This window comes from Mya arenaria, chromosome 17 (assembly GCF_026914265.1).
Source record: "Mya arenaria isolate MELC-2E11 chromosome 17, ASM2691426v1".
In the NCBI taxonomy this organism is placed as follows: Eukaryota; Metazoa; Mollusca; class Bivalvia; order Myida; family Myidae; genus Mya; species Mya arenaria.
The window spans coordinates 42,143,831-42,215,919 of NC_069138.1; the positions used below are offsets into that span (position 1 = coordinate 42,143,831).

Sequence of the window (72,089 nt, forward strand, 5' to 3'; positions counted from 1 at the left end):
TTGTTAATTTTAATGTATTCATTCAATGCTGTGAACTATTTACTTTAATACGAAAATAATGAATGCGAGTTAATATGTATCCAATAGTTTAATATATTTTTTTCAATAATTATATTTAGTAGTTTAGCATTAACACGTGCAACTCAACTGAATTTATGAAACATAATCAAACAATGACAACTTAAGGGCCAAGCCCATTAGCCTAATCTTACCATGATCAAATTGTAAAGAACAATAATGTAAATTTATAAGAAAAACAGATACAGATACAAGTCCAGAAGAAATGAAGGCAAAACAAACATTGAACAGAGACACAACACTATAAAAGAACACACATTTCAGTTAGTTATCAAATAAGCGTTTCTGGTAATTGTTTGGGAAAACCGCCTTGGAAACCACAGTGGGGCACAAGACAACATTGATAACACAAAACACAAAATGTCATTGGTAATTGATCGGGTAACCGCCATGAAACGATCAATGAAACCACACTGGGGAACAAGGCACCACACATTTCACAGTTTTCACAGTTAAATTCTCGTCATTTGCTATTGTTCAGGTATCTGCCCTTGCACGCCCACTTAAACCACGCTGAGGTTCAAATCTATTTAGGTAACGTTAAAGTCTTCTATACACTACGCGAAGAAAATACCGTTACATATATGCAACAGAACACCCGTATTCATCTGTGTTGAATTACTCACCGACTTGTGCAGGAATACACATAAATTAACATTGCAATATTTGTAACACTAGCGTTCTATGAAGGGTGCACTCTGATCATTCTATCTTTTTATTTCATCCAGCAGCCAGAACGTTCTCATTACCCCTTTGCCCTGGAATACACGAATACGTATATATGTTAAAATGACGCCATTTGACAAATTAGCACGGCATGAAAATGACATTCATTTGGTAATGAATGTCTTTCAAGTGTAATCAGTTATGTACCTTAATGAAGGGTCATTAGTACTACGTTTTGATCCAGAATATCGTATTCAATCAAGGATTTTGAAGATTTTGATTTCAATCCGAACCAAAATGCAATTATGAGCATTCTATTCTTTTAACCTTAATATCTTAATATCTGCTAGAAAATGATTATCGTCACAAACAAACTAAGAATACCTTGATAGCAATATCCCCACGCAGTTCCATTACAAATGTTTTGTAGGTGGTCAACAAGGTTGCGGTTGCATCACTGATGTGCACTTTCATAGCTAAAATAGCACAACAAAGACACGTAAGTTGAACAATAATACAATAAAAACTTCATGGACAACCAGAGTTGTCGTAAAAATCACAAATTAATCCTGTTAAAGGGCAAAAGGCAAGGCCCAAATGACAATGAACAAGAGGCGTGTTTAAACACAAATTACCACCACGATCAACAGACCAAACACCCATCAACATTGCTTTACTTATAAACGATTGGATTACCGCCTAGGAACTTTCAGTGAAACAAGTCAAGTTGGGATGTACAAGCTATATTTGTACAAGCTGCCTGTGCCTTGTTTAACAAATTGATGGCAACACATGTCGTTACATTTTTATCGAATATATACTTGTGTTTATGGTTATGTTAAAACGCACAGAGCCTCCGAGAAGCTTCCAACTGGGTTTATGACTGCAAACGGGGTTTCCATTAAGCCTTTGAAGATATCTAATATCTGATATTTGTGTGGAGAACCACCAGACTGTTATACATTGACTTTTATCAGAAACAATCGATCAGTTTTTATAATAATAACATTTACTTCGGTTAATATTATTTGAAAACAAAAGCTGTCATACGTTCACCGTTTGACTCCATTCTACTGGCAGTGTTAACGGTATCCCCAAACAGGCAGTATCTCGGCATCTTACGTCCAACCACACCCGCGCACACAGGACCTGATAAAACGAATAACAAGTCAGACGTTCTACTTAAACGACTTACTCAAAACCTACATCCAAACACATACTAACAAAACCAACACTCGTACATAACAGTTTAACGCCCATTTATCGCCTGAACTCAAACATGGATATTTTGCTCTCACCCTTTCCCATATTGACATTTATTTGATGTTGATTAAAAGGGACTTTCACAACGTATTGGCTATTTGGCACACAAAAAAAACATATTCATTTTGTTTTAAGACATTTTCGAAAAAGATGAAATGCTTTTTTGTTGTTGTTTATTTGATAAAATATTCTTGATCAACACATATACATGTTGCAATGGATGTATGTATTATGCTCGCTAAAAATGAACCTGAAAACTAAAACTAATAATAAATGAAATGTTGAAAAAAAAACTGTTTCGGTCCTTAAAACTATTACTGCATAGAAGATGGTCCTGAACAAATAGATATCTCCACTGAAACCATTCATGGTTTATACTATGACGCATAAACTGACCAAATACCTATTTAAAAGCTTAAGCGCTAGTTTGCATGAATTATGACATCATTACTCACCCGAGTGTATTCCTATGCGTACACGTAGGGGTGTGTCCGGCCTGTGGCGGATGACAAAATTACGAACACTCTTAAGTATGCTGAGAGCCAGTCGAGCAATCTGTCGAACATGTTCTGTCCCGTTCTGTTCTGGTAAACCGGATACAACCATGTACGCGTCGCCTATAGTTTCCACCTAGGCAAAAAAGTTGCTATGACAACCAGGTAAACCCAAAACGTGTTTTACACACATGGGAATCAGACAAATGGAAAATATATGGACATATAATACCCGTGAAGCACAAATGTTTCGAAATCTCTGACGCGTTCGAAGTAAATCGCAAAAACCATGAGATATACAGTATCACACAGATAGCTCCTTTCCACGTGAGAAAATTTCGAATATGTTTTTCATTTAAACTTTCGGTTTATCAGTATTTCATATAACACAAACAAAAAACTTTTAAACAATAATATAAAGATATGAGGTTTATGCAAAATATGGTCTTGATCATAACCTGTCATTAACTAAATTAAAATAACACTGACAATATTGTGTTATATTGATAAATAAATCAAGCTAACTTACAATGAATTTCTAGTGTTTTTTCCTAAAACGCGTAGTAATACACCATTGTTGTATATTATGAACAAATAGTAGTTTGCAGTTTTCATCAACTTTTATTCTTATTATTAAAAATGACATTAATAAGGCAGTACTAATAGTGTGTTTACCGGAAAGGAAGTTTTTTCACCAAAAATATTTTCGTTAAGTGTTTACTAAAGCTATATGGTCATTACATGCTTAATGTTGTTATTGTTTTTAGAAGGTTTAAAGCATAATGCATCTATATGATGAATATTGCTTAAGTCAGTTTGCCTCTTTTACCGAAAACTCTGGTTCTTTTATTGTTCAGAATGTATACTATTTTGTGTATAAAAAGGTCACGTAGTACATCATTTCGTTACCTTATAAACATCATAGTTGTCTATAATGGAGTCAAAGCACGTGTACAGGTCATTAAGAAAATCAACGACCTGAAAAAAGACAAAATCTATCACTTATAATTAACTAATGAACACTAGCAGTTTCCCAGGTTATTCGTTAAACGCCAGACGTAACAAACATAATATATCAGCCAGTTTGTCCATTCGATTTCTGTAAAAGATTGCATATTTGCTATGTGTATCTATTGGGATCGAACCCAAGACATCTCGCTCTCCCGGCGGACACTGTACGTATGCGCTTTAAAAATAGCTATATAGTAATACAGTTCAAGTGTAGATATATAAATAACTAATACCCAGTTACACCGTTTCGATCAATTTTGTAATTTATTATCGAATTTGGATGACTAAGGTTTATTTGCAATGACCTTGACGCTATTCTCGTCAGTTCACCATTACATACAGCAATGAACATCAGTTTAAATGAATCATCGGATTTATTTTTCACCGACAGCTGTCCTACAGGTGCAAATTGCATATCACTTGTGTCTGATAACATGAATATAAATCATGGAAAGGATACAAAATATTGCTCAAATAAATAGTCAACTTTCCTGGAATGGCGTGCTAATCGCAGATAAAGATGTGAATCCAACAACGTCAGAAAAGTAGATAGTCACACTCTCAAAAGACTCAGGACAAATAGAGTTGCCACATCGGAGTTGGTCTACTATGCTCCTGTTAAAGTTTTAAACCTATTTTATGTTACTTTGAACCAATATTTAACTAAGTAATATACAGTCAATTATTTAAAAAAGAATCGATGATATAAGTTCATCTTAAAATTGAAAAAAAAGTGTATTTGCATGAATATATAAAATAACGTTTTAATATTTGTATTGTTATGTTGATAATGGGATGGAAGAATGTCAAACGAATGTATCCAATGTGAAAACAACAACCATCGGTAATTGTAACACATTTATCAGGTACCTTGGTAAAACCTGATAAAGCAGCTCCTCCGACCTCTTCTTCTCCAATAAGAAAGCCTGCGTTCTCTCCTCGACAAGTCCTTCTAAATTGTTTGCATACACCTCCATGCGATTTAATAGTACATCGAGGACATTTTGTGCAGGCTTTGTCCCTCTAAAATCGAAGAACATTTAATTTATGAAGTAATTGAATTATATTTTGTCATAATAATGCAGAAAGAATAAATCTGTTGTAGTATATTCATAAGAGATAATATAATTTCTAGGATGTTTGTATAACTCCAGTCAGAAACAAAAAATACCTCTTCAGTCGTATGCCTTTAATGACTTTCCTAATGTTTTCGAATGTTGGCCTCTCTCCAGGACGTTCATTCCAACAATTCGTAGTCAAATTGATGATGTCGGAAGATAAGCTATCCACAGTAAGCGTAGGACGAATAACAGACATTCCTCCGCGCCTTATTTTTTCAAGTGTATCTAGAAAAAGAAAGTTTTACAATGTTACCATTTTCGTGTAAGTATTATCGTACTAGCATGTGGAAATCTTACCAAATATAATAAACAGTCAATATCATGTGGTATCATATCAGAGGTTGAATGTTTATTTTTCGACGTCCATGGTGTATCCATGAACGTCGACCAACTTGGAAAGTAATAGTCATGTAAGCTTGGTGGCACAGTGAACATAAACATGTTTATTGAGACCCTGGTTAAAGCTTTCATGACGCTGTAACACGAAAGCCCAGTTTAACGTCCATACCAGTGGACGATTTGTATTTTAGTGGTGAAGATGGGATCCAATCTGTGACCCCTAGGTTGAAAGTCAAGTGTGTTATAACAATTGTTAAGCCACAATCATAGCACACACCTTCCAAAGATTTATACCAAGACTCGGACACGTAAGGTTCAGCTCTGGTGCACATCTCGTAGAGGATAATGGCAAAGCTGTAGACATCGCCTGCCGGAGAGCTTTGACGTGGAGGGTAACTTCTGAGGTGTTCCGGAGCCATCCATATCAATTCTGGTAGGAGTTGTTCATAGGTAATTAAGTTATTTAAAAAATGTTAATATATGTGTTGAAACCATATGTTAGCTTTAAACAGGGTTATAGTAAGTTTTAAGCTACTGAGCCTGTGTTAACAGCATCAAATACATTTGGAAACATCCTTCTAAAATAAAAAGCATATGTTTAAAGCACACACTCTAAACACCGAACAAATACTTAAAATGTTTAAAATTTACAATTGAAAGAAATGAAAGAATGATCAACAATGTAACTTACGGAAGGACTGCTGCAACTTGTTTTCATCTGTTAACTCGTTTAGACTGGTGAGACCATATCCGGTAATCTTAAGAACGAATCGACTGTCAATCACACACTTAGCACTCGTAAGGCGGCCATGTACACTGATATGACTTGAGTGCAAATAACGCATCCCCTACAACAGATACGTGATGTCACTGATTGATCCGTGATATTTTGAAAAGCAACTCAAAAATGTGTATTTTATTTGTATTAAATTTTCTACAAAAAATTCATATGGAATCGATACTTTACCTCAACAATGTCGTTTATTAGGGACAGCTTAAAATCCCAGTCTAACTGAAGTGTGTCGTTATGCAAGATATCCTGTAATATATGACAAACCGTTTAGTATTTACGAGTTTTTTCTTTCATACTTCTCGACGAAGTCAGTGAAATAGCAACATTGAATATATTCACTTCCAACTAAGGAGTGAGACTATCAATTTAAGTACTACTTTTGAAATTCATTGCAGTTACTTCCCCTTGATTGAAACTAAACACTTTACACATTTACCTGTCTCTGACAGTGATGGATGACGTAATACATTTTTACCATGATACAAACTCTAAAACTTAGAAAAACATTTCTGTCCAATGATTTTCCACAAATAATTTGCTAACATGTTCGCCCTTTCCAATTCTCATTCAATAAATGGTGTCGTAGTAATTTGGTCATGTGCCTATTTTTATCTAAAGGTGATTTCGTGCCTTAACTGTTATTATTTTGATCATATATATGCATAAATAAAAGTTCATTTATTAACGCTCATAAAAGTTTTGCACTAAAAATGATGGGAATAATAAGCTATAGAAAAACACATCGAATAACTGTTTCTACACGAACTAGAAAAGGAAAAGTGACAGCTACTTCGTCAGCTTTATGTGTGCGTGAGGGGCGTCCCACGGGTAACAGCGTATTTTAAAAATAGGGCAACTAGAAAAATAAATTTAATCTAATAAAACTTCCAAAAATTACCATAAAACAAACGTAAAATTAGTAAATGTCATTGTAAGATCATAGAAAAACTATATTTTCACTCGTGGCTTCGCCACTCATGAAATTATGTTTTTTCTGTCACACACGTGGAATGAAATACGATCGTACACGGAAATGACCAAATGTCCTCTATATAGTATATAGCTTAATGATATATTAGCTTATGATAGTCATTTATTTCTCACTCGGTTCATCTTACAAATGCAAAGTTAGTTGAAAGTGAAGAACCTAACTAGTATTGAGCGCGAGTATTAAATCCTTAAAGCCAAGGACAAATTGTTTTCCAAAAAAAATATTCTTATTTATTGAAAAACCTGAAGGCTTCCTCTGGAGCAAAATTCTGTGAGAAAACACACGTTGTTAGCGTCGGGACACACACCGACAAGTCTGGTCAAATTCGCGCATGTAACTTCCCTCATCTGAAAGTGTATACTTTTACGTGAAACAGACTATTAAAGAAATAGGACGCACGTAGTTGATTTGATAAGAAAGCAATGAGAACAGTATATGAGGTTATAAATTAGTTTGCACACAAACTGGTGTAAACCCCCAGTAAATTTACATATTACTAACTTTTTCAATGCGGTACCTAACAATCCTTGATAAACACAGCTAATTGTTTATTAAATTTATAAGTACCATGGTGTTTGTGGAGTGTTGTGATTGATTGTTTTTGTTTTTGGCGTTTTCCCTGAGTCATTAAACGGGGCTTATGTTTAAACGTTCGGCTACTAAGCTTGTTTCTGTAGTTTGTCATATAAATGTTAATCGTTTCGAACATTACAGAATACATTAATTAGTAAATAAGATCAGGAAGCATCAAACCAATTTACCTTTTTCAGCTCATAAAGTAATGGCTTGTCTACGACTAATGTTTTAGTAGCCAATTTTGTAATATGGACTTGTGAACCCTGCAAGAAACATCAAAGATAAAACGATTAACTTATTAACATTGTCCTTGAAAAACATGTATCAACAATTATGTAGTATAATGTAACATTTTTGTTGAAATGCTTACAAAATGGATGTGTATATGTTCATTATAAAGCTGGTTTGTAATATTAAATACTTTATTTGAATCGTTAAAGTACCTTGTAAATACCAACGGTTTGGGAACCGGCGGTTTGTGTGGCCGTTGAGGTTTCATCGTCAACCTTAAATAATCCAAACACATTTATTATTTCATGGAAGAGCCCTGCGGTCCAAACAATCAAGCTACACAACAATAATTTTAAAATTCATTTTATATCAATAACGGTAGTTATTTAAAGTTTAGCAAATATCAAATAAATAAAGGCCAAGACCTTGCCCCGACTTGAAAAGAAAGATGAAGCCCTGGTCAAGGATATTTCCGTAGCCTTTACCAACCACCAATTGTTTTCTATCCCTGCCTTTACCCTCATGTATCTGTAAGAATAAGTTTTCAAATTAGTTCATGTAAATTATATTAAATATGCAAAATGAAATAAAAAACACGTTTGGTATTGCAATGGAAACTTGAATGCTTAGCTCAAAAGCCTACAGTTGTTGTCTGCAGTGGCACAACAATCAAATTAAGAAAGCAAAACTGACAAACAATACCCATCGCAAACGATACATCATTCATAGTTTATTATTCTTATTTAATTATGAAGTTACGTTATTTTTTGGGGGGTAAAATTACCTATAGTAGAATAGAGCAACACCCATTACGGCAAGAAACAGGACACCCGTGATGATCCCGACGACGGCCGATTGTAAAAATCCCTCACCTGCATAGAAAAGCAAAAATCAAATCATAAAATAGTAGACGGAAGTTTAGTAATGTAATGAAATATACAGGAACATGCTCCGTAGTCAAGCAATTATTTTAAACCCGTTGAAGAGTCACAAGATGATTATGGACATAACGAACTGCACGAGAAACACATGCGTACTTCCCCATAACAATGCATAATAATCATCTAAGCTTCGTCAATAAATGACACGATTACTTCCTAGGAACACATAATGCTATTCTCAAACATAATCCCCATTCAACTGTTTCACCGGCCTGTCCAAGGCGGTAACCTTATATTTGATAATGAACATATTTCGATGCATGTGTGGTTTCTGTTACAAATAATTTACGCAATCGTGCTCGTTAATATGCTTATAAAATATATAAAAACGCTTTTGAAACAAATATACATAGATTTGTACCGTCCTTAAAGCGGTTTCGAACAGTAAGTGTTCGGCACTTTCAAGATCATAAATTAAGTCTTCGATTTTATTGGCCGGTTGATGGTACATGAATGGAAAGTGTATGTATGAATCCCTTGCGGATGTATGATCCCGCCCCTAAGTAATAAGTTAGTTCCAAATTGACGTAACAGAATTCGCTCATTCGCCAAATGTGTTCGTCTGCTTTTTTTGGTATGCGAAGTAGATTGACAATCTGTACATAAACATGCGGATATTGTAAGACCCTCTATTATCTGTTTTCGGGGATGATAGTGATTGACAGACTTCAGATGTTGTGCTTGATTGAAAACTCACAAAAGCCGATCATTTAATTCAACAAAACATTCTGTTTCCCTTTTTTAGTGTCTGTCGGGCTTTGACATTCTGTCTCTAAACATAATCATTGCAAAGTATTTGGCTATTTGATTTGCTAGTATGTGGCTTACATGGCATTTCATCGGACACTATGTTTCATCAACTTACTTATGACGGGACAATCGTCTCCACTAAATCCACATCGTGGCCTATTTGGCGGGGCTGTATCCCGGCCTGGCCAGTGTATAGGCACATCTTTTAGTATTTCAAACGTCTGAGTCCAACCAAGGTATTGAGCTACGGTCTACGGGTATTTTTCAATATGAAAAGTATGAAAGTATATAACATAACGCTAAAAAATCCCAAGTTTTAGTTTCAAAGAAAATGTAGATGATATATTTTTGAAAAAAAACAACAACAACAAACTATTATGGAATCTTCAACTGGACTTAAAGACACGATATGTTTTGAATATTTAAGTGAATTTCGTTTGTATATTAGAACATTGTTAATTTTGTTTATGGCTTTCAATGATGTTACTAATACCGCGGTTTTATTTTTATTTTTCAACTACCCGAAAATGTCCTGTCTTCGGATCAAGGTCCAAGAGCGTAAAATCGGTCTCACGATCACCATTGGCGTTCACAAACACTGGACCACCGATGCCTGTGTATATGACGTATTTGTTAGAATATAATTATAAGCATTCAAGCAATCGAAACATGTCATGACTCAATGTCCTTGTTTGTTTCAAAAGTGTGTATTATATAAAGAATATTCATTTTTAAATTGGAATTTCTTTGCCAAGCATTTAAGAACACTTATCATGAAAACATCATTTAAATGTCGATTAATTAAAACATAAACGGCAATAAAGAGCGAATCCATTAGCAAAACTTCTATATCAATGATCGTTATGCACAAGGGAAGGCAACCCACATCATTCATGCAGAATAACACGTTACTGCCAAGCATTTATACTTTCCTATGTCTGTCAATAACAATTAATGCATACGAGCGATACGGTATCATAATTAAGAATGAAATTCAACTGTTTCATATCTGAGTGGTTATAATACAGAATGAATTTAAAAATCAATGTTTTTATTGCTTGCATTACTTTTTTCAGAGTGTCTGATATGTTTCAGTAAACATCAGAATAGTTAGAGACTCAAAGTATATAAAAACCGACGCAGCAAGAACAACATATCGTTAGTTTGATCTGTACCACCTAGTGTTGTGCCGATGATCGATTATAATCGACAATTGATCGGAAAGGCCAACGTCGGCGACAATCGTTGGTGAAATTTAAACAATCGATTATAGAAACAAGGAACGTAACCGCTACTTATTTGTTCTTTTTCTGGTCAATGCTAGTTAATGTTGAAGTGTTTCTAGGTTAAGTCATCTAGTAATATTCTTATCAAGTCAGTAAGTCTTTACTGTACCTTATGACACTTTTTTTGTTATTTACCTGTTAAAGGATTGGTTTTCTACTTCTCATGTTTGTGGTTTAAAAGTGATTTTTAAAACGTGTTACCGTTTACTTCTTATCATGTAAGAATTTAGTTTTCTCAGTTTTCTGAAAGAAAATGTTCTTGAGGGACATATAAAATATCCAGCTGCTTGTTGTACTTGTACTGACTGATTATTTAAAAGAAATTTCTTTCTTTGTGTTCATTTTACACATATACACAATACTAAATGTAAGACAAAATTTAGAGCCTGTGGTCTTATGTTCTGTAATAGTAACTTGTAAACACTAAAAGAAAGTCGCGTTCTGAATAAATAATGCAATTTATACAGAGAAATGTACAACAAATATTGTAAGGGAATATTGGTGCTTAAAACTGGTGCATGTACTGTAGCTGTATGCCTTAATATGACGACCAAAGATAATTAAATAATGATTAAATCGATTAATAATCGATCATTGATCGGTTTCATAGACCGATTATCGATAGTAATTTTTCTGTCCGATTCCCAGCACTAGTACCACCTATTTGCCATTTTGTTAATAAGACAACTACATGTCCCATATCAAGCACTGTGATCTTTTAAGGTGTTCAAAGAATTGTGTCCAATTGACAAACAAACACGACGAACATGCTGAAACATACATAGATATACATATTTAAACAAACCGGTAAATGTTCTATTCCACATTTGTTTTACTATTTTCTTTCCATCTCGCGGATCCTCACCGGAAGCCAAACTTTCATTTAGAGCATGCGCATACAGGATAAACGAGTCATAGTATCCTATGTTGAATATGCTAACCTGCGAAAGAGTAATCTTTGAGTGTAAAATTATTGCAGTTAAATAAAATAACATTTTTAATAATACAATGAAAATATCAAGCCCAAACCGAAAAGTTAAACATTCAAGTAATACACTTGCACAAGGCTGGAGTCCCAAAGACATTGAATGAGAGACATTCTCAATTGATATGAACTTTTACGTAAAAAAGCATATCCAAGTTTATATACAATTTCTATAGAGAATTTCGAAACAGCAACCAACTGCATAACACTTTGATAAGTTGTCCATATGTTCTCATTTTGCTAGTTAAAAAAAATAAAACGATTTTGTAGGTAAGTAGTTCATTTTAGATAATATATACCAAGCAATACACATTTAAGATAACTTCGACAACAAAATCTAGTTTTATAAACATTGCTGCAGTTCTTATTGGGTCTTTTTTTGGTCTGTATATATTGCTAAATTAGTACTATATCTGTCAAAATGCTCATGTTTATAAAATCGAAACCATCATTTTAAAACATCCTTTAATTTTAAAATGTCCATGTTATGCTACTGTATCACCCCTCAAAAAAAAGTACATTACCTCGTCTTTATCTTTCCAAGTATAGTTGTATTCTATGAATGCTCTCTCTTTCACCTCCTCCTCAAAATGGAAGAACTCATCTGACACTGGACGTCTGGGCCGTATCACCATCACAGATTCATACGCTAAACGGGCAACCTATGAGTGCATAGGGTCAAAACTATTTGTCGATTGATCTAATCGTTATCAAATTAAATTGTAATAGGTAAGCCCCATGTTGTACTTCTACACAAATTTTACTTGAAAGGCATTCAATTTGAAAATGTACGTACCGGATCTAGGGAGTCCCCTCTGTACCATTCGAATGTTCCTATTATAGGGTTGCCAAAGAATTGAAAAAAAAATATGAACACGTACTCCCCGAATGGTAGAAATGTCATTGACTTCGCCATGATCACCATTTTACGTAAAACATCACCATGACAAGATACGACAAAAACTGGAAAGCAAAATCAATACATTTCAAAAAACGTTGAGAAATTGGCATAATTATCCACACTGTTTAGGTACTTTGTGATCAAAATGATGCAAATTTCATAGCAATGAAATTGCTACAAGGGCCCACTACCGCGAACACACTTAAGTTTTAAATATATTTCATAATGTAAAAGGAATTGAAATAAAGATTGGTTGTTTTAACTCTGATTGGAATATGTATTTAGCGATACTATAATGCTTAATAAAATGTATAGTGTGTACATAAGGCCGTTGACAAGGCATAACACACATAGATTGCACATAAGTATATTTGTTTGTTCTCCAATATTTATGCGAAAAGCTCAAAGTTATTTTCAGAAAATTGAAGAATGATGTTCATTAAAATAGTTCAAAGGAGAATATGCATTTAAAACTAATGAAATATTCTATTATAATAGCTTTAAATTATGCCAAGTTTTATAGTATATTCAGTTCGATATTGTTATGCAAAACTACAGAGACAAGCTCAGTAGTCGAAAGTTTAAACATAAACCCCATTCAATGGCACTAAGACTGAAAAATACCAAGTATGTTGGTGTAAATGGGGCAAGGCCTTTTTCATTAACTAAACAAAACACACTACTAAAATTCAGTTAAATATGGAATATCCGTTAACGTGTGATACCACGCGGCGTAGCTTTTTTAAAAGGGTTACAATTCACGAAGGCTTCATTTTTGGTCCCTGCTTTAATGAAATACAAACCTTAAGATAATACACGAGTGAATATTATTATTCTCTCTTTTACCAGACAGTTAATAGATACTTGATACAAAAATCGGTACAAAACGAAAAAAAAAGGCATTTTTGCCATTTTACATGGATGAAAATTTGATTATCGATTTGTTGTGCTTGAAAGGCTCAAAAATGTGCCTCCAACAAGAGAACCTTTGTGCCTGTAAATATAGATAGTTCATGCAACTGTATATATTACATTTTTTCCTTTATCGCATGTACATGCAAACCTACTTGTATTATTTCTGTTTTCGAAAAGTCTTTTGTTAATACCAATTATTTTCCGCTTAAAGCCTTTTTACAATTTTTAAGTATTCGTCTGACCTCTTGAAACTGATGCCGCCTTTGCCATAGTTTGATAAAGCTCGTTGTTGAGATCCTCTGCTTTAGCATTAAAGTGGATAGGCGTAGATTTAATGTGTTCCACCTTATCATCCAAAATGCTCTAAAATAATGAACAACGTGTAATTATATAAAATTTCACATCAATTGCCTATGAATTATAAAACATATGAATTGAGTTTACGATTTTTTAAAGAAAGGAAAACGAATGTAAGATTATTTTTCTCACATGACATACTCGTTATCAAAAATGAGAATTTTATTCTTTATTTTTATATAACATTAGTTGGGGACAATGCCGCCAAGGTCAAGATAATATGTAACATCAGTGTATTCAGAACTGAAATGTATATTAGGCAAACTCACTTGTAAACTGGTGCCAACCAATTCAGGAAGGTAATTATCTTTATCATATATGTTTGCAATGTCTTTCCAATCAAATGCGTTGAAAACCTCGATATAGAACTTGGAAAACTCGTTCATGGTGTAGGACAATCTTGACAACATTGAGAACTCTTTTTTATCGCCGAGTGACTCGTCTGTTCCAACGTATGTTATATGTGGCACGTTCCATGTAACAGCCATTCGGGAAACTGGTTTGACGGAATGGGTGCAACCTGGCGTGAAAAACATCAGTTTATGGTTGACATTGCGATGAAAGAAAACTGAAAGCGGTGTTTGTTTGCAACGGTCTTCACAGGTCCATTGAGGATGTTTTGATGGTCTTCATCGAGTCATGGAGAATGTTCTGACTTTACTCAATGACCTCAGTTTTTCTATAATTATTTTTTGATTTTGTACTATTTTCATTTTCAGTCAGCGCTCAATATGTTAAAGATACGTTTCGACCGAAAACGTGTTTAAAAATGGCCTACTTATCATATACATTAAGGACAAGTTAAAATAATACATTGGAAGCACATTATTTCATCTTGAGCTGAAAACAACTATCTCGGTTTGATTTATATGGCAACGTTCATTAGCACAGGCTAATCTGCTATCCCGTTTATTTTTTTAGCATTAAATATTGCATTTAATGATTCATAAGATAGCTTTGGAAATAGTTAATCAATACCCTTCTTTCATAATTAGAGATTAATGATTGGATTCTGCTCATCATTATGAGATTGACGCTTAATGCCGACCAACAACTTATCATTAACTACTTAAATACGAATATGTTCTCTTTCAATTCATTTTCTTTTCTGTCGAGTTATTTTATGAAAAATATGCTGTATGTTTCCATTTCGTACATCGTTTAGCAAATCTGGACGTTCATACTTGACTAAAAGCGTGAAATCAAGCTTAAAATCGACAAATGAAACGTTTCACATCAACAGGAATTCAGTTGCATTACGTTTATTGTACGGAAAATTCAATTCGATAAAACATACTCGTTAAAACTGTAGTGTGTGTCCTGTAGTTAACTTGTCCGAATTGCGGTTAACTTCTAGAATAAGTATGAATAACTTCAGAATTACATTTGAAAGTGAAATAGTTGATGATATGCTTATATAGAAAAGCGTCTAGCTGCAACAGTTGTCTTAGATTAAAAAAACTAATCTTTCACTAATTAAAACAAAACGAAGATACACACAGCGAGATACTTAGAGGGTTACAGTATAAAAACGCATTTTGGATTTACATTAGAATATAAATCAACACTAACGTTAACTCCTTTTAACAGTTAGGGTAAGCGAAACATGAGTTAACTGTGTATTTAAATAAGAAGTCGAATACTCAATCTTATCTTGTCACTTGCATATAAATCGGTCCAATAACAAGGTTCCGTGTAAATTTTAGTGTATTAGGATAGTTTAAGACGTGATATTTATTTACAGTCAGTTGGTAATGTTACTTATTTGCTATTCTTAAATGTCAGAAAAAAAGCTCATAGAATGCTTCAGAATCGTATCAATAGTCCGCCAACAGCCGACCTCGACAATTACTATCCCATCGTCGGCAACCACGATTCTTTCTTCCGTACGAAGCATGGCGTAGTGTGAATCGGGAGTATCGTATGATGTCTCTTTCTCAGAAAGATCAATCATTATGCAAGATAATAACATTGGCAACGACACTCGGAAAGAAAATCTACGAGTGCACTTACCCCTCCCGCAAATGCTAAAATTGGTTATTTCCATTTCTGTGGTAAATTACAAAACCTCACTTACAACACAAAATTAATTTACTCTTTTCCGGTGTAATTCTGAACATCCAGCACTTTATTTTTTAATATCAACATTAATTAAATCCATTGCGATTGTTTGTCAACACTCATGATCTTAAACCATTGACCTGTGTAATCTGTGACCTGCGGAATAGTTGTAAATAATGTTTGGGGACCGATCCGCCTTTATTTACTTTTTTATGTTTTGAACTTATACGGACTTATTACAATGCAATTACCATGACTATAAACTAATTGAACTCTTTGGGAACTATTTTAGGGCACATTTAAATATGGGTACCTAGCGTGCCAATGCCAACAGGGGAAAACAGTTATCCCCTTTTTTTTAAAAGTACATGATAATTTTAAGGTAATTTATCGTGTTTTAATAAACAAAGTAACATAATAAATAGAAAACTAGGTTAGAACCGAATTAATCGCACAATTGAATATGTACATATAAACGGAAATACCTGCTTGGGTAAAAACACAGAAAGTAAGTAAAATCGCACGTCGTCTGTCTGCATATTTCGAAAATGAATTACGATCTGAAAGAATTATCTGAGTCTTCGGTCAAAACATAGATTTATTTGGGGCTTTATGTTATACGCATCGTTGGAAAACCTAATTATTTCATTAAATTCCCCAATGAGCAGATTGAACCGGAATAGGTCGCATGTGAAAATCCGAGGTTGTTTTACTTGATACTTTTCAAACAATGGTACACGTCAGGAACCATTACCTGGCCCAATGATTACATGTGGCTGGTGCTTGTAAAACATCTCCGCTGCAAATGCTCCCCATTTCAAGGCAATGCAAGTCGGCACATCACACGGCATTGTTATAAACTCCTGAAATGTATGGAGTGATCTATTGGAGCTACGTTATAATCGCTCATGATATTTTGAGTTCTTCTTTGTCTTTCAGCGTAACATTTTATGTTTGTGTTCTTCAATTGACAATTGGTTTAAAGGCGAAACATCATCATAGTGGTACACCTATATTCATATATTCTACACAGATGGTGGGCATTAGTAGTCAAACGATTTCCCTAAACAAACAACTTCATGTGGACTTTGATTCTTTCTTTTCATTTTTTATACAGTAAAGCGTATTATTGAGGGTGTTTTTATCCAAATTAAGCATACTATCAATTGTGTATACCCATGCGTTTATTAATAAGGCACAAACAGACAAAAAAAACCATCAGAATAGCTTTTCAATATACGCAGTTGGCTTAATGTTTCTTTATAAAAATAATGGTTGACTCGTTCTATGCAATAGGCTTTGATGTTTACATTTTACTGACCGTTCCAAGGCGGTACCTAACATTCCCTGATAAACAAACGCAGTTTTTATATAATCTATATGTATATAATGTTGTTTGTAGAGTTTTGTGCTGTTACATGTTTCTTGTTTGTGATTTTTTTGTTTTGTGTTCCATGTTTGTCATGGCGTTTATCCTGTGCCATTAGCAGGGTTTATTTTTAAACGTTTGGCTACTGAGCGTGTTTCTGTTTTATGCAATTGGCTTTGATAAACGATATTGTTATTTACATTGTTAAGATCATACTCACGAGATTTGCAACGTTCCTCAACATCTCTCTGGTTCTATTAATCGCAATACTGATCAAACCTTTCGTTCTGTTGATCGAGTACGGGAAGTCATATGTAGCTGACCTCTCTATCAAAAGACCAACTGTTATGTTCACATTGTTACTGTCCAGTACGTCCAGTTTGTCAATATCTATTACCTCTCCGAGAAAAGCACTATTACATACGCTAACAATTGTTACTAAAATAAATATCGTCTTCATATTTTTCTGGCTACTTGGCATAATGAAAAATGTATATAAAATGAAAATGTATATCACGACAAAAGATAAGAATATGCTTAATTATGAGCGCCAATGATTACAACTTCCTTTTTTACATTCCTCTGATACATCTGTCTTTCTCCACTGACATGTCACTGATGTATGATTTCACTAAGTAACTGCTAGAAATGATTGTAAATTATAGTTCTCTTTTATGCTGTTTATCAGAGAACGTGATGGTATTTATAAGAAGGTAATTGGATATCGAACTTCAGTATGTGCGTTGGTCGCACGTTTTTCTCACACTGAAATCCACAAATTAAAGTGTTATGGCCGATTGCAATGCTCGCAGACTAATGTAATGAAAGTGTTCAGAGTGTCGAGTAGAAAGATACAGCAAAATAATGAACATTATTATGTTTTTGTTGCAAAATATGCATTTAAAGAAGAGTTAAAGTACAATGATGATGTTTATTATTAAACTCTATGATCATACAGTAAATTTTATTTACTAAGGCAAACTAGACAGACTGTGTGTGATGTTAATAGTTTCAAACATCGTATCTTTGAAAAGTTTTTGCGTTAGGTACTCTGAATTGTATTCCACCGTCTGTAGATATAGTTGGGATCCCTAACCATTGAAGTACTTGGGGTTTGCCTATATCTTTATTATTATTTGTTTTATTATTTATTATTATCTGTTTTATTATTAAGTTTCCTTAAGTTAATGCATACTTTGATAAGATTTACCTTTAAGGTTTTTACTTAATTCTGTTTTGGACTGTTTTGATAAGAGTAAGGTTGTGCACGAAAACAGGTTTAAAACCACAGTAGATTTACATTTTACTGACCGTTCCTAGAGGGTACCTCAAAATCCTTGATAAACATACCCAGTATCTTTAAAGTATATTTTCACTGTGTATTTGGTGGAGTTTTGTGCTGTTGTTCCATGTTGCTTGTTTGTGATTTTATTTTTGTTGTGTTCTATGTCCTTGGCGTTTACCCTGTGCCATTAACGGGGTTTATGTTTAATTTTTTGTCATTTGCAATCAGCGATTTAATACTATTGTACTTTGATATAATATTAGAATGACTATTAACAAATTTTGAGAAAGTTAATTTATAATATCTGAATCCCTGTTTTAGAAGTTTTTTCCGTCATAAAATAATTGCGAGAGCTGAAACTTTTGACATCTGCACATATTCTAGCGAATCTTATCAACTCCGTCAACATCATATAATGGTGAAATAGGAACATCTCCATCTAAAGAAGGGTAATTAATTATGTTTAAATTAAAATCATCACGTTTATCATAAAAAATGATATTCAATATATCTTCCTTACTTCGAGTTGCAGATCTAAATAGGATGCTTTAAACTTTAACTAACACTATTTAAACTATTTAAACTTCATGAATTTAATACCTGACAATTGCTGATAATTATTTTTGTCAAAAACCGATTTTAAAACTTGTAATAAATATGTAGGAAATTTCCTTTAAAGACGCACTCTTACTCCCAAATAAGATTTACCATAATTAATACTTTTGTTTTAATATTCAAAAAGGATGAAATAAATGTAAAAGAAATGTTTTTTATGAAGGTTACCTAGTTTAATTCGAAAGAAATGGGCATTAAACACGTTATTTTTACCTTATGAGACTATAGTAGACTACAGTAAATGTTTTAGTATTCACCAATCATTTAATATTTTTGCGTTTTTTGCTATTTCATTCACGGTTACAATCTTGTTATCAGTAGTTAATATTTTCCATACATGCATTATTTAGTAAGTAGTTAAATATTTATCAGTCAAAATGTATGTTTGCTATACATGTGTATGCATTGATTTTGAATAAGAGTGTCACTTTAATAGTTGGCCGTATAATTATAATCGATGGGGAAACGTTCATATATGTAAGCAATAATAAGATTACCGTGTAATAAAATTATAATTTAACGAATAGATCAATCAGCAATTTACATCATGAATGACTTATTGTTTATAAAATTGTATGTGTAACATTCGATTGACGGTATTTTTTCTGTGATGCTTTATTCTAGTGTTCGAGAATTATTCTAATTTTGTATAGTAGTTCTAAAACATTGATTGTTTTTATAGCAATTTAGCGTCAACTCTTATTGTTATATAAAATTGAACTAAACAATATTGAATTTGAAAAGTTTCTTGACTTTGAAATGTAATATAAATCCTTCAAAAACTAATTTATTTGCTTTTCTAGAGCTTCTAAAGACAAGTACTGTTTTGCTACCTGCGGTTTATCTAGGAAATTCAATAAATTACATTTTACAGACTGGTGATTGAGTTATGTATCGGTATGATATCGCGATATCCATATACGTTATATATTGGTATAAACAGGTAAAGCTTTTATTCAATAAAAAACACCATTACCATCACAGACACGCGTGACGATTAATGGGAAACCTTAAATGTGTACCATGTGCAGATGAAAGAAAATTAACTTAACTAAAATGTGAATCATGACTTACCTCACGCACGAATCTGTTTTATTGTTGATTAATGTTCAATAGATATTGAATGTAGTTTTATCAAATGAAAACGTTTTCGTTTTCTCCTGTATAAGCACATATTTGAATTGAAAATAATGAAACTTGTTAGCTAACTGAGACTCGCGATAGCTGATGTTTGCAATTTGGTTTCCCGTCTTTAGCGTTTGAGTTACGATCCAATAAAGGCGACTGTTAGCTTTTCTGGAACTAAGGGTTGTTTTGAGGATTACATTGAGTCTCAGTTGCGTGTAGAAATATCTTAACTAGTATAACATTTATAAATGCACTATGTCGGTAGCTCGAAATAAAAGAATGCAGATGAGGTCTGAAATTCAAATATAACGGCATTTTGGTTGGAAAAGCTTTACTTTTAATAATATTGCTCATGTAATATCAAGACCAGCTTGGTTTGAAATTGTTTTAACATATAATTGTTTTAACATGCAGCTAGTTTACCAGTGGGTTTGAATCTGATGGTTTCGATACTTTTTTAACCTTATGACATCGTTTTAAACGAAAAGTGATTGTATCCCTTTTCTTCCCTCTAAATGTGCATGTTATGTGTTAAAGGTTATTTTTATCAATAACCTAAGCGAATTAGTGTTCTTGCACAAAACGCATTTGGCTGAATGTACATGAATTAATAACCGGGGTGTTTTAATGGAAACACCACATGATGTTTAAACACAAAAAATCGAATTTCGACTTTTGATGTTATGAAGTAAAATGAATAAAGTTTGTTCTTGAGATTTGGCTTAAAGATGCACTCTTACTCCCAATTACAAATAAAATGTACGACAATTAATACAATTCTTTTAATATACTCAAAAGGGAAGAATAAAGGTTGAAAACAATGGTTCTTATGAAGGATACCGAGTTTAAGTTGAGGGAAAAGTTCAGAAAACACGGTATTTCTACCTTATGAGACGATAGTAGATCACACTAAATCGTTTAGCATCCAGGAGTCAATTACCACTTTTGCTTTTTCAGCTATTGAAAATACACGGTTGAAATCTTCTTATCGGTAATTATTATTTTCCATAAATGCATTCTTAAGTAAGTAGTTTAAGATTTATCACTCAAAAGTAATGTTTGTAATACATGAGTATGTATTTTTTTTAAAAAGACTGTCACGTGTTTTAGGGATAGATGGGGCTTAGATGCAGAGCACACACACTTTCCAAGATCAACATGGCAGACAAAATGTTAGAAGAAATTACAGATTTATCTCCAATTGTTCCGACATTGTTTTGTCACGTAACCAAATTTCATATATGCGTCCGAGTTCATCTGTATTCGCGGATTCACTTGATATCTGAACCTATCAGACATGACATTTACTAAAACGACGAAAGTACCTAGATTGAATATCACAAAGAATTGCACACAATAATCTTAAATGGGTCTCCAGAAACAGTTTCATAGGTTGATTCAGTTGAAATAACTATTTTTGTGATACAATATACTCCGCATTATGCGTTAGGAGTGTTGCAAGTCTCAAGGGTCTAGATACAATGGATATTTTCTAGAGCCAGACCTATGATCTATACAAGATGGAATTCATATGGTCTGGGGAGTTTAAAAACACTTAATTTCCAGTGAAACAAGTATATTTATCAATGCGCAGACAATCTCTGCCGTTGAAGTAAATAATGTCAGAGCGTTTGAAAAGTAATCAAGCGTAAGGATCGCTGGATCTCACTTACATTCCTTATTTTATCTTTCTAGAGGATGTTTTTATCTAATTTGGATTTGCTTAGACTTAGATGTACTGGCTTTCAGTCAGTTTCTTACGGAGAATAATATCTCTCATCAGACTAATGACTGATTTTAAGAACTTCGTAAACTTAAGGGTACAACGTACTACAGACGTATGGTACAATTTAATCTAAAAAAACACACATTCTAAATATTTGATATTTTGGGTGTATTCTTACGACACATTCAATATAGAATTATATGATAGAATATGATATTGTTTTGTGAAATAATGGATCTTTTAACGATATTTTAAAGATGCATTCTTACTCCCAAATAAGAGGTACCACAATTAATTAATACAATTATTTTAATTTACCGAAAAGGATGAATAAATATCACAAACAACGGTTCTTATGAAGTATAACGTGCTAAATTTGAAAGAAATGTGCAGAAAACACGGTTTTTCCACCTTATGAAACGATAGTTGATCACTGTAAATCTCCTTACACTCACCAGTCATTAGTTGTGCGTTTTCTGCTATTAAATTCACGGTTACAATCTTGTTATCAGTTATTAATATTTTCCATAAATGCATTATTAAGTAAGTCGATAAAGGTTTATCTGTTAAATGTTATTTTTGTTATATATGTGCATGTATTGATTTTGAATAAGAGTGTCTCTTTAACTGTACGTTATTTTTCAATTGCGTAGAAAGAGAAAATAGATTTGCACACAAAGCCCACATGGCCAGCCGATAAATGTCAGTCGCATATTGTGTCAATCTTCAATGAAACGTAACATTTTTTATTCCTTGCGGTCAGACTTCATTGGCCAAACGTCACGTGGATGACCAGGAAAGACACGGAATGCTTACGTTACAAGGGTATCGGAGAGGATTACTATTTACACTGTTAACAGTGGGTTTGACATTTAACCTAAACCTTTTTTCTGTTACATGTGTGAAGTATAAAGTGATATATTATGTCCCGCGTTTTTAGGACATCATATGACAAACTGTTTGCGTTACGGTCGGGTCGTTCCTTTTTCTGAATGGGTGAGAATGAATTACTGAAATGTTTTTATATTAAATGATAGTGGAATTTTTTAACAATTTTGGAAATATATATTGAACTTTTGGTGTAAAAATAAGTACTGAATTGCGTGATTGATGTCATTATCGGAGATATGAACATAGTTGGTCGTCCTTCGGACTCCACTTAGTTTAAAGCGCCCTACCGCGTTCATACCCCGATAATGACATCAATCACGCAATTTGTACCTTAATTATCGAGTATCTTGTTTCCAAATAAATTTTTATCAATGTGTCTATAATGACAGTGGTTCTTACGTGATTACGTGAAAGTAATTTAGAAAGATCGTTCTAAATTCTATAAAAACTATCGGCACGCATTTCGAATACCCATCTTTTTTGCTCTACTCACTCTGAATGGATAACTTTAAATTTATTTCAAGTCGGCAATCATGACATAAACATAAACGTTGCATATAGGTAGATATAGTTATCATACATCTTTGATATTGGTCGTGTATTCTTGTCATTGATATATTCCGTTATAAATACCACTCTCTGCTGACACACTTCTAGCCAGACAAACAGTTTGAAAGTCTCCAGAAAAAAATATTCAAGCTCTATACACTTTCTCACCAAAACATTTCCAACGATTTGTATACTTTGTCTGTAAAGGATGAATTCAATATTATAAACGCATTGTCTTTCTGTCGTATCCATGTTGTGCGGACTCTTGTATCTTCAATTTTTCTATTTAAATGCAGTGTGAAGTACATGGGAAATGCTAATATGGAACAAATTTTGCCATTCGTGATACATTCGAACCCTGTTGGCTCGAACTCGCCAGACTCCAATTCCTCGTTGGCTCGAACTCGCCTGACTCCAATTCCTCGTTGGCTCGAACTCGCCTGACTCCAATTCCTCGTTGGCTCGAACTCGCCTGACTCCAACTCCTCGTTGGCTCGAACTCGCCTGACTCCAACTCCTCGTTGGCTCGAACTCGCCTGACTCCAATTCCTCGTTGGCTCGAACTCGCCTGACTCCAATTCCTCGTTGGCTCGAACTGTATGTAAAGGACCGATTTCTTTAAACTGAATGTAAGAATACCCGTTTGGCTCGAATTTTTTGAGACTCGATGTGTTTTCGCCAGTTTCTGGGAAATTGTGAGGTCTTTCTGTGGTGTTACGACCACCAAACTATGCCTGTGGTATATACCAGATCATAAAGCTGTTTATGGGGTTGACCATGTGATTTCCATTGAATTTCATTTCTTTAACTAAAAAAACTAACTGGTTTAATAGCCTTCTTTCTTCGAACCTAAAGATATGTACTGAAAACAAATCTTATAAAAATGATCAACCTACCTTGTAAACATCGTAGTGCTCTATAATATAATCAAAGCACGAGTAGAAGTCATTCAAGAGATCCACGATCTAAATTAAAGAGAAAGCAGTTTTGATTTCTGCCTTATTTGTTAACAATGAAGCATCTATTCAATATCCTAAGATGAGGTATTTTCGAACTTAATTTAAACATATAATTGGCATGAAAGGTTTCAGTAGCCATAATTTCATCTTAAATATATCCCATGTTGGATTATACGCAATGAAAACAAGAAATGGTCGTTCCTGGAATGGTGTGCTATTTGCAGATATGGTGGTGAACCCGACAATGTCGGAAAAGTAGATGGTAACACTCTCAAACGACTCCGGACAAACAGGATTGCCAATCCGTAGCTGGTTGGCTACAGTTCTGAAAAAGAAAAAGGAAAAAATACAGTCTTAAATAAACGGATATTACAACTACATTATGGCAGAAAAGGTATCGGTTTAATGGAGACAGTATTTTGGCAGCCAAAATAGCAATATCCTACGCAGATCCAGTCATCTCCCTTGACTAGTAAAGATGTCCTCTGCCAACTAGTACAAAAGTAGCTGTATTTAAGCTATAGAATATTATTGTTTAAAAGAAGCACGTATTCATGTAACCTTTTTAATGACATCATGTGATTTTGACCACCATTTAGTGATATCCGTGGTGACACTGATTACTGTACGACAAAAGGAAGTTAACCCCGTGTATCGTGTTTATGAATTATCAAAATGTTCAAATGCGTTATAAAATTGAACAGCGTTATGAACTTTACTAAGTGTAGGTGCAATGCCAATGGAACTACTTGCAACGCTTTTATTTTCAATAAATGTGTTCCACATTCTCAAGAGCCATTTCCAGTTAGCACAGTGGTAAGTACACTCGCTTCTCAACATGGAGTCCCGGGCTCGATTCCCGGCCTGTGCCCTTGCGAGTTTGGTCTGTGGTCACCAAACCGGACAAAAAGGTTTCGGGGATCTCGTATCCCCCACAACAAAAACCACAATCTCGCGTAACATCGTGCCAATTTATTTAATGTGCTAATAACTTATTTTACAAATATCCGTTTCTCAAGTACGAAATAGGAAGCAACATATAATCCAACATATATTTATATATCTTTCCTGCTCAACGAACAGTTATTTCCGGTGAATACGGCTGTGCTGGAAAAATGGGCAGAAATGTTGCATGGATAGAAATATTCGACCCGTGACAAGCCTCGTAACAGGCCTATGAACGCGAGTTCCAGTCGAGTTTTCCATCCGCAATGGAAGCACATGCAATATACTTATAATGCGGGGGCTTAATAGCCATGATTATCATATCATCAAGAATACAATTTTGCTGGAATCTGGAATGAAAAACACATGGACTATACTTATAACCTAGGGGTATGATAGCCATGATCATTGTCTTGTTTACAATTCTGTTTTATTGTTTACCTTGGTAAAACCTGATTGTTAGCGTACTGCTCCATGCGATTCAACAACACATCGAGTACATTTTGAGATGGTTTGGCGTCCCTGTAAAATTTCGACGTATCTTAAATAAGAATTCTTTGAAACAAAATCCAATAAAAAGAACTAGAAACCTTACTATTTGTACTGACATGGGGTATTTTCTCCTTTACTAAATTAAATGCAATTATAGGTGAAATAACAATAAGTTATTGACAAATGACACACACAACACCAAGTAAATCAGTACCTTTTGAATCGTATCCTTTTGACAACGTTTCTGATATAAAGAAACAATGGTCTTTCAGGTGGGACTTCTTGCCAGCAGCCTTTAGCTAGTTTGACGACTTCTGGGAAATAATCCTCCTTCCGCAAAATAGGCGAATTATTGCTGTTCCTACGCCCTTGATTTTTACCAAATTTTCTAAAGTACGGACAATAAATTAAGAAGAAAATTATGAAGAGAAAACTATACTATGATTCAGTGCACTATTTTTATTTGCTTTAAATCTTTGTAGATGTGGTAGTGTTATAATTACAGTTAGGTGATTACAAAAACTAATTTATTTTTTTCTAGTCCTGCCTTGTTCTGAATTTGGAAAATAATTAAAATACAAAGAAATAAATCAAATTTATTAAACGCTGACATTTTATTCAACCATTTAAATGTTCGATCAAAATTAAAATCATGACGAAGAACACAATGCTCGCTGTCTTAAAGGCGCTCTTCAATCGTATATCTCTAACACATGAAAACCCCGAGTCATGGAGTAAAGGAATCATTACATCAGTATTCAAACAGGTATGTGACGACATAAAGGGATCACTGTAACTACAATTATTTAAAATCAAAATCTCAAATCTTGTTAAACAGACTTAATGATCTCAAGAGAATGAAAAATTAACATAAAAACCGTTTACTTAAATGAAAATAAATAGTTAGTCTACAATCAACTATACTTAATAGTTTGAGTGAAAAATAAAACTCTATCGTATTTTCGTAGATTTCAAATACGTTCGACCGCTTTAATCTTCAAAAAAAGAAAAATCAGTAACCATTTTGTATAATCTTTATAAGCTATGAACAACGCTGTCAAGCTGTGTGATTAATTCAACTCGGAGTTATCTCCCTTGGACTAGGCTTCTGGTGTAAAACAGGGGGATCAGAGTTCTCCATTATTAGCAATCTTCTTTATAAACGATCTTATAGAAAAAGAGTGTTCACAGATTTTGTCTTATAACAACTTCTGCCATTAAACACACTTTTTTTAAATTTATTATTCGTATTAAACAATCTCTCCACTCTGCTTAGGTTTGGATGTCTGTTAAAATATGGTTTAAAATTCTTTTTTCGTTGGTTGTCGAAAATAAGATATTCGAATCGAAAGTGAAATTCGACGACTTATTTATTGCATATATGACATTTCCTTTCATTGATTGGTGTACTTTGATAAGATCTACCTTTTATGTTTTTGCTTTATTCAGGATTGTTGGGATAAGAGTGAGGTTTGTGCACGCAAACTGGTTTAAAGCCCCAGTAAATTTACATTTTACTGACCGTTCCAAGGCGGTACTTTACATTCCTTGATAAACATGCCAAGTTTGAGAGCTTCAAGAGGAAATGTATCTTTTCCAGAGGATGCTGTATGATGCCGAAGATAATAATTTAGAGCAGAATAAGAGGTTTGGTATCAACGATCAATTACTTCCCAAACGTTATACAGCCAAAAGAAAGCAAACATTGGCCAGATCCCGTTAAACGGATACCTACGAGGCTATACTCTATCAACTTGGTTCTGTGACATCATTGCAAATGATTACCCCCAATAAAAAAATAAGAAACTTTTGTTGATTGCAGGGTGGATGACTGTAGCTTACCGTCAAGAGATGTATACCAAATCTCTGACACATAAGGTTCTGCTCTGGTGCAGATCTCGTAGAGGATAATTGCAAAGCTGTATACATCGCCTGCCTGGGATTTCTGGCGTGGTGGGTAGTTCCTGGGGTGTTCTGGGGCCATCCACAGTAGTTCTGGAAGGCTCACTGAAAGGTACATCAACATATATTATGATTCTCTACAATTCAGTCACTCGTGGGGAAACTCAAGCCGGTGAACAATACGTATGTATATAAAGCAATTAAGTATAGCAACGAAACTTTCGTGTGATTAGTTATTACATGAAACTAGCATTCTTTTACACTAATAATGACTAATCGCTGGCGACAGCTGTGTGGCTACCGTATCGAACTATTGTTGCCATGGTTCAATTATCTTGATGACTCCCTGGTTATTACCAATAAAATGGTCAACTATTCTTAAACACATTGAATATGTTAAAAACTGTACATAGGTATCAAATAATGATCATCGTTGTAAAAAGCTCGTCAAAGTATGTGATACTTGTCCATCCCTGCGACCTGTTATACACCCACCTTTACTTTAAACTAAATAAAGAGAGTAGTTCTAATGACACCAATTAAGCGTCGTTTCTATAAGTACTGTTTGAGTTTTAACAATGGCTTTTATTTGAATAGATCTAAATTGTATCACCGGATGAATTTACATTTGATATTGTAATAAAAAAACCTCTACTACACATTAAGAAACTTCCTTGAAGAAAGTGGAAATACTGAACCTCGATTACCAAAACCAGACGATAAAAATATCACTTCCTTTTCTAAAGTTTTAGAATTTTATGTGAAATGCTTTTTATTGTAGTGGAAATTTATTCCAAATTTAAAAGTGCTTCATATAAATTTCATGTAACCGAGCTAGCTATGCTGTGTAAACATCTTATGTTCTGTGTTTACATTTCAAACACTCTATTTTTTTTATGTGGTTTCAGAATAAAATCATATGCAATTGTCATTGTACCGAATGGGTCATTTCGCAAACAGTACGATGTGGGTACGGGAAATATGCCATATAAATACTATTCTCTAGCGGAAATAAGTATTTTGGTTGTCCCTGGAATATCAAGCCAACAGCTTACGCCTTGGTGGTGTCTAACCACATTCATTATCCTGGTACTGTTTCCTAGTATTGGTATCGTTGATTATGTTGAGTCCAAACCCAGTAATCTTGACCAAGAGTCTACTTTTGCTCAGAAAAAAATACATACATACATGTGAAAACCCTTACTGGTTGAACACATAAATGAAACAATTACTTGCTATGTTGTGATACCTTTTTGAGTTCCAACAGCAGAGCTCTGTCCACTTGCAGATATTTGATATGCGGCTTCCTGATGTGAACTTGGGTACCCTGAAAAAAGTTCACCAGTAAGAGCGTAAGAAAAACATACCCATTGTGCAATGTGTTATTATGTATCTAAAGGCAAATCAGAAGCCTAAAATATACCTCAATTGTAGCTGTTCATTGAGCATGTTATTATAATACAATGGTGTCGTTAAATGCATACATGAAGTCTTTAAGGAAGACAATTATTATTTATAATGATACGTTAAAATAAACATTAAGTCATGCTTTTCGCTAAAATATGTTATTTTCATTGTTGTTTTCTTGGTTTCACTCCGAAGCTTTTGGTTCCAGTGTTGCTTAATAAACGTTACGTAGTGTTCATTATGTGTGGTTAACAATATTATAACATGACGTCTCAATCTTGTTTTCAAATCAAATATATTTCACTCGAGATAATATTGTTTTCTGTCGGTAAACTCAATTGCGCTCTTACAACGAAATATAACAAATAGCTTGTAACCTAACTTGGGAGATATAAACTGTCTCAATGGATAAAGATTTGAATACTTTGGTGATTATAGAACTATAATGTATTTGACAGTCAACGCACGTTATCCCCCAACCGAAACCGCTGTTTTATAATGTGCCATCATTAACGCGGCCCCTCCAGCCCTTCCCCCTATTTGCAGTGTATTCCGGTAATCATCAAGACGCATTTAACGATACAAACGAACCTTAACCTGAATAACTTCACGGTGAAAGCATAAAACATAATTAGGTAAATGGCTCTTCCTTGTAGATGCCGACAGTCTGGAGGCAGGCAGCGTGTGTCGCTAGTGACAAGGATTTGTCATCACCCATCTGTAATAAAGTGAGTGTTTCAAAATATAAACTTAAGATTGATAATGTCGCTGTTATTGTTTAAGTATCATGAAAATATGTTTTACATTCACATTTAGAGCGTTGAAATAGTTTATGAAAGCTTATACGTATTTCGTAGGAAGATGAAGAGAACTAAAAAAAGTTGAATTGAATGCGTGTTTTGTTAACAGAAAAAAAATGAACTCGAATTGTTCTGAAGATTAGATCGATTTATTTGAAAATATTTTTATTCTTAAGGAAGACCGCGTTAAAATAATGTAGTTTCGCAGTGCACACAATCTGATTTATTCTCGAAAATATCCTTCCTAAGCACGTAATGCATTACATGAAAGTAAATATTAAAAGTAAAACGAAAATGATAAATTTTACCAAAGTATGCACTAATTTTAGGAAGTCAATTTGATAATAAAACAAATAATAATAAAATAATAGGTAATCCCCAAATACTTCTATGATTGGGGATCCCATCTCTATCTTCAGGCAAAAGAATACACGTACAAGATACAAGATCTTTATTCAAAAATCATTTCTACGATATGATAAATACGCTGCAGTTATTGTTTAGAACAATAAAAATCCCCCACAGTCTGCCTTGGCAAATAAAATGTTCAAAACTGTGTGATCATAGAGTTTCATAATGAAAAGCATCAATGTACTAACTCTTATGTTCACCTAAATCCTTTCATAGTAATTGTTTGTCTCATGCAAAAACATATACAATGTATATGAGTATTTTTTTGGTGAATATATCTCATCAAAAAGAATGCAATGCCTTCCTGACATATGCTGCAGATTATGGTTAATATATATTTTTATTTAGACTGCATTTGTTATCAATTTATGCCATTTGTTTGGGAGACGAAGAAAGACCAAACGTATTGTTTCTTTTTGAGTGTCAATCAGGCTCCGAGCCATACTCAATTATTTGTTTGTTACTATATATTAACGATATCATCATTAAATTACGTGATTAAGTACCGAATTTAGCATGACAGAATTTTTTTTACAAATACTGCTCAAACATAACTGTAAAGCTAGAAATGACCCAGTAACAGTGCAAAGATCCAATATAAAAAAATAACATTGGAGTGCTGGATGAAACCACCCATTACCTCTGCAATTCTGATGGATAATCTTTCGAGCGTGCTAAGCTGTCCCGTAATTTGTAGGTGATAATGATAATTCTGAGGACGCACAGTAATCATTTCATCGTTTGATACATGTCGTGATAATTCATTATGGTTTTATCCCTGTACCAATCGAGCCGACATTTTAATCCGTAGCGAATGAATATCGATAAATACCTTTTTTCTGGCTAATTGCGTTAAATGTACTATTACGAAATACACTTATAATTTATCTCTATATAGGCTTTTTCAATACAGGTTAAGTTAGTAAATCCCAAAGCCGATCATAAGTCAAATCTTAGAATAACCTGTAAACAATTAAACAAAGCATGAGTTTCTTAAATCGCATATCATACAATATTTCGCTTTCAATTAAAGGACGACTACTTTTTTTAGTCTGATATCGTGAACACTTACTCGACTGATCACTAGTCTGATATCGTGAACACTTACTCTACTGACCACTAGCTCAACTGATCACTAGTCTGATATCGTGAACACTTACTCTACTGACCACTAGTCTGATATCGTGAACACTTACTCTACTGACCACTAGTCTGATATCGTGAACACTTACTCGACTGATCACTAATCTGATATCGTGAACACTTACTCGACTGATCACTTGTCTGGTATCGTGAACACTTACTCTAATGCAACTTGAGAAGAAAGAAGACGCAGTTGTTAAAGAGATTTTCTCGTCCTTGACCCGCCACCACTGATTGTGTATGTCCGCCTCGGCCATCATATGTCTGAATGCGAACATTAAATAATGAAGAAGATAGAACAACAAATAAATGACTTCTTTACATTTAGTATATATACAAGTATGCAATATCGCGATATAAAAAATGTTTAATAGCGGATTTATCAACCATTCGAATCGATGTTGCATACTGTATCTAAATAATACAAAAATACTAGATAGTTCGGTTTGAAATACCACACAACGGTTTAATATTTACCTAAAATTCAAAATCGGACTTATCTTTCGTTACTCCGTCGGACCCACCGAACCAGTGGTTTTCTTTGCTTTTTGTTTTTAAATTTGATAACAAGTAACCATTACAATGCAGATACTATTTTCTGCAAACTATTCTTTTAATACGATTGTACTTGAGCGCTACACAAGTTTTCGTTTATTTCGTATATTTTCTTAAAACATATAGAACTAGATATTCCTATGGTTTTTAAAATTGCTCATGGTTTTTAAATTATTCATTTCGCAAATTCGGTTTGAAAATGTCCCTTATGTCATTTATACTAATAAAAGCGGACAAAATAACAATTACTTTTGTCATGATTCAATGGTTAATAAGTAATTTGCGAAAATAACTTCAAATTCGCAATTTAGCATAAGATTTATGTCAGACACACACGGGTATATCCGTTCTACTGCGGCCAATATATATAATAAGAAAATCAAATCCTCAAAACTAAAATGGTACCTCGGCTAAACATAGCTATAAATGAAAAAGCCAACAACTAGAACAAGAAAAATCACAGCGCTCATACTAATCCCCACGATGGCCGACGGTTTCAAAGCTGTTGGAGAAAAAATGCGTCAAAACGAAAATGATATATATATATATGTATCCTTATAGTTGTTTTTCATATAACCTTTTTACTTTTACTCTGTGACAATTATCGGAAACGGGTTGATTTTTAACTATCTGCTTCCTTAAGGTTTGTAATCATACGAACAACTGAGTTGTTTTATTTAATTTGTGCAATGCTACAATTACTTTATGTGTATGGAATGAGGCTATTTCCTAAAAGGGTATTGTACTTAATACAAACGGAATAGAGGGTTTAGCCAACCCTTACAAAGAAGACAAACATTGGATTACAACGTCTCAGTCATTTTCTGTTAAAGAAAAAAACACGATAGACTTTGACCTCAATGGGCAGTTTCAATACTTGCCAAAGTATAACAGTAGCTTCTGTGGACAGTTCTGATGTTAACAATGGTAGGTCACTGATTTCAGCGGATCGTTAGGATGTTTACAATACTATAGACATTTGAATCAGAATGAAGTCTTCAACTGGTCATTTTAGTGTCACACAATAGAACAGTATCCTAGCAGCTCAATCGTTTTTAATCTTTCAAGTAAAACATTTTCTAGAGCCAAATGAATTATTATTATCAAATTAAGATATTTATGAAAGTAACACACTTAAATAAAGAAATAGAAAGACACTATCATGAAGTACAATTTCTAGAAATATAAAATCTAACTGATTACAGAAAAAGACTGCTTGAAACTTAAACTGTCATAATTCATTTTTGAACTCTCTATACTGAGGTAAATTCTAAAGATGTTTATTACATAGGCTAAGCTCGAAATGAAAGTAATTCATACTATTTTGACATTATTTTACCGGGATAAATTGATTGAGGAATTAAGATTGGAGACCATAACAACAGGGTATTTAATTTGTAATCTTCACTTATCAGCTTATATTACAATTGAACGGAGATACTTAGAGACGCACTTTGCACGTTCCATCCATGTCTTTTCAAGTTCAAGGACATATACGAAGAAAAGGTGGTACAAGACTCGAAAACGTAGTCCACAGCGCCTCAAGGTCATGGTTTAACACGGAGATATGTCTGATATGAGGTACTTGCCTTGCCTAGGAAAAGTACAATTCGGCCTATGGTTTGTCCATTTGACGTTTCCTTGTACCATAATGCTTTATTTAGTGTTTTACAAATGATCATTTTCTCTATTATTTGTTTATGCGTTGAGCTTATGTCCCCATCTACTTAAACCTCTCTCACCCTTTTAAATTTGCAATTAAATTACATGTACTATAAAATGTAATACTTACTAAAGGACACACAAAGCTCGCCCTTAAATCCACATTTGGGCTTGTCGGGTGGGGCTGTAATTCTGCCTGGCCAGTGAACGGGGACATCAGTGATAATCTCAAACATGTGGGTCCACCCTAGGTACTGTGCAACGCCCTGAGAGAACCATGCATTTAATACGTTGTGTCAGTAGCACAGTAGTATAAATGTGTACTGTTATATCATTTAAAGTACATGTTTAACAGCGATTTACGTACGTTAAAATAGTTTTTACAACACAAAGTGTTTTTTTAAATGCACTGATGACAGTAAAGGCAATATTACGGAACTATATATATGACATAAGAATTGTACCCGGAACTTTCCCGTGATAGAGTCAAGGTAAAGGAGAGTAAAATCTGTGTCTCGGTCTCCATTTTCGTTGACAAACACCGGACCTCCATTTCCTGAAAAAAATAGCTCTGTTCTAAAACAAATCTATTTCAGGGTTTCTTTAAAAGCACCATGGAAAAATACCGGCTCCGTAATAAACATAACACATCTAACACAAAAGCTTTCGGCCTAACGTCTTAAATTTTAAATGTTAAAATTAAAAGGTCAGAAATACAAATTACATAAAACAGCCACAAATCGTTACCTAAAGTGACACTCTTATTCAAAATCAATACACACACATGTATAACAAACATCAGTTTTGACTGATACCCCTTTAACTACTCACTAAATTATGCATTTATGGAACATATTAATTACTGATAACAAGATTGTAACCGTATATTTAATAGCAAAAAGCGCACATATATTAAATGATTGGTGAATGCTAAAAGATTTACTGTGGTCGACTTTTTTCTCATAAGGTAGAAATACTGTGTTTTATGCTCAATTCTTTCAAATTAAACTCGGTATCCTCCATAAGAACCATTGTTTTCGACATTTATTCATCCTTTTTGGAATATTAAAACAATATTATTAATTGTGGTAAATTTTATTCTGGGAGTAAGAGTGCATCTTAAATTTAAAAACCGTTATACCTTGTAGATCTTTTTGAATGTTAAAACAGTTTGGTAATCGTTAATAGTAACTTGGCTTAATCAATATAAAACTCTTTCAGCCTACCTTGGAATGTTCTGTTCCACATTCTTTTAACAATCTGTTTTCCGTTTCGAGGGTTCACTCCGGCAGCCAAACTTTTATTTAACGCATGCGCGTACAAGAGAAAGGAATCGTTGTGTCCAATGTTGTACAGGCTTACCTGAGTAAGAATAAAGAATAAGTTTATAGAGATGTTATCATTTGTATCATGATGTTAATATGAGTTTACATGTTTTTGTTTTATTTTTTTGTGTATTTTGGTTAAACAACTCCAACGCCTGCTTATTTTTATTAAAAGTAACAACTGATTTCAATTAACCGACATAAATTAAATCTTTAAGCTTACATGAAATCTACCGACTCTAATATATATACCAACCCATATAAATTTACCAAACTCACATTACATCTATCAACTTAATTAATATCCATAAACTCACATTAAATCTACCAACTCAAATTACATCTATCTACTATTGGTATTGAGAACAAAAGGACCAGAAACCTACCATGATCCTTTTTTAATTGTATAAAGATCATACCATCAAACACAAACCACAAAACTCAAACCACAGAAACTAACACTTACTTCATTCCCCTCCCTTCATTCACTTTCGTCGGGAAAATCATAAGCATATGAATTTAAATCGATGCAAATTGTGTATTTAATCCTTTGAGATGTGCATGCTTTATACCAATTCGACACAATATGTTACGGGGATGAGGAGGAGTTCGTCCCCTGGAAATACTAGTGCACTGGTAAAACTTGTAATATCAACAAATGACACTAATAATTGACATGGATACGCTGGACACACAGCAAACAGAGGTTTATATAAGCCAATTATCATCAGTGGAACTTTTTAAAAGCCATTACGACTTCAGTTTAATCGTTTGAAAGAAGACAATCAAACAAAATTAATGATGATTTCAATTTCAATTTTCTCAAGGCAATACAAAGGGTTAGGGTGGGGAAAATATGGTAGGCTGGGAAATAAATATGATCTTTTTACGCCTTATATATTTTAACAAAACATTATTTCGAAGTGTTTTGCATTTGAAATTCATTTTGCCAGCATTTTTTTATCTTTGTAGATTCTACATCAATATGCGAAAAAGTGTATGCATATTTTCCTCCGACTGAATACAGAAAAAAACAGTACCAAAGTTGCGTCTTGACATGGACTTCTAAGTTAAATCGTGTTTTTGTTTGTGTAAAGTTCATTTGATAAATCATAATGCCATAAACTGGCGGCATAAAAAAATATCTACTTCAAATAGATTGTTCAAATGCTGCATATCGTAGCATATGTAAAAGCTGTTTGTCAAAACTAATGAAAGAAATGTTTACATCAAAAGGATAGCATGAATGCTTACATTGTCTAACGAGGCCCCTCTGAACCAATCTTACGTGCCGATAAAGCGATCACCATGCATTTGAAAAATGAAGATAAACACGTATTCGCCAAACGGAAGTGACGCCATTGATTTAATCAGCAGCACAATTTTCCGCAAAACATCACCGTGACATGAGACTACAAAAACTGGAATGGAAAATATAATATAAAATATGCGTGTTGTTTTCTGGTGTTTTTATCGAAACTATTTACTTAAGTACAGTTTGTCATCTCTGATTTCTATTCCATTTATTCTTAATAGGGTCAATTCACTTTAAAATACGTATTTGAAACAAAAAGCTAATGGATCACGCAATAATGCCCTGAGGAATTGGTGAAAACCGGTGAATTAATATCATAATTAATATGTTCCCATTACAATAAACAATAAAAAAAAACAATTGCGTTTCTTGCAGAAAAAATGACATATGTTGCTTGTTTTAGACAAAGTGTTTTGTCATTTTTTTATGTTAACATTCACGAACCGAATTTCCATTTGTTTAAACCTCTATAAAACTTAAATTATTATAAGTCAAATAACAACTCACAATACATATTGACAATATTATAAGTAGACAATTAAATTATTTCCAGACTTTAACACTTGTACGATGTTAAACTAACTTTTAATGCCTAGCAATGTTCTTTTATAATATGTTGCACCGCCAAACCAACTTAAACGGCACGAGAACGCAGCACCGCCGGAGCAATGACACCGGTAGACATATGATGGTGCAAACAGAACGATTAAATCATGGCAATGAAGTACAACGGTCAACGATGCAAATGAAATGAATAATACTCGAACGATGCAACTATACTAATACAACTGTAAATACACTGATCCCACTGAATATCTCTATAAGCGTGTTGAAACAATAATGATATAACATAAGATGCAATATCAAATGGACTGCATATTTAAATATTGCATATGATATCTTAGAAACAATCTGGAATTTAACCATTTTAACAATGTTCGCGACAAACAAATTACCACGACTGACAGGTGGAACTTTAAATTAGTTATGATTGAAATTCTTGAGACTTAAATATTTTTACAACGATTGTGAAAACAAACTTTATCATCTTATGCCTAGTCTCCCTCGTCTGCATTATGCTCCGCATGTATGTGGTTTTGTATTGTGGTAAGCCAGTTTACACGAAGTAACACAAACAGTCGGCCTTGTGACCACAATACAAACTTGCATACGGTCATGCTGGGAATGGAACCAAGGTCGCATGGGTGAGAAATGCTTACAGCAGACTGCGCAAACCTTTCAACCAAAATGCATTTAAATGTCCACTCCCACTCTCGACAAAGCTAAGACACAATTTCGATCGAATCAACTTCATTTTTAATGTCACTATCGAAATTCGTTCAGCTTAATTTGTCTCCAACGATTATTATTGACTTTAAAGATTTCAAAAGTGTTGTTGACTAGAGAAAGCATCAAGGACAGAGATAAAATGAAACCAATATGTAAACTTAGCAAAAATGACATAAACGTGTCATGATGGTGATATCTAACTTCTACTGTGCTAAAGACAGGATGCGCTGGGACGAAATATCACATTGTTTCGGGCAGTGTACAATTAAAGAATTATGCATTTCATAGAATATTTTTGAAAGTGTGCTTTTATAAGTTATATTAGGTTTTAACTACAAAACACGTTCAGTCTGTTTGAATAAATAATCACATTTAAAGTTATAATAAAAACAAAGAAATATTGTATTATCTTAATCGTTCAATTGTTTTAAGAATGTCCTGTTAAATTATTTAAGAAGGGACAGCCCTTGTTTAAATAACGAACAGTCAGTTATAATTACACAATACCACAAAGAACAACGGATCAATTTCACAACAATTTCGATAAGAAATGAATCGTTTGCAAGGGCGTAGCTGAGTAAGCTCTGATGGTAATTTATTTGGTTTATTGAAATCGATATAACACAAGTGCGACTCTTTTGTATAATTGAAACATTGAGTTAAAGGCCTAGTTTAAAGAATGTTTGGCATGGTAATCCCCTGCTGTGCATCTCCTGCTAATTGCACAGTAGGGGCCAATTTCCTGTGTATTCGTATATGGGCTCAGGGCCATTTAGGGTTCATTTCTAAAATCAAACCTACCAACCTGCACACCAGGATACACAGATCGGAGATTTGATCATAGGTTTCAAGGCTAGTAGATTAAGATAAATACACAGAAATTGTATACTGGACACAGTTTTTGTTTGTTTTTTGTTGTTTAGGCCTTTAACACAACATCACGTCGATCGTTTAGAACTTTTTAAGTTAACAAAGTTGTTAACGACACCATGTTATATTTCAAATCTGAATTGCTCTTGCAGTGTCTTTTTTTAATGGACAACGTAAGGTGTCACGTACGCTGTTTTGACATGTGTAAGGCGGTGAAAGTCACCAACTAACCATTATGTTCGAGTAATAGCCTCGGTACTTCGTATAGTTTTGGTTTTCAACAATTGAGTAGATTTCATAAATTACACTACTTTCACAATACTCTCTTTTTGGTATCGAGCGCAAGGTACGGGAGCCACTGAGTCATTTTGTTTACTTTGGGTTGATGCGACCGGGGATTACACCAGCGAGGTTCTGCAGCCGAGAAGAACGTTCAATCACTATATGCAATCGGGTTAGTTATCTAATATCCAAACGATGAAGATATATTTAAGACAAATAAAGGCCTGAAAGAAAAAAAAATAATGTTGTTTTTGTAAATATCAAGACAATGCTTACCTCTGGATAGAGCAGCAGCTTTTGTCGTCGTGATCTGAATCTCCGATGTAAGATCTGGAGTCCGGCCATGAAAAGGTAGAGGTGTGGCGCGGATCTGTTGAGCACCTTCATCGAAATGCCTCTATAAAAATATTTCAAAGATGTGGATTTGTTTTTAAATAACAGGGATAAACACTTGGTGATATTTTACTTCTATTATTGTTGCATTGAAATTAAAATGACTAACGGTGATATTTTACTTGTTATAATGCTTCAATAAAACTATAGGGACTAAGGAAACCACTTACGGTAAAGGAGTCGGACATACATCAGTTTAAAGTCTTTATCGGCTACTGTATTCTATCTGATGTATGTATCCTGTTAAATGTTTTGTTTGTGTGTGTGGATTTCGGCTTTTCAGACCTGATAGTGAAACAGGATTTTACTTTTACAAATTGTCGCCGAAAAGGGCTTGAAAAAAGCTATAACTCATTGTCTTAACTGCAATGATGCGTTTTAAAGTTTTGACACGGTTCTTTACCTTATGAAACCATAGTAAATCGCAGTTAATCTTTTAGCATTCACCAATCATTTAATATTTTTTTTGAATTTTCAGCTATATACTGAATATAGCTATAGCTAAATACAAAGTTATAATATTGATAATAGTAATTAATATTTTCCCTAAATGCATTATTTAATATGTAGTTGAGGGTGTATCACTCAAAATTTAAGTTTGCTTTACATGTGTATGTATTGATATTGAATAAGAGTGTCCCTTTAAGACTTCTAGAAGTAACTCCCACCCAAAACTGTGTATTTGTACACAACCTCTGTTATTTGATCTTAATCTTATTGCCTAATTGTCTTATCAGATCTCCGATCTGAGTATCCTGCTGTGCAGTTTTGGATGTTTTACGATAGAAATAGACCCCAAATAGACCTGAGCCAATAAACGAATTCACAGGAAATTGACCCCTACAGTGGCACCAGTGCAATAAGCAGCACGTGCACAGAAGGGGATTATCATGCCAAACATTCCTTAAACTAGGCCTTTAAGATATTATTTATGACAATAACGTCTTTTGTACTGAATGTTAAATAGTACTCCTTCTTCCGTCCTTTAATAGTAGGCGTCATAAATTTAATATCCTGTGGTGACATGTCTAATTTCACCCTACACGTTGCTGAATACATCAATTATAAATCCCGTCTGTCTTTCACCATGGATACGTATGCCAAATTCTACGTCTACGTTTTTAACGCCTTTTGATGGACCGATATCGCGAATATATATGATAGTGACGCATTGAAAATTCTGTTTTGTCACCAAGGGATTCGCCCGTTCCAACATATGTGATGTGAGGAACGTTCCATGAAACGGCCATTTTGGAAACGGTCTCTACTGACGGGGTACACCCTATTAAAACAAAACGATTGTAATCGGATATGTATATACACGAATATTCAATTCATTAAACGTTTAACAGGTGACCTAAACTATTCCTCGTGTAAAGATGTGGCCGAACCATAGAGCAATTAACGTGTTATCAAAGTTATCGAAACTGTGCTACCATTTAAAATTGTTTACGTATATCATATTGCGATGGCCTGTAAAATGGCTTTGTTGTGATCATGTGAGAATATCATGTGACCCGCGGATGTGAGGGCGCTGCAAGCACGGCTCTGATTGGCCCGAACTTTCAAGCGTCTTAAACCCCGCATAAGAGAACTAACAGACACAAGACAGGTTTGAACCATGTGACCAGACCGAACATAATCCAGACAGCATGAATGGTAAGTTTGACCGTATCTGTTCTACTACTCATTGTATTAGACATTAAATACAATTGCTTCATGATAGCAGGTGCTTGTATACATGGTCTAAAGATCCAGTAACAAATGACCTACCTGGTCCAATGATCACCTAACAAATGACCTATCTGGACCAATGGTCCAATGATTACCTAACAAATGACCTACCTGGTCCAATGATCACCTAACAAATGACCTACCTGGACCAATGATTACCTCACAAATGACCTACCTGGTCCAATGATCACCTAACAAATGACCTACCTGGACCAATGATCACCTCACAAATGACCTACCTGGTCCAATGCTCACCTAACAAATGACCTACCTGGTCCAATAATCACGTGTGGCTTATACTTGTACAGTAGATCAACTGTCAGTGCCCCCCATTTCAAGGCAATACAACCCATCACATCACATGGCATCGTTACAAACTCCTGAAAATGAATAATCGCATCAACTCTACTGTAATAAAATATAAAGATTATACATTTTCTCACCTTTGCTTCGTTTAACCATTTATATAACTTAATCGTATATTAATAGCAGTATTATACTGAAACCAACTCGAATATACCTGTCATATTTGAATTAAAAACATATTTGCTAAATATTCAAGTGTGTTTTGAATGCATTCTATATGTAATATTATAATAATTGTATTATTAGTTATGTCCAAATTAACGACAACATATAGACATTGATCCATAATAATTCAAATATAAAGGGAAGAATCACTGATTCATTTGGCTTGGAAGCTTTAAACACATTATTCAAGAGAATTAATATATTTACGTGGATTGTACCATGTCAAAAACTAAACAAATGTTAAATCTTAAGCATTCAGCTTATGGATTTTCAGTTTGTACATGCTTCTTTTACACGATACACTAGCGCCAAAACGACACCCAGCTATATTAGAGTTGTTCTGTAAAGTATAAATAAGTATTGAATAAAACCTGATTTATAATAAAAACAAAACAAAAAAAAAACATTGTTTGCTTCGATATTTAGGAAAACTATTGCCATGGGAACCTATTGATATGTAAAAATGATTATATTTCCTGTTAATGTGTTGATTATCATTAAGAAGAAAACATTAGCAAGAAAAAACACTTTTTTGTGAATAGAATACTAACTCAATTTCGCCCAGATGCCTCATTTGTGCTCAAAAGTTTTAGGCGAGTCACGTTTAATTGATCTGTGTTGTCAATATTTCCCTTGAATCAAATGGTGGGTTAGCAGTTTGTGTTTTTTTTTAATTTTCAATTTTGATTTCAACACATGTGATACTTTTATTTAAACGTCAATGCATGGTTTTTTTCTGGAGATCGGGATAATTTCCTTTTAACAGGTAATTACATACACTGTATCCGGTCTCGTGCATACAAATGGATCTTACAGCACGTTCCCGTGTAGTAGAACTATGTTTTGGCATATTTAAATACTGCATGGGTACTTACTCGATAAATTCCTCCGCCTTGCAATATAAACTTTCTCAATTCACGACACTTACCTGGATTCTTTTTTATGTGAGTGCATGGTTTTGTACTCAGTAATTAGGAATCATCTTTAATAAATGGCGTATAAAATGTATGTATAAATTTCATAAACTTTTTTGTCAATGTATAAAATGATACTATGTCTGTCTACATTTATCTGATTCGCTTGTATGTATTACTTGGCAATTGATATAACCTCATTAATCAATGTATATACTGAAATGAGTAAATACAGAAAACTACCGATTCTATGACATAAAGCGCTAAATATATGAATCATGGCTCATTTCCACGCTTATGGTGCATGACGTCACATAATTAGTTAGTACTTACAAGATTGGCAACGTTTTGTAAGAGTTCCCTCGTTTTGTTTATCGCAATGTTTATAAGTCCTTGTGTTCTGTTGATATGAAAAGGGAAATCTTTGACTGACATCTCAATGAGTATGCCAACAGTAATATTCACATTTGATGTATCTTTTATATCTATCTTGTCAACAACTGCAACATTATCAATCTCACACGAGTATATCGCAATTAAATACACAGTTATGAAAACCAGAATGACTTTCATCTTCATTCTCTTGATTCATCCGCCACGTGCAACATCTACTTTCAGAGAGTCTTGCTATCTCTTACAGCATCCATACGTAAAATTGGCAATTAGAAAATATCCGTTTAACACGCCGTTTGCTCAGAATAAGTGAGATTATAGATAAATGAACCTGTATTGTCAATAAAGTTAAGCTGTACATGGTTGTCATCATTAACGCTCCGTTCACTTTATTTTCAAAGTTATGGCAATATGAAAGGATTGACTTCTCTGATCAAATAATGACCGTTACAGCAGACAAAATTATATAGTACATTTTCCTCCGCGTTTTTCTAAGAAAAGTATAACTCGTGAATGCATTAATTGGATAGAATTATCTAGAGTTGCGTTACATAACTTCTTTTTGGAAATAGCACATACAAATGCTTTTCTGGGGGTTAAATTTAATGTTATTAAGATTGTATCCATCCCTTATGAATATCATTAACGACGTCACAAAATCCTGCAATTGATTTCCATGTTGGATGAGACACCAACCAAAGATTGAAATGAATAGTTTAATGTCTCGTATGTCTAGATCATGAGTAATCAACAAAATATTGACATTAAAAGAATGAATGCTGTATTGTACAGGTTTAGACTTTAAGAAACCAACAAAATGTAAACGTAAATAGTAAAACGTCTCGTAGCGTACTGGTGTAGACCATGAGAAGCCAACAAAATATTGCCATAAAAAGTATGATGCCTCCTATCGTACTGGTCTATACCATGAGAAAGATTAACATTAATAGTATTATGTCTGGTACGTAGTGTTCACGACCATGCGAAAACAACAAAAGTTTGACAAAAATTGTATAATGTCTGGTTCCTTACTGGTCTAATACTTGGGAAAGCAAATACAGATTGACATAAGAATTGGATGTCTCGTACTGTAAAGGTATAGACCATGGGAAACCATCAAAGGATTGACATTAAAAGTGTGATGTCTCCAGGTACAGGTGTAGAACATAAGAAACCAACTGAAGTTTGATATAGATCATAATGTCTCTTACAGTACAGGTGTAGACCATGTGAAACCAACATAAGATTGACATAAAAAGTATGATGTCTCGAACAAAACAGGTCTAGACTTTAAGAAACCAACAAAACATTGACATAAATAGTATAACGTACTGGTCTGGACCATGAGAAGCCAATAGATGGTGGACATAAATAATATGATGTCTCGTACCCTTCAGGGTTAGACCTTGAGAAACCAACGAAAATGTTCATAAATAGAAAGATGTCTAGTACTGTTTTGGTCAAGACCATTAGAAACCAACAAAAGATTGAAATAAATAGTATGATGTTTCGTACCCTTCAGGGTTAGACCTTGAGAAATCAATGAAAATATTTATAAATTGTATGATGATTCGTACCGCAAAGGTTTAGACCGTTAGAAACCAACAAAAGATCGTATCTAGTATGATTTCTCGTAAAGTACTGGTCTAGACCTTGATAAACGAACTGGCATAAATAATATGATGTCTTGTATAATATAGGTAAAGACCATGAGAAACCAAGAAAAGATTGACATATATAGTATGATGTCTTGTATAATATTGGATATGACCATGAGAAACCAAGAAAAGACTGACATAAACAGTAAGATGCCTCGTAACTAGATGCCCCTTAAACACCCAACAAAAATGGACATAAATAGTATGATGCGTGATACTGTACTGGTTTAAACCTTAAGAAACCTACACAAGATTGATACAGATTGTATGATTTCTCGTACTGTACAAGTTAAGACCTCAAGAAACCAACAAAAATGTAACATACATAGTAACGTACTGGGCCGTATTCAATAAGCATCTTAGACTAAACTTAAATTTAAGATTATAATTTTTTTAAATGATTTCGTAACGTACTTGGAAAACCAACAATATATATTTACATTCACACTTCATTCCTTAACGATGGTTGTTGTTTATCAATTGCACTTTATTTCTGTATAAAGTGCAATGGCATTTCCCATCGATATCGCGTGCGTTTGTTCGATACTTCTGTCCTGTCATTGGGCGCAATAATACCAAGGGGCGGGGCATATTTACTACGGAACTATTTATTTTTTAATGAAATCGTAGTAAAATTATTGGCAACATGCAAAATTGTAATCTGCAGTAAAGCAGTTAAAACAAAATAAGCAACGATAATTTGACTGATTTGAATGTAGATAATTTCATGATGGATGGACAGGTGAAGAAACGTTTGTGTTTAAAAATGCTGTTAAATGTCACGAAAATGCAAAAATCAGTTAGTTCAAAATAACCTCTATAACGGGTGCTTGTATGACGTCATGAGTGATGCCATTGAACAAGTTTAACATTAAGCTCGATTCGGGCCGCAACATAACTCGGCAGCTGCATTTCGACGCCATTTTTTGCAGTGTTCATTCGTTTTGAAAGTGTTGTTTTTTCGAAAATTGATTGGATTACTGGGATTATTTACACACAATACCTATTGGGTAATCAATAAATTACCTAATTAGTCCTACTTTAACCATTATTTGTTTTGATAACTAATTTAAGCCTGAAAATTTTGTAAACATGTTCTTGATAAAATGTACAGCATCTTCAGCATCAGAGAAAAAAATATTTGAAATTTCTTTGTTCATTGCATACGACGTAATGGAATTATGTCCATATAAGTCGTATGTTCTGAATAAAATCGACAAAAATAACTAAAGTTCAGAGGAGCTAGTCGTTTTAGACATAATTTAGTGCTTTTAATAGTCAAAACAATTGCAGAAAAAAACTATTTAGTAAACACATCAGCTTGCCAGGAAAAGACAACTCAGTAGAAAATATGTAAGTTATATGTGGTTTATTTCATGTTTTGGTATTTGTATGTAGCTACATTATATATGCTAAAATATGTTTTTGTGCAAAAGTTTGCATCGTTGACCAACTTTCGTCAGAAACCAGGTCGCCAAGCCTTCGTTGTTATGATGCGGGCCCTGATAGCGCATATGTAAAACAAAAAAACTGGCATTAACGGCACTTGAATTTACTGAATAATGCACGTTTTCTACCGAAAACGCCCGGGTTTATGCGTTTTAATACACCACGATAACGGACCGAAAACACACATTTTATACAATAATACGTATTAATAATATTCTTGACCTTGAAAAGATAGAAAATAAACATATAAATAAGGAACTATTTTATCTGTGCATTCGTTGTCGTATAAAATTAGGTTACGATAGCTGTTCTAATCTACCCACCGTTGAGAACAACGAGAGAAAGAAAAAAGAGAAAATGCTATCGAATAATCAATTTATTTTAGCAGAAATGTAGATTTAAATGAATGTAAATATAAGTATTAAAATTCGACATGTTGCTTTTCCAATTTTAATTCTTAAATTGACATTCATTGTATAATATCTCTTACCGTACCGTATGTCTTGACCATGAGAAACCATCCAAAGATTGAAATAAATAGTTTGTTGTCTCGTACCGTACAGGTCCAGGCAATGAGAAACCATCCAAAGATTGAAGTGAATAGTTTGTTGTCCCGAACCGTACAGGTCCAGACCATGAGAACCCATCCAAAGATTGAAGTGAATAGTTTGTTGTCTCGTACCGTACAGGTCCAGGCAATGAGAAACCATCCAAAGACTGAAGTGAATAGTTTGTTGTCTCGAACCGTACAGGTCTAGACCATGAGAACCCATCCAAAGATTGAAGTGAATAGTTTGTTGTCTCGTACCGTACAGGACTAGACCATGAGAACCCATCCAAAGATTGAAGTGAATAGTTTGTTGTCTCGAACCGTACAGGTCTAGACCATGAGAAACCATCCAATTATTGAAGTGAATAGTTTGTTGTCTCGTACCGTACAGGTCTAGACCATGAGAACCCATCCAAAGATTGAAGTGAATAGTTTGTTGTCTCGTACCGTACAGGTCTAGACCATGAGAACCCATCCAAAGATTGAAGTGAATAGTTTGTTTCTCGTACCGTACAGGTCTAGACCATGAGAACCCATCCAAAGATTGAAGTGAATAGTTTGTTGTCTCGTACCGTACAGGTCTAGACCATGAGAACCCATCCAAAGATTGAAGTGAATAGTTTGTTGTCTCGTACCGTACAGGTCTAGACCATGAGAAACCATCCAAAGATTGAAATGAATAGTTTGTTGTCTCGTACCGCACAGGTATTGACCATGAGAAACCACCCAAAAATTGAAATGAATAGTTTGTTGTCTCGTACCGTACAGGTCTAGACCATGAGAAACCACCCAAAGATTGAAATGAATAGTTTGTTGTCTCGTACCGTACAGGTCTAGACCATGGGAAACCACCCAATGATTGAAATGAATAGTTTGTTGTCTCGTACCGTACAGGTCTAGACCATGAGAAACCATCCAAAGATTGAAATGAATAGTTTTTTGTCTCGTACCGCACAGCTCTTGAACATGAGAAACCACCCAAAAATTGAAATGAATAGTTTGTTGTCTGGTACCGCACAGGTCTTGACCATGAGAAACCACCCAAAGATTGAAATGAATAGTATATTGTTTCGTACCGTACAGGTCTTGACCATGAGAATCCACCCAAAAATTGAAATGAATAGTTTGTTGTCTCGTACCGTACAGGCCTAGACCATGAGAAACCACCCAAAGATTGAAATGAATAGTTTGTTGTCTCGTACCGCACAGGTCTAGACCATGAGAGACCATCCAAAGATTGAAATGAATAGTTTGTTGTCTCGTACCGTACAGGTCTTGACCATGAGAAACCATCCAAAGATTGAAATGAAAAGTTTGTTGTCTCGTACTCTACAGGTCTTGACCATGAGAAACCATCCATAGATTGAAATGAATAGTTTGTTGTCTCGTACCGTACAGTTCTAGACCATGAGAAACCATCCAAAGATTGAAATGAATAGTTTGTTGTCTCGTACTGTACAGGTCTAGACCATGAGAACCATCCAAATATTGAAATGAATAGTTTGTTGTCTCGTACCGCACAGGTCTAGACCATGAGAGACCATCCAAAGATTGAAATGAATAGTTTGTTGTCTCGTACCGTACAGGTCTTGACCATGAGAAACCATCCAAAGATTGAAATGAAAAGTTTGTTGTCTCGTACTCTACAGGTCTTGACCATGAGAAACCATCCATAGATTGAAATGAATAGTTTGTTGTCTCGTACTGTACAGGTCTAGACCATGAGAAACTATCCAAAGATTGAAATGAATAGTTTGTTGTCTCGTACTGTACAGGTCTAGACCATGAGAAACCATCCAAATATTGAAATGAATAGTTTGTTGTCTCGTACCGTACAGGTCTTGACCATGAGAAACCACCAAAAGATAATGTGAAATATTTTCGTTGTGATTTAGAACTGGGTGTGTGTAGCGTCAAAAAAACTCCCTGTTATTGAAGAAGTTACTACATTGACAACCGGCGTTTAGTTATGTTGTTTTGTTATGCGTAGTCACAATATATGGTATAAATGTATCTTTTGAAAGTGTTTAGTTTGTAGGGAGAGAATATGCAAACATAATTTAGATAAAACTATTTAATAAACACTCTATTTTGAACAATTTGTAAATTTAACGTCTTTTCTTAGTTTAATTAAAGAACACAAAACGCAAACTGCCAAAAAATAACAACTAGTTCATTTTCGGTGATTTATTTTACATATTTTTTTTTATTTTCAATACCCTTTCCATTTTCAATAAAAACTACATAGGGTCATCGGGCTTCAAAATTAGCATTATTGCCAATGCAATGAAAATAGTATTTGCTCATAGAATACCATAAATGCAGAAGAACTACTTGATAATTAAGGATGCAATTAAATTCAATACCGTGACTTCTTTTTGAAATAATATGAAAATAATATGAAAATTGTTACACCAGAAATAAAAGTATGTTATTTAATGCGATAGGAATGTGCCGAATATGGATGCTCGATTAACCATACCATAATACAAGGAAGTGCGGCAACTCGCTTTGCAATAAAATATAAGAAGGGTGCAACATTACTTCCCTTAGAATTATTAACTCTGAAGTTGACACTCGAAACAAAACCTTTGTCTTTGAAAAATGCTCAGAAAAGTGTTGTTAAAAAATTAGAATTAGAGAATGATACTATTTTGACTCATGTTAGAGTGATTTCGATTAATCTATTGTAAAAATGTTTTTCTTTTACCTAATTTGCAAAAGGTGTAAAGAAATGAAGTTATTTGTCGATCTTTAGGTGTATAAACAAAGGCCCAGAGGTCATTAACTCCTTTCAATTTTTGAGCATGCGCAAAGAATGGTTGGGTATAAACGACTGGCCGGACCGGACCAAATTGAAAAACGCATTGCTATGTTTTATAGGTATTGAACCTATTATATAATATATTTTATGATGTCTGTCTGTGCGTCTGTTTGTGCGTCTGTCTGTATGTATGTCTGTATGAGCGTCTGTATGTACATCTGTCTGTGCGGCTGTCTGTGCGTCTGTATGTATGTCCGTATGTTTTATGTCCGTATGTTTGATTGTCTGCGAAACTGTCTGTACGTCTGTATGAATGTCTGTCTGTATGTATTTGTGTCTGTCTGTTTGTGCGTCTGTCTGTCTTTATTATTATTATTTTTATTAGTAGTAGTAGTAGTATTGGTAGTGGTAGTGGTGGTGGTGGTGGTGGTGGTGGTGGTGGTGGTGGTGGTGTTGGTGGTGGTGGTGGTGATGATGGTGGTGGTGGTAGTGGTAGTGGTAGTGGTAGTGGGAGTGGGAGTGGTAGTGGTAGTGGTAGTGGTAGTAGTAGTAGTAGTAGTAGTAGTAGTAGTAGTAGTAGTAGTAGTAGTAGTAGTAGTAGTAGTAGTAGTAGTAGTAGTAGTAGTAGTAGTAGTAGCTGAAACAAAGACGGGTATGTAATTAATGCTTTCTTTGACGGATTGAGTTATTGCATTGTTTCGACTATTTATTGTAAACTGATTGCATGTGAGTACTGAACGTACACCAGGTCTGACAAGTGGCTTTCCTCCTGGCTGTCCATTTTATTCCCTCTACAGTTGCAGCTGCTGATCTACGGCCAATGCCTTTCGCATCGACAACAAGTGCAATCGTCTGAATGGTATAAATAGACACTATGTTAACATTCATTTATCCCATTTCAAGCTTTTTATTTCAGACTTTAAGTTTGCTATTTCTCAGGGTTTTTTTTTATTAGTACCTGTATATGTTATGAAACTGTGTATTACATGTTGCATATTTCATACTTGAAGGACTCATCTGTGTTTTAATACCATTTATTGTTGATTGCATTCTGAATATCATGTCACACTCATTTCGAGTCACTTCTTTTTTTTAACTTGCATTTATATTGTTTCAATTTCAAATTTTGAATAAAAGTGCCACTTTTTATTTCTCAGTTCATTTCGCCCCATTTTACGTTGTGTCCTGACTAACATGACTGGAATAATTTAGCCTTATAAACATTTATAGGGCCTATTCGTTCTAATTTCAGCATTTCAAAATACACAAAATTCAGCTTTTTTATTTTTTCAAACAAATTTCTCATTATAAAAAGTTTCAATGTATATTACTCAAAATCTGTCTTAAAGTAAATTAAAGCTTGGAAAATGCCCTGCATTATTTGAATACGATTTGTGAACTCATCCATGTTCGCATTATATATATAAAACAAACCTAAGCTGACTAAAAATATCCATGTGTCAGTATTGAAACTGCCCATTTCGCCCCCTCACAAAACACTAACTGTACATTGCTATGGACCGATTTAGAGCGAGCCTTTTTTGCTGTTTCCCACAGCAATTTTGTACTTTTTTATACTTGTGAAGGTCTGCGGAGTTATGATATTCGCTCCATGTACATATGTTTTAATGTGTTTTCAAATAGAAGTCCAATAACGTGCACTCTGGACAAGATATCCACTCATTCATTATAAATGGTCAACCCTTAATCGCGTCAAACATATTCATAAGACCAAAGTTATTATTAACCGCAGACATAATACAAATTTTTATTTTCTTCTAATGAAAACTAGCAACGTCTCTTTTTCAATGAGTTTTAAGACGTACGTGAAATACTATCAGGTTAACTTTAATGTTGTCAAACCAAAATGTTTGTTAAAAAGTGGGAATATTTCAGATGCTAAACAGTGCTGGACAAACAACAACACTGCTATATCGCTTTTCATAGTCTTGTCGAAGGTTTTGTTTCAATTTCCTTTTTTTTTGTTTCGATTGTTATGACCTATTTTCTCCGCCTATTCAACAAACATCGTTACGAACGATATCACCTGCAACTAACTATACTACACCTGTATCAAATGTAAACAAACAACGATTTTTCGAAGGGTCTTTATTTTAGAAAGCACTGACTACATATTAGACTACAGCAATCAAACATCATTTAAAACATTGTTAAAAGGTAATATTGTATAATTGTATGCATAACAAACCGTAAATGGCTTCAAATTCAAATGTTATCAAAATAGGCTAAATATGTTGAAAATAAACTTGCTTCGTACCGCAACAGTATTTTGTACATTCATTAAGATGGTAATAAAACAAATTCTTGACAGACTATATTAAACATATATCTTTTTTTCGAAATGGACATTCAATATGTCTTAGTAGCGCATAATGTATTTGCGCCTTTTCTGACAGAACTCTAGTTCCAATCGATATAAATAAATGGGTTGTGCTTGCAAATAAAATATATGAAACTAATTGCAGTACAAGTTGCAAGATCTACAAATATACAAAATCAAACAATTAAGTAACTACAACACATACAAAATAATCATTTTAGATGCAGCATGTGGAACACACATTACGGTATCCGATGTATAAGAAGATGCATTCTAGATGGCGGGAAAGGAGCAATTAGAATTATATACCACACATAATATTTACAACAGTATTATTTGGCCTTGAATGATTGCTAATTATTTCAGCTAAAGTCAGTTAAAATAATGAATAAAAGACAAAAATGCTGTAACGTTGTCTATAAGTAATAGATGACATGTAGTAAATTCTTAATGGATAAGAAAGGGCGGAGTGAGCGTTGTCAGGTTATCTAATTGACTTTGAACCCTAACTCATCGACTGATACATTGACAGCACATAAACTGATGCAGGGTGTGTGTTTCGGATGAGTGGCAGTAGGAGGACCTTTAAACACCCGCGAAAGGTAAAATTCTGAATGATTAAGCCTAGTTCGTAATGATTGCCTATATATCTGCAATTTCATTGGCTTAAAATGTAAGTTGTATTCTAGTTCATGCATTGTACATATAAGAAATCAGAAAGCAATACCTGCAATAATGATACAAACATTAAATAGGGTCATTAGGCATTAATATGTAACACCTATGTAAATGACAGGCTTATTTATACATCGGATAACTTATGACAAATACAGTCCAAATCACACGATTACGTTTCACGGTATAATCCGTCATACATTCAAATACATAAGCAAAAGCAATAAATGTATCTATTTCTTAAAATGTTTAAAAGATGTGGTCTTCGATGTTGTTGTTTTTAAATCATAGTCGATAAAAAGAGAAAGGAGGAGAGTATTTTGTTGATAGTGTTTTTCAAACGCATCAATACAGCATATTCACTAAAATGTGTTTTCATATAATATACATATATGCAAAAGCTTTTCTTAATTGTCATTAAGATAATTGTTCACCTTAATTAAAAAAAAATGACGTATATCAATTTGAACGTTAATTCTTTATAAAGACTGATGACCACCTTCATATGCTTATTAAAAATGTCCTAGTTTTTTCATGATAGTTAGCGACCCGATAGGATACTACATGTGCATGTTGAACTGGTGGATACAATCTAACGAATCGAACCTTTTAGCAAATGTTGACACCAGGTCGGTTGCCAAGGTAGGAGAGGAAATATGTATACGGACCACGGTTAGCTGACATCGGATCGTTGATCAGATTTCCACTGCTATCGGTATTGACGACCGCTGTTCCGCCTGGCTTATGCGACCACTTCAAATTAGAATCCATTCGGTAAAAGTGGAAGTCTTCAAAACAACCGTTTGGATCAGTGGAACCGGGTTGAGAAGGCCAAATAACCAGGGCAATAGCTCCAGTGTTCTCTGCCTGGCTCGGCGGATTTCCGTCTTGGCGTTGCTTCAAAGAGTCCTTTAAGCACCCGTCCAGAACCTCTTTTGCTACATTTAATACTGGACCACCATGACAATGCCCTAAAAATATTAAGATACACAATGAGATATGTTTTGTTCCATGGATTAACCGCACCAATTTTTTAGAAAAACTATTATTTGGACAAATATAAAGAAATGTACGACAGCATCAATAGTTTGATCGCAAGCCAGATTTCGTTCGCTGTGACAAAAAGCTTTTTTGTATCAAAGGGAAGTTACCGATGATAGGTGTTTTATATTTCAACCAGGTCAGCATTTGTGTAAATTATCAATCAATGCAATCAAAATGTCGGCTTCTGGTAAAGACGTGTTTGCTGAAATTGTGTTTTCTCACGGAAAAGGAAAGTATTTTGTATTTAATTGGGAAATGTATGCCATGATGATAAAATCACAAGTTCCCGCTTCACAAGATATATACTATTTTTACTCAAAATACTATTATCTGATTCAAGTCATAATACACATGACACGAGTCTGACCTGATGACGTCGATGATATACTCATCCAGGAATATAATTTATTGTTTGGCTGGTCTGCAAGTTACTTTTGTACAGACGTTTAAACTTTGATCAATGGATTCATGCTAAAAGTGAAACAAGATTATGTACAAAGCAAATTAAAATAAACAGCATATTAATCAATATGAACAAATTTGAACAGGTATCACGTTATATTTAATTAAGGTAAAAGTTTAAACATAACAAATGTAGATGTAAAGTGGATTGAAACAGTTATCTAAGTATTTGAGCTTGTTTGAAAGTATTCAGATTCGCTGGTATACGAGTCGCGTTCTAGATGATGAGTGAAGACCACGCTTTGGAGTTGACATTTGACGTGAATTAGAGTATAAATGGTGGGGTACATCAGTTTAATAATGTTTCAATTGTTTTAGTGAGAAAGTGTCACAAGATCAGACAGTTTAAAAAGTTAATCAAAATATTCTTATAACATAGAATTCATGTTAGAACATTATCTTTTGTTTGTAGTTGCTTTGTACGAAAACAAATGTTTTAGAATTCATCTTCAAGAAAACATAGGATAACAATTTCCCTGCTTAACGGTATGGTCATTTAATTAATCTTTACCTATTGTTTCAAAGGTGAGCTACTCTGTTTTCTTAGAAGGAAGTAACATTTTTTGTTCAAAGTAGTGCTTCAAGTTGTTTTGCCGATCCTCCATATTTAAAAAAAAACAATATCGAAGAGTAACTAAATATGGTTTGTGGATCCAATGTTTAGTTTTAACTTCTTTTTTTCAGTGATTTTGAAACATGATATTAAACGTTAAACTAATCAACCTCGCTGTCACGAAGTTTCGCCAGTGTGGTCATGCGTTGTTGGGGAAACCGGAGAGCAAAGAAAAAACCCACTTGTCCGGCTTGGTGACCAGGAAGCTAACTCACAGGAATTAGTGAGGAATGCAACTCGGGACGCCTCGGCGAGAAGCGGGTGAATAAACCCCCGCGCTAACCTGACAACTGATCAAATCCCCCTCTCTCGTCATGTCAAATATTGAATGTATGTAAAAGCGTATATATATAATAATAATAATAATTAAAAAAAGCGTATTATGCCTTACCTGGTTGTGCAAATGAATTCGTTTTTATATTTGTCGAGTAATTGTAGCAGTTGTTTTTCTGAAGAGTAGTGAAATCGTTGTTCCACGATCCAGGATCGTAGTTCGGAAGCCTGTACTCTCCAGGATAAGTTACTTTCCCAGCTTGTGCGGTTCTATCCAGGATGATTTGGGGTCCCTACAAAAGTAAACATTGTCACAAAGCAAAGCCCGTGAAGATCGACTATCTAAATGATATTCGTTTATACTAAATCTGTAAGTTTAATATGTAAACAGCTATTGTTATTTGAATAATCATTTTTCGGCGTTAAAAATGATTCTAAGTATCGGATAATGCATAGCGTTAAGGTAATAACTCCACACAATCCAACGATAACATGCATTTAAAAACAAAATTATACCACAATCTGCCGATGATTCATATTTGATTAAAGACATGCAATGTTTCATTGAACATTTCCTACGAGTTTTGTTTTGTTCATATATTTCCTTCCAATTGAATTATTTGACATTGTTCCGCCGCTGGTCACTCATTTTAAAGAGCATTTAGTAATAGTTTTTTCTTTCGTGTTACAGTACATCATGTCGGATTACAAAGCAGTACCCCGAATACCGATATCATAAATCGACACCAGTTTGAAACACGTACATGAAAAAGCTGTTGGAGAGGTTAAACCCACTTGCAAAATGTATCTAACATTTATACTTGTCGGCGCGCTAATACCTCATAAATTGCTTTCCTTGTGCTATCGTACATAAAATTCTAACGTGTACAATGAACATATTCCTGGATGACGTAGTACACGAACCGTACACGAAGTATTTCGCAACCTCTGTAGTGTCTTAGCTGTATATGTCTTAACCTGCATAAAGGTATTGAACGCTTCAATGATTAAGATAATCCGAGCGTACAAGAACAAAACAGATATATATATATATATTTGAGATTTAAACAAATATTTATGTCAGCAGGGTCTCTCTTTATTACAAATTGTATACATTCTGAAAAATACGTCTTTGTTATTATAACAGTACGCACAGAATAGATCAAAAGTATTAACATGGCACTAAAGGAGGGGTTTCGGAGCATCTCTTGTGTATATGGGTTTATTTTTTTCACACAATGCTCACTATGTGCTTATTATAGAAGTTAAGCACGACATGTACGATATCAGGAAAAAGAAATTGTTGTGTGAATCAATGAGCATAAGATACAAACATAATTTTAAAATCTCACAAACAACGTTCAAATTTAACTGTAATTTTACATGTATGTACAAGTAGACATACACATAGCGTTTTTCAACCTTTGTATTGATATGGCTAAGACTGTACCAATGTCAACGCACCATCTTATGCGGAAATAATTGACACAAATTAGTTAACATTCTCCCTGTTGACTTTTACTGTTGATCACTTACTGCCTCAATGCACTTTTTTACGTGAGCAATCACATCTTTGCTAACGTCGGTGAACATCTGCAAGAGACTCCGCTCCAGCTCAGGGATGTTGCCCTTTCCAACAGTCAATCTGCTGGTCTCCAAGGTTGCCCCTTTTGGCGATGTTCGTTTGTGGACAATAATTCCCCTGTATCCGAGCGTGCTTGCCAAGCTGTAAACGTAAAAGTAGACACTAAACAAGAATAATGAAGGGCATGAAAAAATAATTTTCGGTATCATCGGTATGTTCGACATTTCCAACGGTAAACTAAACACTCGTTATTTAAACATACACTGACATCGTTTAATGTTGATATACAAGAATTGCAACTTAAGAAGAAATGCCAACGTGGCATGCAAAACTTCCAAAACTCAAATTAGTTTTTAATGGCTACGATACATGAACATTTGCTAAATGTGTACTTTGTAAATATATTCTGAAGTTTACGAGTAGGATTTCGTTAAGACGTTACAAACAGACTATTGAAGTACACTACTTTAATGGTATTGTGATTAAAAACGAAAGTAGAATCAATGAAAGGTGTTTGTTTGTATACAATGCCAAATAAAAAGCCTCAATTACAATTGTAGTGGAACCTGTTTTTCTTACTTGAAAGGAACATTACATTTTGTTGTCAAGCCTCAAAGTGAGTGTGGTGGTAACTTCCCTCGGCTACATCTTGGGCTGTTATGAGTCACTCGGGCCAAATATTACGCAACGGTCCGGCTCCACCATGTTTTAACATCCAAATATCAATTTATCTACTGTTTTTCTAACGTTTAGTTTCAAAATACGTCTCAATAGACTGTTTGCACAACGAAATTCGCTAGTTGGGAATACATGTTGCTAATTGCCAAATGCTAAATCGTATTTCCTGTGACAGTTATGCCATCTGTTAATTACTACTTCAAAATGATAAAATGCCAATTGTTTATTTTGTGTTTGTTTGTAATTCACTGCAGGCAATAAAACCTTATAGGACGTTTTAACATGCTTACACAATAAGTTGTACCTTACAAAATATGCAAACTATCCATGGTTTAAAACATCATACCAAGTATGTTCCTTAAAGAACAAGGACGAATATAGCAATTGACAAATACAAACTGCTAAATTAGCACTCATAATAGGCAAAAAGCAATTGGAAATTTAGAGTTCTATTTATTATCGCTATATGGACAGATTTATTCCTGGGTTAACCCTGCTGCATTGACAAGAGGCTAGAACAAACCTTGTTGATTGAAAGGATTTATGATCAGCAAACATCTTCATAAAGTGTTCTTTACGTTCATGGACGACGACGGTCGGGTTTGGCCGCCCAGAAAACATATCCAGTTCGATCACATATGTTGATGTCTCTAGTTATAACAAACAAACGAGGGAACTTTATTATTTTATAAATTATGTAAAATATTTAACGTAGCAAATTATACTCAAAAACTATGTTGGTCAAGCCTTTATCTATAAAACTTGATAATTTCTTAGAAAACATTGGTGCGTGATGAAAACGTTTTCTTTTTAATTTTGGAGTGTACATACACACAGGCTAAAATATTTACTGTTTAATTAGACATTAGGTAATTAAACAAAGAAATCAAATATTAATGTAAATTTATTTTAAAACACATCAATGAAGTGTTTTGTCTGATATTTATGACGATGATGAAAACATTAAACACATTAAGATGTTGGTAAATTGAGAAAAAAGGATGGCCAACATAATGAACAGCTAAAACATCTTTAATGACTGTATGCATGTATGTAAGTATGTCTTTGCTGCGAAAAAACGACGAGAATATATATTGCTAGATTTAAACACCGATATGGATAAAGAATTTGGTGTCAAAAATACATACCAAAGGCAGATTACTCTGACGGTTTTATACAATGGTTTGTACGAATACTGAATTATTGAGTGTATGGCGGGTATATATTGAGGGGCTTAAACAATATTTAAAAGTTTGCAGATTCTCAAGGCTGACCGCAGCATATATCTATAAAATCTTTTTTCCAACGTTAAGATAATCATTAAAATGGATATATTTATTATGATAAGATAACGTAATTACGTATTGTTTGAAACATCAGTAAAACATGTCAGTTGTTTTTATTCTACAATAATTTCATGATACGGCACTAGGGACAACCATGCATTAAGAATGACATCCCTCGCGCCCCCTCCAAGCGCCCGCCTCCATCCCTAAATTTGTCAAAAACAAACTGTTCATGTTAATATGGTACAACAATATCCATAAATTATATCTATATGCACTATGGTAGACTAAACGAACCACACTCGCCTGTTACTAGGATTTAAGTTGCATCCCAAGGTCGCCCAATCTAACTTCAACTCTTTTATCTGCACACCCGTGAATTTAACACGTTACATTACTATTATAAAACATGATGGGTATGAACCAAATTAATCAAATAAAACTCACGAAGTTGGTCCACTATGACCTTGTCCAGCGACGGAGAAGTTGTCTGTGATGCCATAGTGTCTCTTGGGATATCCTATTTTCTGTTACTCTACTGCGCAGTTGTTATCGTTTTCTTTTGTTATTCCTTTAATAAAGTATTGGTATTCTAAACAGGTATTGTTGAAGGTGATTTAATAAACAAGTTGACAATCAAACAGCAATCCCAAACTAGCAAAGAAACTGCTAATATAGGGTGATATGACTAGATAGGGCAGGGAAGTATGCTATTGTTATGTTTGTTCCAAATGAAGATATATCAGTACACACAGTATTGCTATTGTTTATCAAATGCAGATTTATCAATACACAGATTATTGCTATTGTTTATCAAATGCATATGCACAGCGTATTGTCATTGTTTATCAAATGCATATATATCAATACACAGATATTTGCTATTGTTTATCAAATTCAGATATATCAATACCCAGAGTATTGCTATTGTTTATAAAATGCGGATTTATCGATACACACATTTCTGCCAATTTAAGTTGTTGTTTTTTTTTCGATTATATTTAAACGTAGTTTTATAACTAAACTGAGGTGAACGTTTTCAAACGAATGTGTATATAATTGCATAGGTTTCATTTTTTTTATAAATTTTAAGTCAGTCAGGGACAATGTAGTTAATTAAGATCATAATTTAAAATGGATTTATTAAATATAAGGTTGTTTTGTATATTATGCCAGAAATATACAGATACTAGAATTAATAATATTACAATGAAAACAACAGGGACAAGCCCAGTAGTCCAACAATTACAAATAAACCCTGTTTAGGGTAACAAAGCAAGGACCTAATCAACAATACATATTTTATTATATTGATATTGTGTTGTTCCTCCTAGTTAGTCAATCATACATATAGCCGGACTAAATAAACCATTGTAAAATAAATCTTTACCAAATTTTCTCATGTAGATATATCATTACACGGAGTATTGCTATTGCTTATCAAATGCAGATATATCAATGCACAGATTATTGCCATTGTTCATCAAATGTATTTATATCAATACACAGATTATTGCTATTGTTTATCAAATGTAGATATATCAATACACAGATTATTGCTATTGTTTATGAAATGCAGATATATCAATGCACAGCTTATTGCCATTGTTTATCAAATGCATATATATCAATACACATATTTTTGCTTTTGTTTATATCAATAAACAAATTTCTGCTGTTTAATGGGTTTTCTTTCAATTATATTTAAACGTAGTTTTTATAACAAACGGAGGTGATCGTTTTCAAACGAATATGTATATAACTGCAAAGGTTTCAACTATTTATCAACTTGAAGTAAATGAAGGAAAATGTAATAAATTAAGGTCATATTCTAAAATGGATTTATTAAAAATAAGGTCGTATTGTATATAATGCCAGAAATATATAAAAACTAGAATTAATATTACAATGAAAACTACAGGGACAACCCAAGAACAAATAAAAGTAAACCCTGTTTAGGGTAACAAAGCAAGGACCTAAACAACAATGAACTAGATACACAAACATGATACCACTGCATTGACAAACACAAACAAAATGATGGGTTTACCGTCTTGGAACGGTCAGTGAAACAATAGTTCATCGCAACCGAGTGATCTGGTGGCTAAACTAGTTATCATGGATATAACCAAACTTTTACAAACGTTTATCAGTTATTATTTTATTAAACATTTCAACAATATAAGCCTCATTTGAGCACGAATTTACTCGAAAACTATGAAAAATACAATAACATATAAACTGATAAATTAATTTCAAGATACCTACATGACATGTAAACGGACGGATCAAGCCGGAGCAAAATCAAATATTACAATAAGATATAAGGTTTAAAATATGTCTCCATTTATTTATATAATGAAAGTATGATTGACTAACTTGGAGGAGCAACACAATGTCAATATAATAAAACAATATATATAATGCCGGAGCTTGGTATTTAGACGGTTGTCTTAACAGCTAAGCTATATAACCATTGTAAAATAAAATTATACCAAGTACCCAAAAAGCAGTATTAAAGTATCTTACCGTAACCTCCTGCAGATCCAAATCTCTAAGTGAACCGCAAGTCCAATTCTGTGCTCAGCATATGTACCGTATGTCCTTTTATTCTTTTCGGGAGCGTATTTTCTTTCAAACGTTTTCATCATATTTCGCGTTTTTACTGTCTGGATAGTTGTTTTAAATCAGCACACGTGGTAACATTTTCTGCATTAAAACATGCAATTTCAGGTTTCAAAGCTTACTAAATTACTGTAATTAATATCATTATTGTACAATAGATATTAAATTCCCTGCTACACAATACTATCGGCTGCTCATTTTTGTAATTATTGCAAAATATGCTTTTATGCCTAATTCCAATTTCAAACTATACTAACTACTAATAATACGTTAAAAGAAGCACGGTATCTTTATTTCATGTTCTATATATATTTTGTTCGTTTAAAGGTTCACACCCTAGATGACGGTTTATGCTAAACATGGAATAAATTTGGCATTGTTTAAAAAGCAATAGTGTTTCATTGTTTCTGCTTTCTTATTTAAACAAATTAAATATTACTCACTTTTGCCCAAGATGCCTATCCGTGCAATATTATTCCGTATAAGTAATGTAACGTTCTGTATTTTTTATGATTTTTCAAAGAACTACTGACCAGACATTATGTATTCTACATTTAAATGGGCAAGACCCTAATGTTATACTTTTGAATCCGTGAAGACGGACCACTCACAAGCTTTGCAATAGCATAGATCATTAAACACTTTAAATTTGCACTGAATTTACTATTCCGGTACATTGAACAAAGTAAATAAGAATGAACGCAATTTGAAACTTAAACAGACGCGTGCTGATTACATGCAAGCTGTGTTAAGTTTCTTTTGATCCCGGTGATTGAAATGACGGTGATTTACGTTTAATTAAGTGAGGTTAGATATCTTGTGGAGCGTAGTATGCAGCAAAAACGTTACCCTGGTTAGAATTTAAACTACCGCTCTTTTACATGTGCCAGCTTATATGCACTGTTACGCGCGACATCCGTATATTTTTATTTTTAGGTATTTTTGTCCCTTAGAAAAATGTGTCTGTGTTGATATTGGCTTTCATTTGCCTGTATTTCATTTTTTTTTACATGACTTAAGGTGCAAAAGGTCTATCAAAGGTATATCAAATGTCTTTGTTCGGTATTTCAAAAGTATATCTCATGCTATCCTAAGCATAACAAAAAATCCAAATTGTATGGATATAATGTTTTGAGTAAGAACTATGGTTTTATAACACATACGATTACAGTGGTTTTAGCTGTATTGGCAATTTTATCATTTTGCATTCTTCAGGGGATAGCATTCAGTGTACTGCGTAGTTATCATCCCAAATATGAAGAATTTATTATAAATGATTGTAATTCATAATAATTTCATCAACGAAAATTGTAAAACCTAGCCGTTTGTTTTCGAAATAGTTTTCAGTAAGGTTAAGGTAGTTCGCGTAGAGTTTTGTTTCCGCAAGTAGTATGCATAACCAGCATAACGTTCAATGAATGATAAACATAGCAACTTTTGTATTCATTCCAAAAGCGTTAACTTTTTATATTACTTCATGCGCAAAACATACTCGATAGCGCCACCACTACTCGACAGCGCCACCATTAGTGCAACAGCGCCACCACTTTTATAAATATGTGCATTTTTCCTTTTTAAGAATTGCTTATCAGCTTTGTTGTGTTCAGGCATAGGTACTATATATTACAGTTATGTTTGCATGCTGAGAATGTTCTTACGGGGTGTGTAAGCACCGAAATGTACTTGCTATGCAATCAGATCTCAAAATATGCACAAGTCCGATTCGGGAGAAAAGCTCCTGGCACCACAGTTTGCACAATATTGAAACGAAATAGTAACAGCCTACAGTAGAAGTGTTCTTACACGGTACCACATTCTCCGATTTTCGAAATATGTCCGTTAAATGAAATTATCAAATAAAATATAACTCATACTCACGTTTGTTCATGTAAACATAGAGCACAGCTCCACCACGGAAGTGTCAACAGCTCTTTTTCTTTGCACCACCGTAAAGTTGTGGAGCTGGCGTTTAGAGGCCGTGATATAGGCATTCGAGTGCATAAAGATGTCGGTAAAAACGGTCCAAAAAACATTTGGTTACCATAAGACTATATTTGATCCGAAATGATCCGAGCATTCGACAAGGGGAACTTTAGCTCAAATGTAGTGTTGAAATATTGCACGTGCCTTCCAATACGGCCTACTTATATTACTGGAACATTTGTTCTTAGTAGCCGGAAACAGAGTCCAAAGCTGCTTTAAAGACCACGATTAATGCGAGCTGATCAGGGAATTAAACTCAAGGGACCATAACAAAATTCGAAGAGTTAAGTTATGCCACCATTCATACATCTGGGCTAATTATATTGATGGAGCTTTTGTTCTGACTAGTCGAAAATAAATCGGAAAAATCTAAAATAGAATTTAGAAGACCTATTTTGATCTGAGTTGTTTAGAGGGCATCCGCGGAAAAAATAGGATAAATGGCATATTTAGATACGTAGAAGTATCGCCTTGAGTAGCCGAAAATCGAGCACAAAGCTCGAATATATCTGCTTTAAAGACCACATGTAATACGAGCTGATTAGGCAATTCAATTAAGGGGACAATAGCAAAACGTTTGGGAGTGAATTATGCTACCAGTCCAGAAATATGACATAATTTGATTGTTTTTGCTTTGTCCTGAGTTACCAAAATGGAACCATTACTGAACAATGTTACAGTGTGAAAATGTTCCAACCGCTGCTCCCTTATCAGCGTAAATCACAATAATGATTTTTTAAGACGACAAGTCAATCTTTTCACATACATGACCAGTAAGACGTGTGTTATACTACTGAAAGTAAGATATAAAAAAAATGTTCAGGTGCACAAGGTCAGAACTCAAAAGACACTTCTTTAAACTTATTTATTTTACAATGAAACAAGTTATAACAACAATATTATTATATTATACTAGAAGTATTTACCACTCTCGTTGGGACGATGTTACGCAACAGTGTGGTCTTGTGTTGTTGGTGAAACTGAAGTTCTAGAAGGAAACCCACTTTCTGGCTTGGTGACCACAAACTAAACTCACACGACCCAAACAACACTTAACGTCATACAAAAACGTTAATTATCACAATAAGGCAACTCAGGCAAAACTGTTTTATCAATAAATGATGGGATATAAAATTCAATACCAGTGTTATAGTTCTTATCCTTATCGTAAGATTTTATTCATTTGGGTTCAAATGGATGCCGAAATGGCTTAGGACAGGTTCAAACTGCATATGTTTTCAGATAGATATTTCAGTGGATCAGGACTATAATATGCAGCAAATGGGTTCAGATGAATGCCTAAATGGTTCAGGACTTTAACCTACTGCATATGGGTTCTAAGGGATGCTTTACTGGCCAAGGACTATTACATACTGCATATGTGTAATGTTAATATTTAAGACGAAACACGGTGAACAACTACGAGAGATATGCCTTCTTTATATTGGAAAAAAGTCTAGCTTCTTACAAGAAAATGAGTTGCATACTGCGCAATTGCTAATATGCACTTTTTCATGCAAACAAGGAAAACGTTTTTGACATGTAATTTGAATAAGGACAACTGATAGTTGACAGGTGGTAACATGGACGGATCGGGATGAGGTTTTCCTTATTTTTTGCAGAAGTATTCATAATTTTTTGCAATATTTTGGAAATTGATTCTAAATTAGCATACGTTGTTTCATTTTTTTGTCAATAAAACATGCGATTTCAGGATGCATAGCTTACTAAATTTCAAAATGTAATACAATTGCAAAAGATGAATAACTTAAAATTATCATATTAGACATTTAATCCCATACTGAACAATAGTATATTTAACGTAAGATTCAAAAATATTTAAGGTACTCTCTCATCGTTGTAAACATCGTAAAAGATGGTTTTTATGTTTACAAATTCCAATTTCAAATTGTACTGTTTAAATGGGAAAAAACAACATATCCTTATTCGAACCCCTGTTTATATTCATTTTTTGAAGTTTCAAATTCTACCTTTCGATTGCAGTGTTTGTGAATGCTTGCTCATTTAAACATTTTTAACAAATTAAGTGCACTCCGTTTTGGCTTATCCCTGAAATTCAGACTGTATAGAGGTGTATTGGAGCGCTCTGTTATTCTGTTTTTTGTGTGTTTTTTTTCAATGAACCAATGATTAATGTATTTAATGATAATCCAAATAGTTCAAACGTCTTGCACATACAAGTGAACTTAATATACCGGTACATCAAACAAAACATAACGTATATGCGCAATTTCAAACTATTACAGACAAGGCGTCTTTGATTACATGCATACTAATTTGGCTCATGCTTTTTTAACTCAACTAAATTGCTGGGTTATACGTTTAATTTAGAAAGTTCAATATGGTTGTGGGGCATGGTAGTTAGCTGAACTGTATACTTTATTTTTGCAATGCATTAAAAGTTCCTCCTTGAAAACAAGTCAGAATGTTTTTGGTTAATAAAACACTTATTACTATATATAAATAGTAACTTATGACGTTGCTTTTATATATATTATACATTATTTTTATACATTTCGATTATCGGAAAAACGTGCTACCTGTTTAATAGACCTTGACAATATAATTGACTTAACACTCGCACGCTGATTCGATGGTGTCAGATCAAAATAAATGTTACAGAAGGGCTGTCGGGACGCGGATTTTACGCATATTGTTTAGAACCAGACGTTAAAAAGCGTTTTCCTGCCACTGCCACCAATAGAATTGATTTTCGTGTATGTTGTTCTAACATAACATTTTTTCGGTTTTTCCGAAACAGTAAGTCGTGATCTAGTTAGAGGTGGAGACGAGACCGAGATTCAAAGAAAGAAGCACGCTTTCAGAGAAACAGGCTTGTAATCCGACTGTTGAGACGGTTTGGGGAGTTGTATTGATTCTGTAGGTAATGATATCTGTCCAAAGCACTCAGTAGCATATGATCAGTTAAAGTAAGCTGCGAATGGCAGCTGCTTTAATGTATCACAATCTTTAACTGATTCATTTTACCTGCGCTAAAATAAAGTTAAGAATGTGTTAATATCAATTTGAAACGAAATATATTTATGTCGATAACGCCCACACATATATATTTATCTAGATGTGGTATGAAACCTTTGTCCAATGGGTAGACAGTCGCGTGTCTAACAATAAGATCACGGAGTTGCCGTATCGAAATGTCGAGTTATGTTTGAGCGTTTGCAGTCTACTATAGTAGTAGCAACTCAGTTTAGGCACACCTTCCTAATAAACCGACAATCGTTGGTGCAAGCCAACACTTCTGCGTTCAGCTAAGGCTGGCAGTCGCTCTCGATAGCAAACGTCTGCGATTCCCTCTTTGCAGTTTATGCACTTCTACACAACAGGGATACATAAAACAACAGCGAATGTTACTCTTAACTGAACACTTTTTTTATTAAAAAACAACAATTGTTTGCATTACTTTCTTCAAACATGTATCAAAAATTGAAGAAAAAACATAAAGTGAATGCACATACAAACGTATATATTCTATTATGAATACTGACTATATATTACTTATACAGGGAAACCCAACATTCATGTCATTCTTATGGATGTCTGTTTCGATGTTATATGTAAAATGCAAAATTGCAACTATTTATCATGAAAACTGCACCATATGAGAAATACTTTGAAAAGAAGCCCTGCAACAGATGTTAAAGTCAACGAAATGAGCCAAATGGTTCATGACTTCGCTCGGACTATTGTTCATATACTTATGGCCCCTTGCCCTTTCTCAAAATTTCAACTTAATTATAATAATGCGATGCACGTCGTTGGCCTTCTTCAATCAATTTAAATCCGGAGCAGAACTCGGAAGCAACCAAACAGAATTTAATGAAACTCTGAACATTGATAGATGGCGAAGGTAAACATCATGCACTAATCGTAACTTCTTGGCACTTGCTCATTTTTATAGCAATGTTTGTCTAGGGCAGAAAGAATTAATGGATTTGTTTGTTTCTATCGATGTTAAGTGAAGTTGTACAGAGCGCAAGAATAATAAGATATAACTTTAAACCCATTTGTTTCCATATAATCTCGCCGTATTTTTTGAATTCCTCAAAAGTTCCCCTAAAGCATAATATTCAAAGTAATGATTTGCTTCGAACAAAGTTTGCCTCAAGGCATTGTAGAGCTATCACTTGGACAACCGTTTCGCATTCAAGGTCACTGTGACCTTGACCTTTAATGCCAGAAATCAATACGGGCCACATTCTGGTCAGGCCAGCTTCCATGAAATGTTTGATGACCATAGGTCAAGTCATTGTTGAGTTATCACTTAGAGAAACTTTGTCAACCTTTTGCGTTAAAGGTCACGTTGAACTTGACCTCCGACCTGATGACCCCTTTAATCAAAATGGATTATCTACTGGTCAGGCCCAACCTTCAGTTCAAGTGTTATGACCATATACCCAGGAAAAGTCGAATTTGGTTTCAATGTAACTGCGACCTTGACCTTTGCACCGATGTTCCCTAAAAATGGGTCTTTTACTGGTCAGTCCCCACTTCCTATTAGAGTTTAAGAACGATGGGTGCACGCATTGGTAAGTTAACACTTGGACAACATTTTAGCACTTAATGTCAATGTGACCTTGACCTTTGACCCGATGACACCTAAAATCAATAGGGGTAATTTACTGGTCAGGTCTTAACTTCATGTTGAGTTTGATGGGTCCCAAAATTGTCCAGTTATCACTCGGTTTTGGTTTACCGACGGACTGACGGGCGGATGGAACGACCGAACGACCGACCGACCGACCGACCGACTGACGTGTGTAATCAGCACTGGGCTGCGATATCGACTGCCTGCTGATATCAATCGGTCCGTATGTGATATGGTGCTGGTGCAGCTAGTTGCTAGATGGTGTTCAATAAACGAGTGAAACAAACATGCTTATTTACTATACCCTCACTTTATACTAAAGTATAGAGGCAATCAAGTGCATTAAGATGTTGGTAAAAACGGTCTAAAACAATTTTAAACAGAGTCAAAAACTGCTTTTAAGACCACGTTTGATGCGAGCTGATCAGGGAATTAAACTCATGTGACCATAACGAAATTTGAAAGGTTCAGTCATGCCATCATTCCTACCTCTGGGCTATTTAGATTGCTGGAGATTTTGTCCTGACTAGCCGAATCCAAAAAATCAAAATTAAGACTTAGAAGACCATTTTTGATCTGAATTGTTTAGCGGGCCACAGCGAAAAGTAAAGTAGGGGATTGCACTATGCCTCAATCGTTATAATATGGCATATTTTGATTGCTAAAGGTTTTGCCTTCAGTAGCCAAAAATCAAGCACAAAGCTCGAATATAACTGCAATAAAGACCACATCTTATACGAGCTGATGAGGCAATTCGACTAAAGGGACAATAACAAAACGTATGGGAGTGAATTAAGCTACCAGCCCAGAAATATGACATATAGTCGAACCCCGTTGGCTCGAACTCGCTTGGCTCGAATTACTTGTTCCAACCTTATCCAAATATTTGATAAAAATGATAAAAATGAAAAGAATCGGGTTTACTCATGCCAGCAGCCCACAGCGAAAAGTATAGGATTGCACTATGCCTCAATCGTTATAATATGGCATATTTAGATTGCTAAAGGTTTTGCCTTTAGTAGCCGAAAATCAAGCACAAAGCTCGAATATAACTGCAATAAAGACCACATCTTATACGAGCTGGTGAGGTAATTTGACTAAGGGGACAGTAACAAAACGTTTGAGAGTTAACTATGTAAAACACATGTAAGTGTTATGGTGATATCCAGCTTACTTTAAGATACCAATTAGGTTATTTAGGATAATTATCGACAAAAATCGATAAAATACAAAATTGCAACCATATTGGTAAAATAATTCAATAGAGCAATACTCGTAAATATAGCTTATCAAGAGCTTTATTGCATTGAATATTTGAAAGCAAGCTCAAAATGAAATAAACACAACAAGAAAAGCTAAGTCTCAAAGCTTCCTAGCAGCAGAAAATCGCAACTGATAATTTTGAAAACCGCTGCCGTAATTTTAGATGATTTCCTTTCTTTAAGGATCTGCATAAATAGTAGATTCGTCTAAGAAAGTGGATTTTTACTTTCTATTACATCAAGCATGCACCTGGCCTCGATTCAGTTTCAGCTCTCTCGAGGTCCTGGTCCCCGGTTATCCCATTAAGGCCCATCTAACAGCTGGATACAAGTATCGAACGATGACACAGTGGGGTTTTTACGGATCGGCATGGATAATTGAAATCATCGAGGTATCCGATGGACAGACCGTTAATGCCGTAGAATATTCCAATGTACTTCTATTAATATCTTTTTTTAAATTTAAACAAGCTCCAGACTTAGCACTGGTTGGACTTTCGTGTTTTCCCTTAAACGGAAGCTCAACTACGAGGTAAACACTTCCAGACCGTCTGCGAATTGAAGGTAAAAACCCAGAGAATTGTCTCCCAATTTGACAGAGCATGGTTGAGTGATTGAAAATGACGTGGGATAATGTAAAGGGAAGCGGGTCGCCGTTAGCGTCTTTGTTTAAATCCATGTAAAACGATACTTGCGCCTTGTATGTTTTAGATTTTATACAGTTATAACAAAGAGATATTTCAAGTTGTATGGGTAAAATTGATTGTTCTCTTCATTATCTATGGTAAACGTAAGGACAGAAAAGTCCATGAACGTCCTCGAATATGAGCAACGGGTGCACTGGCTGATTGTTTTCTATACCCAAGTCCAAAGCTTAGAGACTGATATCTCAATATTATTTTTTATCAAATACTCATAACTTACAGTGGGTGAAATAGAATGATGAGGAATATCCGAAAGTCTTCGTCGGATATTGTTCTTCTGTACCACAGTGATGTTCCCTTGTGTTAGCAAGATGTTTCGCAAGTTTTTCCCCTCGTATTAAGTAGATAGGTTATAAGGACTTACAATTACCTTGCTAATAGAAGTGTGCAGCACAAACGTACAAAGTAGTTTGCATATAGCTGGTACAAATCCTAATGTGGCGCTGTTTCTATCCAGAGTAAACTGAATGTATCGTCTAGGAATAAACTCATAGTAGTACATTTTGCATCTAAGGACAGTACCTTAAGTAAAAATACTATTTCAAAATAACAACTTTTGCAAATAAATTTCCGTCACTGAGCATTCATTGGCACATATTAGATCTCGTCCTTAAATTAACATACGAGTAGATGTACAATAAGCGACAAAAAGGGGCCGTTCACGAACTTATTGACTCACCCTCGTATTGTTTACGCCTATTGATAGTAAGTGTCATGGCTAGTTTCACGGTTCACAGCCATGTAAGGCTAACAACATCATTGTTTTTTTTGTACGAACTGATGGCTTGAAGTGAACTTATTTAAACCATAAAAATGCAAGCCTTGTTCTAACATAGAAAATAATTGACAAAGACAACGTTTGTCAACATGTAATTTCCATCTGATTTCGAATATTGCCATTTACCAGATGGCTTGCGTTGTTGACCTGACGGTCAAATGCTTCCCCATATACAGTACTAAATGGCGGTATAGTTTTCATTTTACTTGTAATGTTAACGGTCGATTTATTTTCACGTTAATGTCATTTTCTTTACTCAGAGCAATATTGATACTACATGTCTAGCATGCGTTGCAAGTTCAAGGCAGACAATATTGAACAACTTTGTACTTAATAACGAACTTCTTTGTACTGAGGGATGAACGTATTTGTACTTAAGAACTAACTACTTTGCACTCAGAGTGAACTTCTTTGTAATAGCGGATGAACTTCTTTGTACAAAAAATGAGCTTCTTTGTACTAAAGGCTGTACTACTTTGTACTAAAGGATATATTACTTTGTACTTAAGGAAAAACTACTTTGTAATAAATAATTTACAACTCTGTATAGTATGGAATTGTATATTATATAAAACACTGTAAGTTCCCTTCGAGAGCCAAGTTAAAAAATCATGGTTTAAATATATGTACGTACATGATAAAATAATTTGTAGAACATAAGCCTTAAACAAAATGCGACTGATGTTTGTTTTATTTATTTGTTTCGATTTAAACTCTTACGCAAAGAAATAATTTAATTATTCACTGGACAGATATATAAATTGATGTATTTGAAAAAATAACCCCAACCCAACCAATTAATTATGTGCTCTGATTTAACAGCTGCGAAGGTACAAGTCTTGAAAAGTAATTTCATGTCACCCTTGATACCAGAATTCGTTAAAAACATTGCAACAAGCTACATTTTAATGGATGTTTATCTGCAGTTATTTGCATATTGAGATTCCTATAGTCAATGATTACTTCTAAACTGTCATATCATGGGTAAATTGCACACATTTTCATCAAATAACATAAACTAGTTTAAAAACCATGTGTACTCCTGTTTCGATTACCGATGAAAGGCGATAAAAACAGCACTAATCGATATAGATATATCGATGAATTTTTTGTCTGCCTGTGTTGTAATTACGTTATGTTTCTCTCGGTCCGTGTCTGTTAAGCCTTTGAAAGAAACATGGTCTATGTTAAGTATGTAAAATATGTGACTACTGTGCTTCTTTTGTATAATTCCAACTGATATTCGTCATAATATATTACACTTTACTTGTTGCAGTGGAGTGTACTACGAAAACGTTCTGTTTTCATCATTTTATTCATCGTACAACCAAACTACGACGGTACTGACATCAATTCTGCTTAAAATGATATAACATATGAAGACAGGTCAACTCCAACCCAGCAGTCCCTTTTGTTTTGTCACTTGTGCTGTCCATGTAATTTTCATTCGTTTAATCAAGGTCATCTTCATGTATGTACATTGTTCTAAATTGGGTGATATATTAAACAGGTTTTATATATTTAATATACAATATCATTGGTAAATATTTATGTCTTCACTTCTATATTTTCGTCTTATAATTCATTACCTGAACGTCAAACTGTAGCGTTTGACGGAGATTTTTTAATTGCTAAATATTACAAAACGTTTTTATCACAAAACTGTTATATAAATAAGTATATCGTCTCATATCCTGGTGAGTTGTTTTATGTCATTACACATAGTAAAAGATTAGTCGTTTGTATTAAAATAATATATAAATTATTAAACACATTTGTTTTCCTACCATGTTTTATTACACTGGCGTGATTATTGTATTGTAACCTGTATTGTTTATTTTAACATTTTTCTTGTGTTGTATTTAAATATGTTATATTTATAGTTTTCTATAATATATGTGATGTTTATAGGTTTCTTTACACCACAATATAAAATACAGAACCCCGAGAAGTGTTGTTGTAAAACTCGCGGCCTCTACAAACATATTAAAATTCACTTTAAGTACTCAGGACTATCAAATACCACACACGTGTTCAAACGGCGTCCTAAATGATTAAAGACTATAACATCGATATAAGATTCATGT

At 34.1% G+C, this 72,089-nt stretch overlaps 2 protein-coding genes across 2 annotated transcripts; both read right to left on the bottom strand.

Moving 5' to 3' along the window:
* Positions 1 to 217: 217 nt before the first annotated feature.
* On the bottom strand, positions 218 to 39,067 carry LOC128223499 (atrial natriuretic peptide receptor 1-like). Its single transcript, XM_052932779.1, has 33 exons — positions 38,957 to 39,067; positions 34,825 to 34,960; positions 34,063 to 34,154; positions 33,729 to 33,864; positions 28,870 to 28,947; positions 27,578 to 27,725; positions 25,668 to 25,748; positions 24,525 to 24,606; positions 24,219 to 24,287; positions 16,514 to 16,622; positions 13,968 to 14,218; positions 13,584 to 13,704; positions 12,322 to 12,488; positions 12,050 to 12,187; positions 11,346 to 11,481; positions 9,776 to 9,867; positions 9,370 to 9,505; positions 8,348 to 8,435; positions 8,082 to 8,091; positions 7,776 to 7,838; positions 7,518 to 7,595; positions 6,999 to 7,103; positions 5,940 to 6,011; positions 5,664 to 5,820; positions 5,250 to 5,402; positions 4,684 to 4,858; positions 4,383 to 4,535; positions 4,000 to 4,127; positions 3,411 to 3,496; positions 2,463 to 2,637; positions 1,795 to 1,893; positions 1,129 to 1,220; positions 218 to 836 (listed from the first exon to the last, which is right to left on the bottom strand). Exons 1-33 carry the CDS (start codon positions 39,065 to 39,067, stop codon positions 786 to 788), a joined length of 3,768 nt encoding a protein of 1,255 aa, XP_052788739.1. The 3' UTR covers positions 218 to 785.
* Positions 39,068 to 51,160: 12,093 nt separating this feature from the next.
* Positions 51,161 to 61,409, bottom strand: LOC128224570 (uncharacterized). The gene is made up of 7 exons (XM_052934463.1): positions 61,092 to 61,409; positions 60,553 to 60,732; positions 58,471 to 58,594; positions 57,261 to 57,387; positions 56,011 to 56,200; positions 54,593 to 54,767; positions 51,161 to 53,053 (listed from the first exon to the last, which is right to left on the bottom strand). The coding sequence occupies exons 3-7, from the start codon at positions 58,523 to 58,525 to the stop codon at positions 52,692 to 52,694; spliced, it is 909 nt and encodes a 302-aa protein (XP_052790423.1). The 5' UTR covers positions 58,526 to 58,594; positions 60,553 to 60,732; positions 61,092 to 61,409; the 3' UTR covers positions 51,161 to 52,691.
* Positions 61,410 to 72,089: the final 10,680 nt, after the last annotated feature.

Coding starts and splice junctions, on each gene's coding strand:
- LOC128223499 (XM_052932779.1), bottom strand. CDS start 39,067: ATGAAGGTGCTCAACAGATCCGCGCCACACCTCTACCTTTTCATGGCC. Junction 34,961..38,956: donor AGCTGCTGCTCTATCCAGAG/GTAAGCATTGTC, acceptor ATTCTTACTCAG/GTAAGCCTGTACAACATTGG. Junction 12,188..12,321: donor GAGGGGACTCCCTAGATCCG/GTACGTACATTT, acceptor ATGCACTCATAG/GTTGCCCGTTTAGCGTATGA.
- LOC128224570 (XM_052934463.1), bottom strand. CDS start 58,525: ATGGCATCACAGACAACTTCTCCGTCGCTGGACAAGGTCATAGTGGAC. Junction 57,388..58,470: donor GGTCATAGTGGACCAACTTC/GTGAGTTTTATT, acceptor TGTTATAACTAG/AGACATCAACATATGTGATC. Junction 56,201..57,260: donor AAATCCTTTCAATCAACAAG/GTTTGTTCTAGC, acceptor TTACGTTTACAG/CTTGGCAAGCACGCTCGGAT.